General features: G+C 47.0%; 2 long non-coding RNA genes across 3 annotated transcripts; one reads left to right on the forward strand and one right to left on the reverse strand.

Annotated features, from left to right (window-relative positions):
- The first annotated feature begins 10,421 nt into the window (after positions 1-10,421).
- LOC122378035 lies at positions 10,422-11,516 on the forward strand. Its single transcript, XR_006255957.1, has 3 exons — positions 10,422-10,442; positions 11,088-11,188; positions 11,489-11,516. It is a non-coding gene; the product is annotated as an uncharacterized LOC122378035 (long non-coding RNA).
- Positions 11,517-25,069: 13,553 nt separating this feature from the next.
- Positions 25,070-45,806, reverse strand: LOC122378036. Of its 2 annotated transcripts, none has more exons than XR_006255958.1 (7): positions 44,866-45,806; positions 27,776-28,042; positions 27,149-27,274; positions 26,871-26,979; positions 26,558-26,740; positions 26,273-26,442; positions 25,070-26,058 (listed from the first exon to the last, which is right to left on the reverse strand). It is a non-coding gene; the product is annotated as an uncharacterized LOC122378036 (long non-coding RNA). The 2 variants fall into 2 exon arrangements; XR_006255959.1 differs by having other exon boundaries at positions 26,269-26,442.
- Positions 45,807-60,948: the final 15,142 nt, after the last annotated feature.

The following is a 60,948-nucleotide window of genomic DNA, read 5'->3' on the forward strand; positions in this document are numbered from 1 at the left end:
TCCTATAATTGATCCTACTCTGATTCTGAGGCCGGTTTTACCAGCAGAAAAATAGCCGCCTGCCGGAAATTTTCACCCAAAGACCGCTTCACATACGAAGCGTAAACGCGATGGGCACGTAATCAGATAGGGCTTTGCTTTTTACGCTCCGTATCTGAAGCAGTCTCCGCAAAAAAAAATCGGCAGGCGGCTATTGTTCTGTTGGTAAAACTGGCCTCTGATCATTATGAATATTATGAGCTGGTTCGACGTTAAAATTCCAAAATATGGAGAAGGTTGTGTGTTATATGGAGAAGAGGACTACACTGCCCTGGAACGGATAATTTTTGGGCTTTCGTCCCGAAACAACTTTACCAGCTCCATTGTCTCCAGTATGCGGTCCTGATGCGACCTCTCAGCGGTGCTGACGCCGACTGAAACGGCATAGACCCATCGCGGTCACGGCCAGTGGGCGGAGTTAAGTTGGGCCCGGCGTAACGTGATTGGCCAGCGCTCCTATCCAATCCGGTGCGGCAGCGAGCGAGCCTCTATCCGGGTGCAAAAACTGATTAACATTACGAGCCAACGACAAGTGGTCTAAATTTTGATATTTTGTTAAGAGACCATATTGACAAAAATTGGCGCTTGAGCTGAAATACCGTATGCCAAAATTTCAAGCTGATTGGACAAAAATTGGAGAAATTATCGCCGAAAAACAGGGTCTCATGGGGTCTGAAATGCATAGTAGGACCTTAAAATTGGGTATCATCGGCTTCCTCTCGTCACGGGCAACACGCTCGTTTTTCCGCGAAGCTCTAGCTCGATCAGGGGCCAAACGGCAAGGGGGGGGGGTCCAACCGACCCCCCCCCTACACATTAGAAGCTGGAAAACGCCGCACACATGCGAGGGTTAAACTGAACTAGATTGAACAAGATCTTCATTGGACAAGATTGTTGACGGCCCTCCTGTGAAACGAGACTCGATGAATTCTTAAACTCCCTAGTTATTTTGTAACAACCCTAGGTTCGTTGCATACTAACTAGGGAGGTTGCAACGACCCTAGTTTCGTTACAACGTCCCGGAACGAGCAGTTATTTTGTAACGTCCCTAGGGTCGTTGCAAACAAACTGATCGTTCAGGGAGGTTACAACCACCCTAGGGTCGTTGCAAACTAACTGAAATCGCATACTCCCTGTAACATATATATATATAATATATATATATATATATATATATATATATATATATATATATATATATATATATATATATATATATATATATATATATATATATATATATATATATATATATATATATATATATATATATATATTATCGTTTGGATAGGGTGCGAAAAGCTTGCGCTTCGCGTGTGCCTATTGGAGCTGACAAATGTTTGCTTTACAGGTGTTCAACCAGCTCCGTGAGGGGTTCAGAGGGGAGAAGATTCCCACGGCCTCTCTGCGCTGCGCCGCGCTCAGTTGGTGGCTGCGCGCCTGTTCCGGCGCCAGCACGGAATACAGCACTGACATGGTGCTGCTGGAAAGATTCCGTGGCATGCGGGACGGCGTGCAGGCAGGCCATCACGAAATCATTCAAGAGAGGTCCGTACGATGCATATAACAACTCAATAACTCAATAATAACTCAATATCATCTAAATATCTTTTATTGTCAACACGTTGAACACTTACAGAGCGCAAAAGTGGGCCCGAAAAGTCTGTCATGCACGGGTGCACGTGCAAAATGAGACCCCAACTGGCAACTGATAGCCGACAACTGACATAGGGTACAAGATTCGTATTCTCTTTGCTGTCTAGGTACGTGACCCCAACTGACTAATAGCGCGGGTCACACATCATTCATCAAGCCTGTCCCTAACAGCGTACAAACTTTGAGCTTAATCGGTTTATGTGTGAACGCCTGAATGGCCCTTGCACGTCCATACGTGCGGTGCAGCACCCCAACCATGACGCGTCGGAGATGAAACGGCCTCGGCCGGTGGGTGCTCCACCATAAGGCAAGTTCAAGCGCCATCGGCCCCGTCATTGCTGTGTTATCGTACGCGAAACAGTTTTGACACCTGATTTGACAATTTGGCACAAGCCACGCACCTTGACGGTCACCCAGAATATGCACCAATAGTAGTTAAAGGAAGAAGGGATGGGAGCTTCCCGACACAAAAGATTGTTTGTCAAACGGAAGTACAAGAAAGGCAAGCATTCCAAAAACACTTCTTGCTTTGCTCGACCGTTCATGACAAGACTATTCCGGTAAAATTGGGAAGGGACTTCATTTTTGCGCAACTCGTTAACACTGTCTGCTGAAGTCAAACACTGTCTGTCTACGGTGAATGATAGCTACAACTGCGTGTACCTACGTATGACGGCTGTCAAAAACGACTGACTGTAATTTATTGCTTTGATTTTCAGTGGTCGAGAACTTCGAACAAGCCCGGCAGCGCCGCAGAAACGACCCAGACCACTATATGACCCCCGGTGACGCCGTTTTTGTGTACAAAAACAGCATAGTGGAGGCGAAACACCTGCTCCAACTGTACGTGGAACACCCAGAGGAGTTTGCGACCCTGCAGCCGAGTGTCCAAAGGATGATCGCCGTAGACGTTCGCCAGTAAGTGTGACTTTTACTGCTGATTCCAGACGGGGCTGAAAGGGGAGGGGACAACGATGGTCGGGTGTCAAGTGCCTTCCATGCACTGCCATAGTCGCCGTGTTAAAAAGGGTGAGGGGACACGGGACCATGGCTCAACGCCCCTCTTTGACACCCCCTGAGTCAGCACTCTAGTTAAAGGGACCCTCCCACCTTCAAAAAGTTAATGAATTGGCATAAAAGTGATGACGATCTTATGATCTCTTTGCTGACGATCTTAAAGTATTTATCAAATTAGACAACGATAAACACAACACTAGTGAAGAGGCACTACAAAAGGATATAGACTTGCTCCACTCTACGGCAGAGTCTTGGGGTCTCAGCATGAACCTCAGGAAGTGTGCCGTCATACGATTTAGGCGACGATTCCACGACTTCGAGCCCGGGGCATACACACTGGCTGGTGACACAATTCCCTGCGTTACGTCATGTAGTGACCTGGGTGTTATCATCGACAACGAGATGAAATTCCATGAACACTGTGCCAGCATAGCAGCGAAGGCTGGAGGAGTTGCTCACAATTTCTTGAAATCGACCAGGTGTCGCTCGCCTGACTTTATGACTCATATACTGAAATCTCACATTCGCCCCATTCTCGAGTACGCGTCACCGATCTGGAACAGTGGCTATGTACAGGATCTCAAAAGATTAGAGTCTGTTCAAAGGCTCTGGACTCGCAATGTGATTGGGCTCCGCAATATGGAATATGGTGATCGCCTAAAGGAACTTGACCTATTCTCTGTGAAGGGACGCCTCCTTCGAGCCGATATTATCAAATGCTGGAAGATTTTTCACGGCCACAGTCAGATATCCCCGGAGATCCTCTGGGATCTGGAGGCCGACAACAGAACGCGCGGGCATAGTAGAAAGATAAAAACGTGTCGGAGTCTCATAGATGCAAGGTCACGGTTTTTCACCCACAGAGTCGTGCGCGATTGGAATGCCCTCCCAGATTGGCTGGTGAACGAGGAGTCCCTGGTGCAGTTTAAAAAGGGACTGAAAGCCGCACTGGGAAGTAGATTGTTCGAACACACAGGATAAGAGAAGGCAAACGATTCACATCTCATCCTTCATCCCCCCCCCCCCCCCCCAGGTAAGCGCCCCACCCTTCCCAAGTTGGGGCGGGGTTATACGCGCCTGGGCTACCTATCATATTCCGCCCTTACCCCCTAGGTAGCTGCTGCCCGCCCTTCTCGAGCTGGACCGGGTGGACTAACCTAGGCTACCTATCCCGACCTTTCCTTCCGAGAACGTATCACATTTCGGTACCCTCTTTTCTCACTTACATAATTGATCATCTTGTCTAGGATTCTGGCACTTAAAACACGCACCAGTTTTCTTTTTTCAGTGTTTTACCAAATGCAGACGCACCATTCCAATTCCTTGCCTGAGGTCCAGCCATCTGCCCACCCAAGGAATTGGCGCGTCTCTGCACGCAATAGGTTTCCACTCCTTCCTTTACGAGCCGAGGTTGTGGAAACCTAACAGGTGAGTTTAACAGGTGAGGATTCGTTCGGGTACCATGACATTTATGTGATTTCAAAGTCAAGGTTCACAGCTGATCTGCTAAATCAAGCCAAGAATCCAAACTATCAAAAAACTATAAATATTTGTTTGTCTGTCACAGAGGTCTCAAGCAATATAAGGTTGACATATGTTGAATCAAAAATTTACTGCCACAACTCACATCTCCTGCCTTAGTTTATCATTGTTGTTTTAACTTGCTTTCAAGAGAAACAGAAGCCAGTATCTGATATCACTTCAGATGATTGTTTCAAGATCTGAGTTCAAATGGAATTAAAAGCAAGATCAAGATGAAACAGGGATTATTGCTGTTAAAGTAGTTTGGCCATGATACAACAGGCACATAAATCATTAGCCAAATCAAATACTGGTTGGTTTGTCAAGATGTTCGTTGTCTGTCGTCTGTCAAGCTGCTATGAACACTGAACGCTCTCACTCTTACTTTAAAGAGAGTAGTTTAAGTTGAATGGTAGTGAGCTGTAATTAGACAAAGCAGCTATTCAGTGCTCACATCAAGCCAGTCTAGGAAATGGCATCAACTGTGGTGGGAGGAAGCAGGTTCGGCAGGCCTATGTTGTAAACTTCTGTTGTGTCTTGTGTTTGATCAACTGATGTTTTCTGCTCTGTTTTGTGCAGTGATAGTAGCAGGTAACTGCATGCTTGTCAAATTATGTGAATAAACGAATTCATAACATTGCATTTTTCTCTCCATGCAAGGAACAAGTAAGATGTTGTAGAAAATGTAATAGAGGGCTGCATTGCTGATTTCATGCACTTTATCAGAGCTTTATTTAGAATTGCTTTCCTGAAAGCTACACACAGGCCACAGCACTGAAATTCACAACGTCATAGCTTTTGGCAGAAAAAAAGAAAAGACTTGCCTAGGTAAAATTGGCTGAAAGTATGGCAGAGCAGGTCTTGATGCGTATGCCCATCCGTGTGCTTGCCGAAGCCGAACTGACTGCAACACATTAAAGGGACTATCCCACCTTTAACATGGGGGTTGAGTTGAGATAGCCAAGTTTGCGGCGAGGTTCAGAAACCACTATCTATCTAGGTTGCAAACCCCGCGACCTCTTGGTGTTGAAGAAATTCGTTCCCCTTCATTTGAAAATGGGCCTTGTACAAGGCCCTATCTTCAACATGGAGCGACCGTTAGTGTGACGTCACCTCGTTTAGTCATTCTGATTTAAATGGGTTTGTTCGTTGAAAAATCGCTTAAAACTTGGTCTGAACTTTGTTGTGGTGCCTACAGAGTAAAAAGAATCAGCTTTATGACAGTAATGTGGCCTGGGGAAGGAGGTAATTTTGGGCTGTGACGTCACATATTTGAAAGTTTGTGTTTGGAATATGGGAAGCCTAAGATGTTTAATGAAAAATAAATGCCAGAACCGTGTTCCTGGTCATCCAATCTATGAAGTCGGGCACAATTTAACTGGTTTTAACAACATTTTAGAAGGTGGGATAGTCCCTTTAACTCTGACCCACCATGGTGGCTGGCATATCCTGAACTTTCACCACTCTAAACAAGACAACTTTCAGCCCTCAGCATTGTATTAAAACACTGTACATGGCAGTTGACACTCAAAATTTGTTTCAGTGCCATCCACGGACAACATCAGTCGCCATTCACCAGGCCAGTAAAAACAGAATAGATAATAGCTTCAAACCCATGTAGTCAGAGTTACTAGGTCTGCACCTCAAAACAAAATCCAGGTGACATTCACCACGCCAGTAATAAAAAACAGGTAGGTACTTAGGTAACGTAACAGCTTCAAATCTGGTAACATGTTGGTCGGACTTAACACTACCATATGTACATGGAATAATATGATACCAAACAATAGTGCAACCATTCTGGACAACAAAAGTGTATGATAAAATTAATTTAGAATACTTTGGCAGCATGATTTACGAGCACAGGCAGGTGTTACCTACCAGCCTTCTCAATGCTCGTAAAACCAACATTGTAGTTTTGATTTTACCTTACATGATAACACACTTGGCTGCAATGGCACATTTAATTTAACACTGTGAAAAGACCAGTTATAACCACTTCACAAGCACAATAGCACCTCATGCCGGCATCCTTTTCCAAAGACAGTCAGCAGCGTCTTTCGTCAAAACTGGAAGATCAATCCCCTTTCAACTGTTAAAGGGACCCTCCCACCTTCAAAAAAGTTAATGAATTGGCATGAAAGTGATGTCGCTCGGTTCAGAAAGAGCAAAAATGAATATCTACCAAATTTCATCGAAAAATATTCACCGGTTTTCAAGATATTAGACTTTTACTTTTGTTTACTTTTTGGGATCTCCGCTGTTCCTAGCGACTTTATTTGAAAGTGCGGCATTTGTTGCGCGCAAAGCAGCTTATACCACCGCGTGCTGCCAAACGTTTTAGTAAAAGATTTAAAAATCGTTAGATCTCCGCTGACGTCACAAATTCTAAGGGGGCATACCAATGCATTAGCCCCTTAGAATCCGAAAACTGCAAGTTTGAAATTCCATATCTCCGAATTAAAGCATTTTTCGATGTTGTGAATGCCCAAACCGGTATTTTCAGGCCATGGCCACCAATTTGGCAATCTCAACTCAAAACTAATGTTAAGGTGGGAGGGTCCCTTTAACATCAAAAATATTTCCTCATGGTGTGATCTCCTATGGAAACCTTGCGGGAAAAGAATTAATGTCAATTGTCAGCTCTTCAAATTTCTTTGGACTTAAACTTGCAGTACCATATCCAGTTTGCTTTGATATTTTGTTTTTCATTCCATGTTGAAGTTGAACACCAAGCTCCAGATATAGCAGGCAGCTTGATCATCTTCGGCCTTGGTATGGTATAATATCAGTCCAAGTTCCAGTGGTGGGTATCTTCTAATATTCAAATTAAAATGAAAAGCAATAGGCTTTCTCAGCGCCGACGACGGATTTCACGTTGATAAAAAAGGGAGCTCAAGGTCAGCAAAACTCGGGTTCAAGGAATGGCGGGCGTTGAAATGACTGCTGACGTCATCAACAAACCGCTAATAGTTAACCCTAGAACGCCTAGGGGGGGGGGGTTGTATCAACCCCCCCCCCTGAGTTTTTTTTTTTCGAAGTGCACGCTAAACGGCTTGTCGTAGCGGGCTGAAATTTTCAATACCCTCTGGGGCAACCTTTGCGCATCTTTTGCCGAAAAAAAAATTGATCGGGTCATGTCAGGTCACGGAGTTATGACGTCATAAGAGGTACAGCCTCCGGCCGGATTTTCACAAACTGAGTGCCAACGCCCGAGGTTTCCTGCCGGTGGTACGGACATCGGTTGATGGATCGTGATGAAACTTCCCATGCATGTTGGGGCAAGTATTGGCTATCATATGGTATAAGAAATTTGACCGGGTCAGGTCAGGTTACGGAGCTATGACGTCACAAGAGGAACAGCGTCCGGTACTATTTTTGAAAAGCGCCCGAACCACTATTTTGCTAATTCTTGTCACCTCAATGGGAATATGCAGCAATATTAGCTTCTATAGGGAGCAAATGGACCTCCCAAATCCAAAAATACAATCAGATTTCAAAAATTTAAATTTTGATTTTTCGAATTTCTGCCGCCGACTGTGACCTTGCCGATTTCCGGCGCTCCGAACGCGCCATTTTTAGAGCTAGGGAAACGAAATACATACCAAACGATAGAGAATTGATCAAGGAACACGATAGTGAAGGTTTCAAGTCGATATCTCCCACCGTTTTGCCGCAATTGCCGCCGAAAGTTGAAAAAAGTCTATTTTTCCGAAAATTTGACCTTTGACCGGTCAAAAGTAGGTCAAATGTTGACCTAGGACCAAAAAATATACCACCAATCGCGAGATCTCGTTGAGAGCAATCCGTTGGTTTTTTCCGCTAAGCTCTACGACCTTCCGTTTCGAAACGCCAGGGGGGGTCGTAACAACCCCCCCCCCTGGTCGTTCGTGTTATGAGAAATGGCCTGGTCGTGCGAGGGTTAAGAGATAGGGACTAAGCTGGTCCCACCCTGCAAGTAAAGGGAAGAAATTTCTTGAACACCATAAAGCTGCGGGGGTTGCGACCAGGATAAATGGTGGTTTCTGAGCCTGGCCGCAAACTTGGCTATCTCAACTCAAAACTAATGTTAAGGTGGGATGGTCCCTTTAAATTAGCATTAAAAGGCATGCAAGGATTGATAATAGCGCACTGTTCTAGTACAAAAATTACATAAGTAGACTTGATACCTTAATGCGCATTGTATATATAGAAAAAAAATATAGAAAAAGCTAAACATTGAGGACACAGAAGTTACAATTGAACCACTGGACAGTGATATAAAGACGATGCAGATGCGTTCGACTTGACCCAACAGGACATATGTAGAAGTTATCTTGAGGCATTGTCCGAACGACTACTACGTCAGTTTCGGTGCCAAATACTTTAAGCAGCCTTTTGGTGTCGCCATGGGTTCTAGAATGCAAAGACCGCTATCAATACCTACGGCAGGGACCTTGAATGAAACTGAGAATAAAGTCCGCGTTTTCTTGTGAATGACAATTGTTGAAATCTTTACCACGAAAATAAGTGTAATAAGTGTGTCGGAACATTTGATAATTCCAAGACCGCAATTCACACCCTGTATGTGTGTGCGTGCAATGTGCATTCGCGTGCCTCAGTGCTATGTGCTTTCACTTGTACGTACTTTTCTAGTAAACTTTCAACATTCAGTGACTATTTCCTTCGTTATGTTCCAGGTACCTGTATCTCGCTACGGTGCCGTTCCCGGCACAGCGAACCGGCGTGTACCGGAATTTGAAGATAGGGGAGCTCGAGAAGGCTACAGTAAGCTCCATAGTCCATAACTCGTGTATATGATTTATTGACTGACCTGATGAGGTAAAATTGGGTATCATTGGGTTCGTCTCTTCCCAAAGAATCTGTTGCTCTTTACCGCGAAGCTCTATCTCCAGCAGGAACGAAATGGCGCGGGGGGTGGCACCCCCCCATGTGCGTTCTAGGATGTGAAAATGGCATGTGCGGGCGAGGGTTAAAACTTTGCGTAGCAACCAAAGTAATAACACGCAACGGTCGGAAAACACTGCGCCGGTGCGCCAGAATTGACTACATTACTCGAATCTCAGCGACCAATCAGCTCTCGAGCATCCCAGTGACGTCACATTGGCAGCATTTGGTAGCAATTTACTTGTAAGTACGTGTGTCCCAATGGCGATGACCCCCCCCCCCCCCTGGGGAACAGGGGTGCACTAGCAAGGTGCTGGAAGCGAAGCTAATGAAATGATTTTCGAGTTGAACTACCAGTCGACAGGAAATCGATACGGCTAAGTTTTGTTAGAAACACATTTTGATCAAACTTCTGGAACTCTCCACCAGATGGCGCAAACTTTTTACAAGTTCAGCGGCACATAGCAGCAAGACAGTGAAAGAAACCAACTTTAAGTTTCGACATGTCTTAGCTATGTCCATTGCCTTATGTCTATCGACTGTGTCCATTCCTAATCTCCTATCTGTCCTTGGTCCCGCTGATCGGGCGAGGACGCGCTGGGGCCTTGTACAAAAATTTTTGGGGGTTAATGGCACGCAGCCATACGGCCAGGCATCGGGTCCAGGCCAGCCTGTGTGACTGTGGACACAGGTCACTTGTGACATATGTCCACAGGTCTCCCCGGGTGGTGTTAAGCATTGCTGGCAATAAAAATTTATGTAGCCAAAGACATTTCCTCTCTCACTGTGCTCCTCTTTGTGATTTTTTGTGTTATAATTGTGTACTTTGTGAGCAGGTTGTGAGTTGTGCTTAGCATTGGTGTCAATCCTTTAAAATGTCTTAACTGTCTGAAAATCTGTCTTCCTTAGGTGATAAAAGAAAAGAAACATGAAGGTTAAGCCAGTACTGGCCACCATTTACGAGGAGCCGCCGGAAGCCGCCAAGGAGCCTCATAAGGATGAAATATATCCCGGCGGTCCTCCGTCGGAGCTCTTGAAGAGGGCGATGGCGCGGCCGCCCTATCCGGGCGGCCCGCCTTCAAAAATACTCCGCGAGGAGGTGAACATCCTTGTCCATTCGCAAAAATCTATCATTATCCCATTAATCACATTCCTTTGTTGATCCTTTGCTACAGCTTCATCTTTCTCCATAAATCACGCGTCCGTTTCAGCCTTCTCCGCAATGTGAAATTGTTCAGTTTTCTTTTTTCAGATGCTCACGGCTAAGCAGAACACGCAGCCGCAGCTGAGCAGCGAGACCAAGGAGGATTAACATCGCCGCAGTATCTACGTCCATTGTGTTGGCAATAAAACACGTGTGACCGAAACAATAAAACTTCTACGCGTACAACTGGATATTTGTTATTTGTTGTCTAACGATTGGCATGAACCTGGTTTCTCTACCTGTCTTAGTTTAAGAACAGGCAGTTAAGTTAACCTCTACATTGACTTACAGGCTAAGGAGCCCTTAAGGGTACTCTTGCTAAACAGTGGGGTATTTCGAAATCTCTGGAATCAAAACCACCGACTGGTTCACCACAGACATGTGCGATAGTACTTGACTGGCTCTGGTACAACAGCTAGCAAAGGTGCAGTTATGTTGTTTTTTACACGAGGTGGTGCATTGATCGTGATATGTTGTGCTAAAATTTGTTCTAATTCCAATCATATTCAGGGTTCCTAATGTGTACCAAAATTTGTACAAAATTCACGCCAGGTATTCACGCCACCTGGCGTAAGTTCGAGAACCAATTTCGGCCTTTATAGGTGATAATTGTTTAATTCTGAGTCGAACACCATAAAAATTAAAATTGCCCTAGCAGAAGTGACATTATAAGCCACTGCGCTGGCCCCTCTATCCCAATTGATTAATATGCAGCTACTGAAAAAATTGGCTGTATATTAAACTTCTTTTATGACGTCATCAGTGCCTCACCTTACTCGTTCAATCACGCTCCAGTCTGAATCCAGGCTATACAAGGGGATGAAGCACAGATCGGTCCTCTTTGACGTCCGAGACCTCGGCAAGGTAACAGCTCCGTGCCCGCTCCTGCGTAGCGTTTGATGTGGGTGTGCTTATTTGTCCATGCCTCTGTCGCTTGTTGTTCGATTTGTCTCTTTCAAAAAACAGAGTGTAGCTTGGGAATTCTCCTTTCTCATTGTGCTTCTGCTGTGTGCTTTGTGTGTTATTTTTGTGTCGAATCTAGCTTGAGAAATTGCCTGTCTCACTATGCTTCTTTTATGTGCTTTGTATGCTGTTTTTGAGTTAATTGTTAGCGTGCCTTCTGAATTTGTTTATGTGTGTCTTATTTTGATTCGTATCTCGCAGATGGACGACCGAGATCTCATGCCGCCGCCGCCGTAGCAGCGGCGTTTACGCCGTGGGCGCCCGCGGAGGCTGCTTCCGCGGCGGCGGCCGCCTCCGTCGCCGAGGTCGCAGCGGGGACTTCGGCGAATACTGCCGGCGCCGCCGCCACCGACGCCGCCGCCGCAGCAAGGCCCTATATACCAGGTAGGGTCGTCCGGCGATTCTACCTTTTCGTGACGTCAGCTCGTGACGTCATTTGGAGTCAAATCTCGAAGCCCCGTTCAATCCCCATGTAAATGAGCGATTTTTGAAGCACTGTAGAATGAAGTCTGCACAAGATATATCAAACCTAAGTATCTTATCTGAAAGAGCAGACAATTTTCTGCAAGTTATCTATTACGTGTTTTTCGCTAAATCTTTTGCTTTTTTCACAAAAGCGTAAAATGTCCCCCCATGTCTCCGCAGCCTCCCTGCCGCCGGCCGCCGCGCGGTCGCGGTAGTGTAGTGGTTAGCGTGCCCGCGCAGTATTCCAAAGGTCCCGAGTTCGAATCTACGCGGTGCGGAACTTTAATAGCAATTCCAAGCTGAATATGCGCACGTCCATATTATACTAATATTAGTATAGCTAAACTGTCACGAAGCTATCCATATAAATTGACTTCACCCCAAATATTGGCAAGATTCTATTAAAATATAAATTCAAATATGGCGGCTTGGACTGCCGCGTGCGTTAGGCTCCGCCCATAGCTCCGCCCACATGCGTGACGTCATTCGTGTTAGTGGACACACGCGGAGATAGGGGACGACATGGGCCTGCGCCGCAGTACCGGCGCCCACCTCCGGACCTGGAGGAGCATTACATGGAGACGGCGACCATGGTGGTGGCGTATTTGAACGCCCCCCCCCCCCCCATCTCGACCATCTGTTCTTCGAGGCATTGATCATGATTGAAGTGATCATAGATGTCCATGAGCAGCTGATTTTGGGCCGTGGCTGGGCTGTGATCTTGTTTATCTCTGTGTGTGTATGTATGTATGTGTGTCTGTGTGTCTTGTTTCTCCAATTGTAATTAATCAGGAACTAATGTAATCGCATCAATAAAGAAAACCGTTTCTAAGAAATATGACTTTGGACTCTCAAACAAACACATTCAAAATTCAAGTAGATAAAGATTGTCAGCAATGCATAGCATCACACGCTGGTTGGGACCAGGGTATATAGAGTGCAGGGTAGAACGAACTTGGTAGGAAATTCTAGTATAACTACTAGAAAACCTACTATATGTGGTCGGGACTAGCAAAAAGTTATACTAGAATATGGTAGCAATTATGGTTGGCATTCGTGACGCGCACGTGACATTTATTTCTTTCATTTCTTAAATAACAGGTTTCAAGGGCCGATTAATGGGTAGATACATTCAATTAGCTATTAATAATTGATTATGCAAACATGCAAGAATCTACATCATTCAATTCTAGCCGAAATCACGCGGCGCTCCCAGGAAACGACCCTCGGATCCGTAGCCCGATACGCTACCGACTGCGCTACAAAGGACCGCGCGCCGATGATCGGAGAGGCGGATCGCGGGTGCTGGCGTGCAGAGAAATCAATACCCTGTACGCCGTAGAAGATCGGCTGGGTTTCGTGAAAAATGGTAGAGGAATTGTCGAAAGAAAATTCATCGATCTATCATTTGAGACTAAGAACCATTGATTCCTTCAAAGACTGACCGAGATATCGCTCGCCGAAAACAGGCCATTTAACATGTAAACCCTAGGGCTGGTAGGAAATGTACGCCGTGGAGCAGCAGTGCTACCAACTAACTTCGGCGGGGGCCGGGTTGGGACCTCTGTGATATTCATCACAAGCGACCTGCATTCAGTAATGCAGACTGGCCTGGACCCGATTGTATGATAAGTCAATACAGCCAGCTCCAAACAAACACATTTGGACACTGGCTACCCTAGCATTCCCTATCCTTCATAAGGTACATTATGATGCAGATTGCTACCAATAGCGAGCCGTCACCTACAAGAAAATGTCATTCTTTCGTGCTGTTGTGGACACCAGTTGAGCAGTTGTTCACACATTACCCATCAGTCGCCGTGCTGTCATCGCCAGCGCGCTAGTAAGCGAGAGAAGAGCCTTCACCTACATTTTTTTTTTTTGAATTTTGCATAAAGGACATGCGCGTAGCTGTACCCATCGCCACGGCTGATCGTGTGCGCGCCGGCGCTGGTTTGCGTCCAAACAGCACTAACGTCGGTTTGCCGTCGTGGTGGCAGAAACGAGAAGACTGGCACTTTCGCATTGATGTCATAGGGGAAAAAAAGGTGGACAGCAAAGTACGCGTGAAAGGCATACTCGTAATGTAGTAAGATGTTAGTTTGAAGTACCTAATATATCAGGAGAAGCTGTTTCAGTTTTTCAAATTGGTCGGAAACTTACCAATTTAGTAAATTTTTCAGCGAGAAATTTTTCCTCAATTCCTAAAATAAAAAAAGACAGAAATAGCTCCTACCTTCGTGTTGTTGACTGACCATGTAAAATTTTTATTCCAGCCAAGTGAAGCAAATAAAAAAATCAAAATTTATAAAAAAAAATGAAGGTCACAGTTTTCTGACCCACGATCGGATAGATCGTAGTTACGCCTATCACACAATGTTTGAACTATAAAAATCCTTCGGTAACTTCGGAAATAACACATAAAAAAGTGACAATTTCTGTTATTTTCCAGTTCCGTAGAGTTCTGCACGGCTGCAATTTTCCACAGCCTAGCCGCCCCGCAGCCGCGGCTCCACAGCCACAGCCGCCCACAGCCGTGGCAAGCTGTGGGCAGCCAGCCGTCAGCCGGCCGTAAATACTTTCAATGAAATGCAACCAAATAGTCTATAATAAGTTGTTTTTAGTTGAAACATATAGCCAAAAGCACATTGCAATGGGCTATGGATTCTCAAGCTCATGTAGCATGCCTACACAGTACACAAGCCCTTGCAAGGGGTTAAGATGGGTAGTAGAGTTCCAAATTTCCCTACCGCACTACCGGCATGCCGGTAATTTTTCACTACCGCAGGTTTATTCGTGGTATCTGGCATGCCTTGCCGGTAGCATGCCGGTATTTTTGATTTTGTGCAAAAAAAAATTATCAGCAAATGATTCAAACTTTGGACACTTAGAGGCTCTCAAATTGTAGTAACAGCAATATTAGCCACTGCAAGATACATTTTGTGGTAGAAGTTCCATTGCTAAGTGTAGGGGTAACACATGGACCTCAGCATTTCACACAATTCACAGGCTTGGTTATAATTAGAATTGTCAAGAATCTACTGTGGTCTATATAAGGAAGAATACTCACTCATGTTGCAAAAGCACGATAAACTAGTAAGTCTAATGGTAGGTAATACGTATAGCACAATAAAATAAAATAAATGTTCATGACATTCCCTAGGGGAAAAGGCAGAATCAAAACACCAAAAAAAAAAAACACAATGTTTGGAAACTGGCCTTGAGTTCTGAGATCATGAGATGTGGTCTGAGAAACTCTACAAAGAATTTGACACTGAAAATCCTACCTGAAAAGGCAGGTGTTAGGTAGCCCTGAGCCTGACTTTGATCCCGTAACTAAATGAAAATGGATTTGCACTGGCATTTTGTCATATCTTTACAAGAAAACACATCAGGCAGGCAAAATTTACACAAAGTGGCGCAAATAATTAGACAACCAAGGATTTACTTTTAAGATTCTCTCTCCCCTAATGAATGGATGTAATCTGATGACGTAATATTTATTCATATACCCTTTTGGTTGAATAACTGAAGAGAAATGAATTGCTTCGTAGTTAATTACACTACAATGTTGATTTCAGTATAATTTAATACTGTGTTGGATAATTTTTATGAATATAATCATTCATGAGGCAGTGACTTGCAGTCGTTACATTTTTTTTGCAGCGTTTTTATCAGCTGGTTAAAAGCCTCAGTTATGGCGCATCTGTTTCGAAATCGATAACCCTGTGTTTGTTCCCGCTTGAGGTTAAAGAGGATGGAAGATATCGTTTTTATACATATTATTTGGTGACTATTCTCAGGACCAGTGAGTTATTAACACATTTTTTACATGATTCGTATCTTATTCACGAACCAGCAAGCCATTGTGGATAGGAAAAAGTAGATGTTGATCTCGCTTCCTCGGATAGGAAGATGGCCGAATCTGTACTTGTTTACCTATGTTTTGACCATCTAGATTTTTAACATTTGGCTGGTGCCTGCAACATTTTTAGGAGAATATGGAAAAGTAGAACACCTGTGAAATGTAAATGTGATTACTGCTCACTGTCCAGTCTTAAAAACACATTTCAGTAATTCAAGTCCTTTTTGTCCTCACCTTTTTGATGAATGTAATAGTTTTTTTGTAGGCAATACTTCTTTGATTACAGGTAATATTTTAACAGTTATAGACTGAAATTGAGTTTCAAAATTGTGGGTATTTGTGGGGCCAACTCAGCCAAAATCAGCCTGCTGGTATTTGTGGTTGGACTATGGATGGCTGTTGGGTGGGAGGGGTACTGAAACTGCCAAAATGTGGCATCTCTGGCAGGGGTAAGCTAGAATCAAGAATGCAGGTTTTTTAGCATGCCGGTAATTTGGCGGTTTTTTTTGCTTGGGGCGTGGTAGCATGCCGGTATCCCAGAAAATTTTTGTGGGGCGGGGCGGTGCCGGTAGCAGCTTTTGGGGAAAACTTTGCAACTCTAATGGGTAGGTACCTACATGAACAGAAAACAAAAACAACGAACCAGAATAGAAGCAGTGTAGACATCTAATGCCAAATCCTGAAGCATGGTTGTGGGACAGAACAATAGACCCTGATACTTTTCATTATCAATGTTATGGAAAATGAAACTGAAGCTGATGAATTGTCAAACAGTGATTGCCCTGATGGTCAAAACTCTCGCTTCTATTCTACCTTGCATATTTTCTGGGGTGTGATAGGCCAGGCTTGAAGCAGCCTTCTGAGCAAGTCTCGAACTAATTTGATATGCATGGCATCAGATGCTACTGAGCATCCAAAAAAGAAAACATTCACCTATTTCAATGTTTCAAAGCCTTCAACGTTTCTGCGCACCGCGGGGCGGCTTTCTCCGACATCAGAGGAAGGGGGGCCAAGATCAAGTATGTAAGTACATGAGGGGATGTAAAGTGCTGGATATATACTAGCTACCAGGTCATTACAGGTGCAGGTGCTGCTTCATGACAACGACAGACAACTGAATCAATAAACGCGCGAGGAGGGGCAACTGCGACCAATCTTCACGGCCGTGTGCTCCAGCGAGAGCTGGAGCTGGCCGGGGAGCATCAGAACCTAGTCGCCGATCTGCTTCACTCTTCGACAAAAGTCAAACACGGCCGGAGACGTCGGCTAGTCCGACTCGCTCCCCTCGCGGCGAGTGGTTGTGTTAGATGCCGTAACATGCGGTCGACACCCCACCGGGGCGTTGTTCTATTTGTATACCATGACCGAGGCGTCCACGCCGGCGACCTGCACAGAGAGGACAGATGCACCGTCGGAGCTCGCTCCCCAGCGTGGTCTCCATCCACTTACACCATCTGTATGCCTTTACAGGCAAGTCTAGGATGCTGAAAATTGATATTGTATTGGTTAAAGGGACCCTCCCACCTTCAAAAAAGTTTATGAATTGGCATGAAAGTGATGTCGCTCGGTACAGAAAGAGTGAAAACGAATATCTACCAAATTTCACCGAAAAATATCCACCGGTTTTCAAGAGATTAGACTTACTTTTTACTTTTTGGGATCTCTGCTGTTCCTAGCGACTTTATTTGGAAGCAATAGTTTGGCAGCTGAAAGTGCGGCACTTAAAGCAGCATATACCACCGCGTGCTACAAAACGTTTTAGTCAAACATTTAAAAATCGTTAGAAATCTGCGCTGACGTCACACATTCAGAGGGGTATTCCTATGCATTAACCCATCTGAATCAAAATGCTGCAATTTTGGAATTCAATATTTCCGATTTAAGGCATTTCTCGATGTTGTGAGTGCCGAAACCGGTAATTTGAGCCAGGGACCCCATTTTGGCTATCTCAACTCAAATCTAATGTTAAGGTGGGAGGGTCCCTTTATGCACAGGGCTCATGATACAAAATGGCATTAAAGGGACTAGCCCAAGATACCTATAAGAAACAGGTAGATCCGATGTTTGAAAGTAAAGCCCCAGTCACAAATTTGACGCACCTGTGACATTACCTGACACCCACGTGACTATTGTATTAACTTTTGTGTTTTGCGATGTTTTGACCTTATTTAAAGTACCGAAAGCTCAAAATGTATGATTAATGTTGTTTAAAGCAGCATATTAATAATTATGTTTGTAAATTATCGATAAGCTGCTTAAAGCAGGTCACGTGATTGCTACCAGATTATGTGCTCAGGAAGCATCTTTTCAACTTCGATTTTGAACAGTTTTTACCTCCTTTGAGGCCAAATGATGGACGGTTTGAGGCACACGATGAAATGCTGAATCTATTGATGCCAAAATTTGTTCGTTTTTTGCATTTTTAGGCTAGTATATCCTGGCTCAAACTTTGACCAGTTTGTGTGTAAACCCTATGGTGAAGGGAAAACTTCACGCCCAGCAGGCGTCCTTACAGTGCTGCCAAATCGTGTTTGGTGGGGGTCGGACTAGCCCACCTTCTAAAAGTACCGTTTAGGATTCGGAAATGCTACTCATGATATAGTGACGAATTCTGCAAGTTTTTACGCGTTTTCATTTTATACTTTTTTAGATATTGCGACTTTTATATTTCATTGTGACGTCATTTAGATCGGATCTGTGACGTAATGAAGGATTTACTTCATGTCAATGTGGAGGGAAATTTGGCAGCTAATATATTTGCTCTCAAATATGACGCGGCTTATACAATAGCAAAAGTATCTCTGATTGGCTTATTCGTAAATCAAGTGATACTTCACTTGATTGCGTGACAGGCGTTCAAAAGGCAAATGACGTCATCAGATTGCCGTTAATGGTTAAGAGATTGGGACTTCTACAGGGAACATTTTCAAATGAAGGGAACGAATTTCTTCAACACCACGAGGCTGCGGGGGTTGCGACCAAGATAGATAGTGGTTTCTGAACCTCGCCGCAAACTTGGCTATCTCAAGTCAAACCAAATGTACAGGTGGGATAGTCCCTTTAAAGCAGACCTCTTGGTGGCTGTGGCTGCTTGTTATATTTATTTAATATCCATGTTATGACTGACTCATTCAGGTCTTATTTAACTTTTGAGTGATGTATGGTCAATTGGTGGCGTCCCTGAGAGCAAGTCTTCTAATTCAGAGATAGGACCTTTCCAATTCCCTAGTTCAATGAAAGGGACCGAATCATAGGCGGCGGAACGGGGAGGGCACCGGGGCACCGTGCCCCCCTTTGATTTTGTTATAGCTGAGCTTGTTGCGTTGACCCTGCCCTCTACCCTCCGATCAAGCAATTCCTGGTTTATGACAGAATTTGTAGTCCAAATTTTAACGTGTGCACACAGTAGAGTTCTGCACGGCTGCAATTTTCCGCAGCCTAGCCGCCCCACAGCCATGGCTCCACAGCCGTGGCTCCACAGCCGTGGCTCCACAGCCACAGCCGCCCACAGCCGTGGCAAACTGTGAGCAGCCAGCCGTCAGCCGGCCGTGGATACTTTCAATGAAATGCAACCAAATAGTACATAATAAGTTGTTTTTAGTTGAAACATATAGCCAAAAGCACATTGCAATGGGCTATAGATTCTCAAGCTCATGAAGCATCATAGGTTAAGTGGTTGTGTATCTGGCTTGCGCAACGCATGCCTACACAAGCCCTTGCAAGGGGTTAAGAAAGATGGGTAGGTAGGCAAGATACCTAAAAGAAACAGGTAGGTCAGGTGTTTTGAGTAAAGCCCTGGTGACGTCACGGACATTTCTTATATGGAGAATTTCGCCTTTAAGGAAAATATTCTACAATCGAAAATTTGTATTTTATAAGCAAAAAATAGAGTCTTTCAATTTCAATATGAAACTTATATAACATAATTACAAAACTTGAAATCCTTTGAGTGTTTGTCCCAACCCCCTACTATACCCTTGGTCACGTGACTAAAATGATAAACTTTGCGTTTTACAATGTTATGACTTAAACAGAAGTAATAAATATTAATAGTGTACTATTTATGATGTTTTAGGCAGAAATCGTGTAAATATATCCTTAAATTATATATAATCTGTTGAAAAGAAGTCACGTGATGCTACCAGATTGTGCTCGGACAGCATCTTCTTGAACTTCGATTTCGAGTACTTTGTACCTCTATAGAGGCCTAATAACGGACGTTTTCAGTTATAAAATGAAGCGCTGAATCTAATAAGGGCAAAATGTAATCATTTGTTGCCCTTCAGGCTTGGCTATCCAGGCATGAACTTTGGCCAGTTTGTGTGCAAAGCCTATGGTGAAGGGAAAACTTCACGCCCAGCTGACGTCACAGACCTCGGCTACCAAATCGTGTCCGGTGGGGGTCGTAGGTAGGTACCTACATCAACAGAAAACATAAACAACGAACCAGAATAGAAGCACTAGCAGTGTAGACATCTAATGCCAAATCCTGAAGCATGGTTGTGGGACAGAACAACAGACTCTGATGCAGTGTTGCCAGGTCGAGTGATGCCAATACCTCCAGAAAATGTTGTAAAAACCTCTAGAAACCTCTGTTCCATTGCCGCTGATTATAAAGTATATATACCTACCTCCATAGCTACCTCCGTATCACAAACCGTGGCGCCGTTTCAAAGCACGCTGCCATCCGCTGCTAGCGCGTGATGACATCATCAAGCCTATTGCTCCAACACTACCAAAGGGTCTGTTCCAGTCGCACTTCCTAACACCTCTAAACTCCTCCAAGATTGCTTCCCTGTTCCAGTGTCAGCTCTAGCCCCTACAAATCAAAGGAGGGCCCTGCTCCAACCTCCTCTATCTTGCCCTTGGAGGAGTTTAGAGGTGTTAGGAAGTGGGACTGGAACAGACCCAAAGTGTGACGTCAGCGCGCTGGCAGCAGCTGGCAGTGGGCTTGGAAACACCCGGTTGTATCCCCAATCAAGATAATTCACTCATCATTCGCATGCCTTTGCATTTGTCCACATAACATAACTTGGTGGACTTGGTGCCCACCGTGGGCACCAAGTTTACATAGCCTTGGTGCCCACGGTATATCGAGAACTTTTAGCTGCAGCCGGCGGCCAGAGCCTCAATAATGAACAAGCCAAAAGTAGGCTTATCGTTTCCATCAATCTGTAAAAAAAGTGTGTTTAAGCATGCAATACTTTAAGATAATAACATGAAATTAAGTACCTTAATAGTTCTCAAGAGACCTTGATGCTAATCGTCTTTTCTGGGATTTTCAGATTACCTCTAGAAAACCCTCTAGAATCCGGCATTTTTTAAAAACCTCCAGGAGCCCCGAAACGCTCCCCTAAAACCTCTAGATCTGGAGGTTTACCTCTAGACCTGGCAACACTGCTCTGATGCTTTTCATTATCAATGTTAGGTATGGAAAATGAAACTTGAACTGAGGTTGATGGACTGTCAAACAGTGATTGTCTAGTCAAAACTCTTGCTTCTTTCTTACCTTGCATATTTTCTGGGGTGTGATATGCCAGGCTTGAAGCAGCCTTCTGAGCAAGTCTCAAACTAATTTGATATGCAAGGCATCAAAACACTAGTGAGCATCCAAGAAAGAAAAACATTCATCTATTTTGATTTTTCCAAATAACGATCTTCGCTCAAATCCCCAAGGACGTGCGAGCCACAATTGCCTCTTTCAATCAAAAATTTTACTTGAGTTTTAAATGACGTCAATAGCAAAGAAGTGGCAATAAATTGTTTTGTTTCACTATAAACAGCCATAAAAAATTATAGATAATAAATATTAATGCTATACAATTAAAAACTTGCTCTCAAACAAAGATCGATCAAGTATCAAATTTTTACATTTTCAGAAGAAGACGTCATTTTATTAGTAAAGTCAACAGCTTGCGTAAGAAATATTGTGCTCAGGGTTTTCACCGTCATGTGAATTACGTGTTCAGGGTATTCACCATCATGTGAATTAACCGTAAGTAAGGTTCATGCTCACTTATAATCTAATTCCATTGGCTTCGTTGATCAGCATTTTCTGTTAGCGGTCACTCACACACCAGTTTGAACATAAAGCGCCAGTTTCCAGAAATACATCTTAGAGTTATTTTAGATAATATTATATTAAGCCTTTACCTGTCTTTACCTAGGCGTGATTTCTTTTTCTATTACCTGAAAGAATTATTGAACGCTCGTCTTCAATAGCTGTAAGGTGCTCTCCTAATGACCAGGTGAGATTGATTTGAGAGGGATGCGACAATGCAACATGTTGCATTTTCTGAAACTGTAAAGCTCTTGATTATGAAGGAACAATTGGTACCTATAATTAGTATTCTGTACCAGAGTGCAAACTCCCCTACAGCAAATGGTAAAACCATTACAGGTTTTCAAAGGCTTCGCCACTTTCAATGTTGCTGGGCATCCTTTGCATGATTTTTACAGGCTTGACTGCTTATCAGAATGTAAGATTAAGGATTTAAAATTTTATATTTGAGTACTTAAGATTGAGCTTGAAATCTCACAGCCGTGGCCACAGCCGTAGCCGTGTTTTTGGAGATCTTTGCAGCCGCCCCGGCCCACAGCCGTGGGGCTGCAGCCAGCCGCGGCTGCAGCCGGCCGGTGCAGACCTCTAGCACACAGCCGCGAACGACCAGTCCCCTCACTGACTTCGCCGGGCAGCGGCCTGCCACCAACCATAACCATACCCGTCAGGAAGCTCCAAAGCGTTTCGAACCCGAACTTTTACAACCGGGACGTGCGCTCTCACCACACGGAGTCCAACGCTCTACCGACCAAACTACCGGAACGGACGTTTACCTTGGGGTTTCGCCTTGTGACATTGACAGACGTCAGACACTTTGGCCGAACTTTAGCCCAAACTTTGAGCAAGCTGCGCTGGGTAGGTGCTCGTAGCGTTGAGGTTGGGTAACCTGTGAGCTGAATGCGATGTCGTGAGTTCGAAGCCCCACTCCCGGGTGTGGTTTTATCTAGACACGAACCAAAACCTTTCCTTCTACTGCAACACAGACAAGCACGACATGTTTCCCCAATATCCTCTAAAAGAAGTAAAAATTATCGCTTATAAATGTTTAGCTAAGTTTCATTTTAAAGAAAATATTTTTGGTCATTTTTTGTGTCGTTTCCACTCTTTTCTTTTCTGATTCTTTCGACCCGATAAAACCCACCAAAACTGAACGTGTCAAATGAAAAAATATCAAACTCAAATAACAGGTTAGAAAAGCCTTAGGCATCATGCAAATATCGACTGAATAGTTGCATGCTATGAATACGCCCTAGATTTCAATTATCATTGTTCAACATTTTGGCTGAAACTGGCGCTGCCTCTCGCTTGCCCGTTTGTTTGAGGTAATGACTCCCTTCAGTCGCATTCTTGCTCGTACATACAACATGAACAGGATACCACCATACCGGAGTGAACGCACCCGCAACTATCATGCCCCTCCCCTCAGCCTCGACGCAGTGGCGAGCGGCCCACTCCCGGCGCTACGCACGCACCTTGCGCCGTGATACCGCGTCACTCTCCCTCCCTCTTTCCCCCACAATGACCGGTGACCTCACTTCCCTCGGGATTTGGACTCGCCCTACCCCGACCGTAGCGCCACGTGGTGGCTCTGGAGATTATAAATAGACCCACTGTGCCTAAACCACAAGCGACACCTTCGTAGCAAGTTGCATTGGCACCACCAGGCATCGGTAAAATCCTTTTTGAAAGCATTGCATTCCCAATCCACATTCCTAGTGCCGAAGTGGATCGCATTCCTACCCGCAATCCCCTTTTTCACTTGGATTGTGATCAAATCCGCAATCCTTTTTTGCAATCCTGTTGTATTATTATGTGCACTATAGTGGATCTGGGGGAGGGAGGGGGGCATAGGGCCGTGCCTCCATCCCCATATCACCCATTTCTAGTACCTAGTCTTGCGAGTAATTCCTATCTAAGGCACAAGTATTTTATGGGAAATATTTTTTTTTTGCCTCAAACACCCCCACATTTAAACCTCTATCCAACCAGTGTTTTATATTTTTAAAACTCGCCCTCAAATACGTAATTTTGCCCCTCCTATGTAGTTCATCAGCGTATATTATTTTGAGCGTTTAAATAAAAAGCGTTTAAATTATTTCAAGTTTCGATGTAAAGCCCTTGATAGCAAAGTACATTAAGCCGATGAAGCCGATCTCATAATTTTCAATAGCAACAAACCATTCCAAAGCACTAAGCAAACACCAAAACACGCAATCCGGATTGGATTGCAAAAATTGGAAGTATGATGCAATCCAATCCGCAATCAAATCCTGTTTTTTGGAATGGATTTCAAATCCAGGTGCAATCCACCAAAAAGGAATGCAATCAGGATTTTGCAATCCTGCAATCACAATCCTACCGATGCCTGGGCACCACAACTATACGTACTTCTCAAATGTCTCAACTAATGCTGGATTCGAAATAAGGCTGAAACGGACTCTTTTCGCAGTCAGGAAATCGCATGCGAGAGCCTGTTCAAATATATGAAAGCACGCTCGCATCAATCGCACGCACCTCCCGGATGCGACTGCTGCGGGTAGAATTGTAATGTATTTGAATAGGCTCTCGCATGCGATTTCCTGAATGCGGAAAGAGTCTGTTTCAGCCTAAATAAATTCCCATTAAATCGTAAAATTGGAAACAGTCACGCAAAGTCACCAAACGTCAATGACCTTGACCTGACCGACAACTGACAAGTCAACTTGAAACCCATCATGATGCATGGGACAACCATCAGTTCACGTGTTGGCACGTTTAGGTATATGTTATCACAATAGAAGTCTGGAAACGCAATTTTATGTGCGCTGACATAAACGGCAAATCATTTCGGTCTGCCATGGTCTCAGAAATCAGATCAAAGGTCAAGGGTCATTGGTTTCAGGATCATGAACTGTACATATAGGGAATGTGTAACCAGTAGCGCAGATAAGTTCGTGAGGACACTCAGTTTCGTCACGATCGGCCGTTCTTAGCGCGAGATAATCGCGAAAAAACGAGGGGTTTTATCCGACCTGCACCCCTAAAAGTGTGAGGGATAATCCGCACACGGATAGCGACGGATATCCATCACACCTACCCCAGTTACTATATTTTCTACATGTAAACATATGCTGGCGATATAATGCAGCCAAAATTATCACAGTGCTTTGTCCCGGGCACCACATATACTCCTGAGCTGAATGTTCAATTTTTGTTCTCCTTTTCTTTTAAACTGAACTAGATTGAGCAGGATTTTTATTGGACAAGATTGTTGACGGCCCTCCTGTGAAACGAGACTCGATGAATTCTTAAACTCCCTAGTTATTTTGTAACAAACCTAGATTCGTTGCATACTAACTAGGGAGGTTGCAACGACCCTAGTTTCGTTCCAACGTCCCGGAACGAGCAGTTATTTTGTAACGTCCCTAGGGTCGTTGCAAACAAACTGATCGTTCAGGGAGGTTACATTCACCCTAGGGTCGTTGCAAACTAACTGAAATCGCATACTCCCTGTAACATATACAACGATCAAGGACAACATAACAAACTTAGACGCAAAGAAAAGGCATATTTTAACATAAGAGTTCATAAGATTTAACATAAAATTGGACGCTTCCGCCTGGACAAGGACGACTTCCCGCCCGCCCCGAGTATACGCAGTACGCACCCGCGGCCACCGACTGAAGGTCCTCAAGCAAAGAAGCCAGCGGCCAGCCGCGTCCGGCGCAACGGGTAATCCTAGTGCCTTCAATGTATAGATCAGGTATAAGATCTGGTCACGGACTTTTGTGTCGCACTTATTTTACATAGCGTCGGCGCATATACTTCGCCTTGTCGTGGATTTGCTGAGGTGTGAAGCGGCCCAGCACTGCACTGACATCTTTTGAGATGTCACGAGCGTCGTAGCGCCGCTTTTCGCCGGTTATGAATTCTCGGCATGCAGACGCTAGGGCTTGCGACTCTGCTGATGACCAAATCGTTCCTTCCTGTCTTGTGCCACCACTTGGGCCCTGTCGCCGTCCACGTGGCGCAGAGGCGGCGGCAGCAGACCACCGGCTGATGTACCGGCGGTGGCGGTGACGCCACCAGCTGATGGAGTGGCTGCGGCGTCCGGAGTGGTGGCGGCAGCAGCATCGTCTTCACCTTCGGTAGAGGGACCGACGCGGTTTGAGACGCAGTGGAAGAATCAGCGGCAGCGGAGGAATCGGCGGTGGTGGCGTGTTCGGGCTGCTCCCATTCGGAACTCGGAGTCACTGCTGCTGCCGCTGCTGTCTCCAGCGACGAGCCGCTGCCGCTTTCTTATGATGGCGTCGTGCCCTCGCAGACACGCCGACCCCGCCGTGCACATCGTACACGTATAGTTGGGTGTCTCGGGAGTGCGCCATCGACGCCGCTACGTACCTACAACAAAAGAGAAATAAGTTAGTATTATCTAACGGTACCAAAGTTTTGATAGTTTTAGACAATTATGTGGTTTTAATTAAATGTAGCTAGTGCACGGGGTTGTATAATAAAGGTCCTCACATTTTAAGGAACGTAAGTTAATAGGAAAGTCGAAAGGACATTTTATTTTGTTAAACGCTTTATTTCGTCAACAAACACTGAGCTTACATACTCCTGGTTCTCTGACGTCGGCGCAAGGCCGATCACAGTTCCGTAGCGGATGCCGCGAGACGTCAGGGCTGGCACGTCGGCATTTTCCCCCATGGCCTCCAGCCACACCGTTCTTAAGATCTTAGCCGCATTGCTCGAGTCAATGGCTGAGCCTCCCTGATTGATGAACAGCTAAAACACACAGGGACGAAAAAAAGGTCAGATGTGCGCCGTCTGCTCTCTGAACGATCATGAAATATATACAATCGAAACCGGACTTAATAATATATATGCACTTTTCACTTACTCGGCCGCTGTCCTCAGAAGGGGCGCCACTGCCGACCGCCAGCAGGAGAGGCCTCTCCTGGTCGCGGTAATAGCGCAGCCGGTGCCAGGCCTTCAGGAGGCATGGCGCTTCGTGGCGGTGTTGTCTGGCCGTCTTGAAAGTCCAGTTTCTGATCAGCTTGTGGCTTTTGCCGAGTTCTGCGTCCTGAAATAAACAAAGGAAAACGCAATTAAACACTTTCATTTCAGTTACGCACAAAGGAGAAGGATCATGGTCACAAAGGAGAAGGATCATGGTAAGTACATCATGGTTACTACCAATGCCAAAGGCTTACCCGTCATCAGCAGAATGGTCATCAGACGGTTTCTGGCGGTCCTGGCCGTGTGTAGCGTCGGGAGATCTCCCGGCCCGGGGATCACCTCCATCGCCTTTGCCAGGTCCGGCTGAAAAGAGAAAAGCATAGCCAAGTTTGCTGAATCTGTAATTTGTTTCCATAACATCAAACCTTGTTCAAAATTTCTCCCATATAACTCTGTTATAGATTTTATCACGAAATCAATGCGATCATATTAAAATAGTTGCAAAGGTAAATGTATTTATTTTATTTTTTACCCTCAGAAAGCGCTCCTGCGCCTCAAGGCTTAAAATGCGTTCCGCCTGGCCCCTGTAGTGTTGCTCTGCGTCTCGCTCGGTTGTTTTCAGTGCTCGGCGCCAGCCACCGAGACGTTCCTTCATGGTCTGTAAATACGGGAAATAGTCGTGATGTATGTTATCACCAAAAATACCATCCATCTGGAGATTATGTGTACACTCAGCCCTCTGCAAACTGCGTGGTAGGTATTCTTTTTTCGACAAAACCGAGAATAACGCGAATACTATGCCATCGGTCACTCGGAAATCGTAACAGTATGACGCGCGAGACTTCGCACCTTAGATTGGCATTATCATCGTGTTCATTTTCTATCCAGTTTGGCAACAAAATCCAAAAGTTTATTTTTGCCCCCAAAACAGACTTTTGCATTTTGTTGCCACACAAGGCGTATACTTTGTCTAGTGATGGACCTAATCGAAGAAGTGGAGCATGACGCATCTATTTGCAGTGAGTTCCGACCGACTGATAACATAGCCTTTGAAAAATCACCGGTTTTGTCGAAAAAAGAATACCTACCACGCTGTCTGCTGAGGGCTGTACATTGACAGAATATGACACCCCAAGTACAAAGCAAAACAATGACTTACGCCCAGCATAGGCGACCAGCGCCTCGCGTCCACGCCGAGAGCCACGGCGTCCGAGAATGAATGCATAGTCCAGGAAGTCGGCGATGGACCGGACCTGAGCTCTCCACGTGGACGTGCGCAGGTCCCCGTAGCGTTTTTGTGTCAGAAGGTCAGAATCCAGCCGTCGTTCTTTCAGTCCAGCATTGGACCGCTGAGGGCCCTGAACAGGTCCTCCGTTGTTTGACGCTCCAGCGGTAGGCTGGTAATGTTAGGCAGCCAAAGGCGAAGCTGCAAACAAGAAAACATTATGGTCAATATAACACCATATCATTGCCATCACATTTAAAGGGACTGTCCCACCTTTGCATTAGTTCTGAGTTGAGATAGCCAAGTTGGCGGCCAGGTTCAGAAACCACTATATATCCTGGTCGCAATATCCTCAGTTTCGTGGCATTAAAGAAATTTGTTCCCTTCATTTAAAAAGTGGGCCTTAGCTAAGGCCCTATCTCTTAACCCTCGCCGGCCGAGGGGGGGGGGGGCGGGTGCCGCCCCCCCAAAGGGTTTTTTCGAGATAGCTCCGAACACGCTGGCGATAGAGAGCTGAAACTTTGCATACCTGACCTTTGATCCAAGCCGCATCTTTTGACACCAACCGCATTTTTGGGTCAGGTCAGGTCACTGACCTATGACGTCATAAGCGAACCTCTGCACGGTCTTCAGATGTCGCAACTTCGCAACGCCCTCACTGCCAGAGGAGATGTCACATGGAAATGAAACTTGCAGGATCTAGTATCCATTATGAGTTTCACACAACTTGTATACCTCGGATTTTTCATAAAGGTCATATGAGGTCAGGCCACCTTTGAAAAATTTCCCATTTTATTTTTCCTAGGATAAGAAGCTTCTGTTTTTACCTAATATCGCAAAAAAATCAAAAATGGGCCTGGAATAGTGCCTTTTTCGCCTAAAAGTTTATCGGTTTTTAGATATGTATAACAACTGTAGTGGGCTCACCTGCAAACAGGCGTCGGGCAACAATCGCGAATGCGGCGCACTTGTGACAATAAGCAAAGGTCATTATAGTGTTACGACCATACGACGTACAGTCTGTCTTAAAAGTACCGCGCAAAGTGGCGGTGGATCCATCAAGCCTGACCGAGAAAGGTCTGCTTTAATTTGAAAGTCACCGAACCAATTGAGCTGGGGAATGGACGAGGATGTCCATTGCTTCGGTGACCCAAATTTAGCAGGCCCTTCCTCAGTCAGGCTCGATGGATCCACCGCCACTTTGCGCGGTACTTTTAAGACAGACTGTACGGGAATGAGTTATCAGCTGTCTAATCGTAGACAACACAATGTCGAGCCTTAAACTGTAAGCCCGTATTGGTACTGTTTCTTTTATTTGGCTGTCGAACATTATTTATGGTTTGAAATATGATTTTATGTAAAATAATTGATATGAAAAAGCCGTCTTATAAGTTATGACCCCATTTCACCACACGCAAGTGGCAGAAATGACAATGATCAGCTGACGCATTTTTCTTGGCCGAAGTCAGAGCGCGCGGCCCGACGCACCACGCGTATTTGGAAATTCCGACCTCGACGAGCATCAGAAGCCACCTAACAGGCGTGTTCGAAACCGCAGGAGATGATGATGAACGGGTTTATCGAAACTTGATTGGATGAGCATATCGGTAATAGCGATTTCAGTGTGTGCATTTATTGTTCATAGTGGTGTGAAATGTGGTTGGGGTACGACCGACAACCCGTCGGGGCGAATTTCGCACTGGGGTACTCAAAATTTGAAGAATTTAAGACGTTTCCATGAGTTTTGAAGGTATGGATAAGTTCTAAAAATCCGGTTCTCCTTATCTGGGCCATTAACTCCATACGGTCCAAGAAAGCTGGCACACTACCTTTAACCCGGCAGGCGATGGGCCTCCCAGCCACCTTCCGCGCGGTGGGGGGGGGGGCATTTTTTTGCCCCCCCCCCCCACACTGGGCCGGGGGTCCGGAAAAGTGTTAGAAATTATTTGTGATTGAGTTGTTGATCTCAGTGACAAGCAAACATGCTAAAAACGAAGTGGGGCTGCTTAAACCTCGCCGGACCTATTGTCGGACCCCCACCCCCTCGGCCGGCCGAGGGGGGAGGGTTGGTACGACCCCTTTTTGCCGTTTCGCCCCTAATGGAGCAAGAGCCTCGCGGAAAAAAACAAGCGTGTGCGCCGTTTCAAGGCGGAAGGATTGATACCCGATTTTAAGGTCCCAGGTCAACCGGTAACCTCTGAGGTGAAGTCAAAAAGCCCAAGATAGGGTTTGGTTTTTGGCAAATAATTTCGCAAAAAATGGCCGCAGAGCAGCGATTTTGGCACCATCGTGTTCGCCTGGCTCAGGCGCGTCGAGTGGTATACTTTTTGTTCGGGTGAGGTCAACTTAAGGTATTGACCTCGAGTCAAGGTCAGTTCAGAGCCCATCAGGCCACGAACTTAATCGAAGGAGGTCGTATTGCATATCATTCGATTCGGGAGGTCTTCCCGAGTCCATTGGTGGCTTTCCCGAGTCGCTGGCTCAATTTGATCGTGAGTTATTGACGAGAAACTCCTATGACCAGTGTGACGTCATAAATGACGTCACGGAAGGTCAAAAATGCAAAAGTAAAGCATCGGATCTTGCAAGGAGTGCACGAAATCACGATTCCGTGTGCTTGAGATAGTTTGAAATCATTCCATGCGCAAAAATAACAGTTTCCTTATTTCCCCATTCACTTTTAATGGTGAGGTCACGTGACCTCGAAGAGTAGCAGGCATTAGCAAAAATTGCGAGTAGGGCATGACAGAAAGATGATTGGTGGTTTGTATGGCATGACCATTTTTTAACGGCTCGAAATAACATTTCTCAAAAGTCTAACTAATGAGCAAGTTGTTGTTGATTATCACTGACTTGTGTTTAGGGGTTAATAATGACTGAATTTTTGAGTTTGGCCCAGAAATGTTGACAGCATTGTGTGCGTTGATCAATTCTGAGCTCAGGGACATATATTTCATCCAGATTATAAGTGTTTGTTTTTCACAACTTCCAGCGTTTTAAAGAGCGCCGGTCCTTCAGTAGAGCGGCGAGGTGACAATTGCCCCTACATCATGTGGTTTACTGGCGCATATCTCGAAAAGTAGCAGGGAAAAGCAGCAAAGCACCTACATGGAACAAAAGATGAGTAATCAGAGGCTAGTATGAAATGTTCATTTTTAGCCGCTCGAAATAACGTTTTTATAAAAGTCTAATTGAAAAATTGGATATGATTTTAAATTACGTCTTGCAGCTGCTTGCAAACAGCTAGCTTATCTTGCAGAAAAGCGATGCAATATGTCAGAATGATGTTGGCACAGTGAACAACAGTGCCCTGAACTAGTCTGACAAGAAATTTCGTTCAAAACGATTGGTCAACTAATAAATTACCACTTAAGTTCATCATTAAAATCGGTAAATGTGGTGGCCTATAGAGTCTAAATTGTCTTGTGTTTGGTGACATGTGACGACCTCAATTTTGACCTTAGGGCAAAACTAGCATCGGAATCGTATTTTTCGATCAATTTGGGATTAAATGGTACCTATTTTGTTCATATTGCGGACAGTCAGTTTGGGGGAATTTCTAGCGCTTTTTCAGGCTGCCGGCCTACAGTGCCCCCCTCGTATCTCCGAAACTACTGGACGGATCCGCAAAATTCAAACGGCGTTCGATAGCCCTGTCAAATTTGTTGAAGGAAACCAAATTTCATTGACCTCGGGGTCACCGATGACGTCACAGGTCAGGTCAAAGATAAAATGTTTCACCGTTCACGGGGCCTCTAGGGAAAGCGCTATAACACCGAGTAAAACGCATTTTGTCGAAAATCAGCGATAAGGCTTCAGTTGTCTAGTACATACGTTGCTATTAGAGGTCACTGGTCATACCAGGTCAGTTCACAGGTCAGGTCACCAAAGGTCACCAAGGGTCACCACATGAACCCAACTTTACTAAAGTTGTGGGATGCATGTTTTATGGCCAGTTTTTCATTTCCTACTCAATGGTATTGGTTATAAGACCATTAGGTACGGTTTAGGTCACTTTCTGGTGGAGGTCAGGTCAAAAAAGGTCAGATTTCAAAGTTGATATTTTTGCATAAAATGGGTACCGGTTCGATGCAGCTCGTCACGGGGAGTCTAATGGTCAGTGGCGTATCCAGGGGGGAGGCCAAGAGGCCATGGCCTCCCCCTTTGGCATCAAACATGCAAGTGGGCCCTTTGGGTTACTTGAGTGCAGTGACGTACCCAAGGGGGGCCATGGGGGCCCTGGGGGGCGCCCTGGTTACCTGAGGGTCCCCCTGGTCACCTGAGGGGTCCCTGGTTATCTGGGGGGCCCCTTGTTACCTGAGGGGCCCATGGTTATCTGAGGGGCCCCTGGTTACCTGATTGGTCCCTAGTTATCTGAAGGACTCCTGGTTACCTAAGGGGCCCCTGGCTACAGGGGGCCCTGGTTACCTGAGGGCCCTGGTTGTCTGAGGGGCCCATGGTTACCTGAGGGGCCCCTGGTTTCCTGCGGGTCCCTGCTTACCTGAGGGGCCCCTGATTACATAAGGGGCCCGTGATTGCCTGAGAGCCCCTGATTATCTTAGAGGCCCCTGGTTACCAGTGGGGCTTTTTGGTATATGAGGGCCCCTGGTAATCTGAGGGCCCCCTGGTTACCTGAGGGGCCCCTAGTTATTTAAGGGGCCCCTAGCTACCTGAGGGGCCCCTGATCCCCTGGGTGACCCCTGGCCAGTGATCTGAAGAAACCCTGGTCACCTGAAGGGCCCATGGAACGGCCCCTGCAGTCACATAAAGGCCCTTAGTTACCCGTAGAGCCCCTGGCATAACCGTCCCCTAGTTATCAGAGGTCCTCTGGTCACCTGGTGGGCTCCTGGTTAATTGAAAGACCCCTGGTCAATTGAAAGGCCCTGATCAATTGAAAGGCCCCTGGTCACCTGAGAGGCCCCTGATTACCTGAACGGCCCGTGATCACTCGGATTCAATGGTAACGCCTAAGTGATGGCCCCCACCAGTGTCTCTAAGCCCTAAGGCCCTCACAACGGCGCCTGCGAGGACCCCACACCAGCGCATCTGACGGCCTTTCACCGACACCTCTGAGGGACTAACACAGGTGACTCTGAGGCGCTCGCTCGCTTCACTTCCTCATAAAATACCGTGCATTTTATGCATACTTCTCAAGCAAAAAATGATATTTTTACCTGCCAATTTTGCACATTTTCTCAGGGCTTAGACAGACAGACAGACAGACAGACAGACAGACGGACAAAGAGGCCCGTCTTCAAGGGGGGATCGGACCCACTGTGCCCAACCCCCTCATCGAAAGGCTCTGGATACGCCCCTGCCTGGGTTGACAGCGGCATCCGGGTGACCCGTGGGCCCCTTTGAGAGCAGGCCTCCTGGGCGAAATCCTGGGTACGTGCCTGCTTGAGTGTCCCAAGAGAAACGACCTTCAGGGCCTCATCCAAATTACTGCCCCAAGCATAAATAAAGTTAAACTGCGTCAAACTATCTTAAAATGCCATTTGATGGCCCTCATAGGCCCTCAGAGGCCAAGGCTGAGCCCCCAGAGGCTAGCGTGGGCCCTCAGAGTTCGCTTTGGCGGCCATAAAGAAGCTTAGACTCGAGCGTGGGATCCTTTGACGCTGGTGTAGAGCCCTAAGGAGCCAGCGCTCAGCCCTCTAAGGCCAGCGTGGGGCCCTCTAAGGCCATTGTGGGGTCTTCTAAGGCCAGTGTGGGGCGCTCTATGTCTAGCATGGGGCCGTCTATGTCCAGCGTGGGGTCTTTTAAGCCCAGCGACATGGGGCCTTCTTAGGTCAGATTGAGGCCCATTGGCCACCGAGACTAGCTTGGGCCCTCTGAAGACAATGTGGAGCCCTTTTAGGCCAGTGTGGGACACTCTGTGACCAGCGTGAACCCTCTGAGGCCAGCGTGAGGCCATCTGTCATCTGACTTCAGACTTCAGAGGCTGGTGCTGGACCCTCAGAAGCCAGCGCGGGCCTTCATAGGCTGACGTCGGGACATTAGAGGCCACCTCGAGGGCCTCAGCAGCTACTTTTCAGATCTTATGCATGTTTGTGCCCCTGAGGTAGGAGTGGCGTGGGACCCTCAGCGGGCATCATGGGCTTCTAGAGACCGGCGTGGGTTCGAGAGCGGCATAGGGTCGTCAGACTGACTCAAAGACTCCCAAGAGGCAGCGGGGGGGGGGGGCTATGAGGTCAGCTATAGCATGGGTCTCCTGAGGCCATTATGGGGCCCGGAGGCCAGCGTGGTTCACTCTGTTAACGGTGTGGGGCTTTCAGGGGCCAGAATGAGCCCTCAGAGGTCGGAGTGAGGCCAATGTGGGCGACATAGAGGCGAGCCATCACAGGGGTGTCGATTTTTCAAAATGGTTGGGGGTGCTCAACCCCTGCACCGGGTGACAGATTGCAGCTTTGCCATGCGGCACAACCGTACAAGGCGGGGTTGGTTATCCCCATAAGGTACTGATAATGCCGGGATTTCTATATACTAACATTTCCCAAGGGCAGAACGTTCTTCTTGAAAATCATTCTGCTCGTCCTAGTACTTGGCTACCTGATTACATAAACATCTTTCCGAAAAAAATATATATATTTGCCGGCAGCATGGCAGCAGCCCCGACACCTCTGTAATAAGGTGACAGAAACCAATGACGGTGATTAGCACCGGTGCAGCAGCCGCTGCGGTCCGCAGGGGCGGACATTGCGCGGAGGCAACGGTAGCTACGAGGCTCTGGCGGTAATCAGACGATCCCAATATCGATGAAAAATGACAGGTGATCGCATTTGGATATTTACGGGTTTACGATTTTCCCCAGTGGCGTAGCCAGGTGGGCCGTGAGGCACGTGCCCCCCCCCCCCCCATCAGGTTCGGGCCTCAGGGTCCCCTCGGGTTATTCGGGCCTGAGGGGCCCTGAGGCGCCAATTGGCCGCTAAGGGTCAATGCTGGCCATATTTGGACATAGAAGGGATCCACGGGGCTCGTAAAAACCCCTCATGGGCCCACAAGTACCAACACTAAGATCTCCACAAGGGCCCCAAGCCAGTCTCTGAGGGCCACTTGGCGGCCTCTGAGGGCCCTTACCGGCTTCGGAGGGCCACATGTCGGACTATAGGGGTCTTAACCGGCCTATTCCCAGCCAGCAACTTTGGTCCTGGCCGTAGCTGGTCTTACTCTGGCTAGCTCCGGCATTTGCTCCGGCTAAAGTACGGGCAAGGTCTGGGGCTCTACTGGAGCTGACACACGATACCGGAGCTCGCCCGCATCACAGCCGGACTTATGCCGCATCAGCCGTGCCGTACCTCCACCGTACTTCAGCCACAGTAAGCCAGAGCAGCTATGAGGTGCAGCCGGACCTGGTCGTAGGGAGCCGGACTTGAGCCATGGCAGGGAGTCTGACTTGAGCCAGACTTGGCGGTTCGGAACCATAACAACCCGGGAGCGCTACGGCATATACTGGCTAGCCGGAATAGAGCCGTATCGACCCAAACCCCGGATCTGACGGCGATACCCTCGTCAGTTACCAGCGACCCTGACGGTCCCACACAGGTGACTCGGAGGGTCACAGCGGCGTCTGAGAGCACCATGTCCGGTCTCTGAGAACCCCACAAGGCTCCTGAAGGCACCCACGGTGACCTCTTGATATCTTCTTGTCGGCCTATGAAGGGTCCGTTCCGTAACAGCAGTTCTGAGGGTCACACGCGCGCCTGTGATGGCCCTAAACCAGTGTCTCTGAAGTCTGAGAGCCCCCACAACGGCGCCTGTGAGGGCCATCACCGGCAACTGTGTGGAGCACCTACACCGGCGCCTCCGAGGGCCATACATTGCCATATCTGAGGGCCCCGCACTAGTGCCTCTTAAGGCCCTATATCGGCGGCTCTGAGGGCCCAACACCGTCGCTTCTGAAGGCCCCACAAGCAGGGATGCGGAGCCGGAGCCGGAGCTGGAGCCGCCGGAGCCGGTATATTTTGCCCGGAGCCGGAGCCGGAGCCGGAGCCGTGAAACAACACAGCCCGGAGCCGGAGCCGGAGCCGGAGCCGTCAAAAAAGGGGCGACTCCGGCTCCGAGGAAAACAAATATTGACCTAACTCGGTTTGACAGTACAAAGCAGTAAAACATGTGGGTATTCCAAATATCCTTGTTATACAAATACAGAAACAACGTGTGCCAATCCAATCGCCTTTTTTCTTCCACCCGTATTTAATTAATCGCATAGGGAATGTACTGAGTAGGAGCCGGAGCCGGAGCCGGAGCCGCCGGAGCCGGACCATTTTACTCGGAACCGGAGCCGGAGCCGGAGCCGTATTGACATTTCACCCGGAGCCGGAGCCGATTTTTTCTCCGGAGCCGGAGCCGGAGCCGTCTGAAATTTCTACGGCTCCGCATCCCTGCCCACAAGTGCACATATGATGGCCACCCACCGGTGACATTTGAAGGCCCCACACCGGCGACTCTGAGGGCCCCATCGGCGTCTGAGTCCGTGCCGGTCTCTAAAGACGACCCCACAGGGTTTCTGAAGGTACCACCGGCATCTGATGGCCCTTTGCCGGCCTCTGAGGGCCCGTCGCCGGTATCTGGAGCCCCCTGCCGGCTTGTAAAGGGTACGCGTTATCAGCTCTAAGGGTCAGACACTCGTGTACTACGGACCCACACCAGTGTCTCTGCAGTCTGCAACTTAACGTCTTTTTTCGCCCTTCTTCTTAAGACTAACTTTTCTTTTCTTTGCATTTTTATTTCATGCATTGTAAATTGCGTAATTGTTTTATTTTTAGTAGTGAAAGACTGCGGAACCAATTATTTTCCTCAAGCAGAGTTAGTGGGAGTTATTGAGGGACAAAATAATTGGGGGTGCTGACTGGAACATTTGGGGGTGCCCGGAAAACCATTGGGGGGTGCTCATTTGAGCATTGGGGGTGCTGCAGCACCCCCAAAAGTATACAAATCGACACCCATGCATCAGAGTCTAGATTTAATCATCATTGATGATGATGATGATGATGATGATGATGATGATGATGGTCACAGCTCAACCCGAGTCGGGCCCTTCTAAAGTTAAGGGTATCAGCCCTCAACCAGCGCAAGCCACTAAGAGATTAACATCTTCCCTTTGAAAAATATCGTAAAAATCGTAAATCGTTATCGTAAAAATTACAAAACATTTTGCTTTTGATAATTTTTAGTGGCCCCGGCGACGACCAAAGCAAAACAAAAAAACTGTATGGCTACTGCTGAAATAAATTGTGCACTACATACAGAGCTATCGATATCGATGGCTTTTTTATGTTTTTTTCTTTTTTAGATTGCCGAATGTGCCTAAAAAGGCTCCCTCACATGGTGAAAGTGGCAAAGAACCGTACCTGGGCGTGGGTTAAATATGCCACTACTGGGGCCCCTAAGGTAAGGGTGGGGCCCCTTGAGCAGGTTTGGCCTCCCCTTTTCAAGATCCTGGATACGCCACTGCTAATGGTGGTCTTTGTTTTGCGCTACGAGGTCTAGAATTGCTAAAAATTGAGTTTGAAAATTTGACGTCATCAATTTTGAACTGTTTTTTTCGCTATAACTTGGCCAAAAAAAAGAGGTATTGATCTCAAAGTTGGTATGTAGATAGAAGGCGGTAGGGACTATCACATATATTCCGTTTTTTTTCGAAATTCAAAAACTTTTTGGATTTGTCGGCTATTATATTCAAAAAATATATTTTTGTTTTTTTTTTTGGGTCAAAATCCAAAAAATTCGAAAAACCTAAATAGCAGTTTTGTAGCCCTCTTAATTCCACACCTTTTATGTTCGGAACATTTTTCTGTATCTCTAAAGCTGTAGGCTTGACAGCTCTTCCCGCGAAACCTTTTTTTGGGTCGAAAATGGCAAACATGACGTCACTCTGACGTCATTAGCGGCCAACCTATCATAGCCTTTGGAAAAATTTTTGGTCACCATGTGCGTTAGCTACTCCCGGGAGGGTACTGAAAGTTTGGTGACGATCGGCGCAGCAGTTCTCGAGATATATCGAAAAAACTAAAGGGGGGTGGGCAAAAAAATGCCCCCCCTCCGCCTGGAAGGTTAACCCTCGCCGGACCTATTGCTTTTCTACATACGCGCCGGCCAAGGGGAGGGGGTGAGCGGGTACGACCCCCCTCGCCGTTTCGCCCCTGGTGGAGCTAGCGCGTGGCGGAAAAAAAGAGCGTGTGTGCCGTTCCGAGGCGCAGAGATTGGTACCCGATTTTAAGGTCCTAGGTCAACCGGTGACCTCTGAGGTCAGGTCAAGTGCCCCAAGGTACGGTTTAGTTTTTGGCGAATAACTTCGCAAAAAACGGTCGCAGAGCCACGATTTTGGCAGCATCGTGTTCGCCTCGCTCAGGCGCGTCGAATGATATACTTTTTATTTGGGTCAGGTCAACTTAGGGTGTTGCCCTCAGGTCACGGTCAGTTCAGCGCCCCCAGGTCACGAAGTTGGTCGAAAGAGGTCAAGTCGCATATCATTCGATTCGGCAGGTCTTCCTGAGTTCATTGGTGGCTTTCCTGGCTCGCTAGCTCAATTTGATCGGGAGTGATTGACGAAAAATTAAAATGACCTTGATGACGTTGTAAATGACGTCACGCAAGGTCAACATTGCAAAAGTGACGCATGTAACCTTGCAAGGAGTACATCAAATCACGATTCTGTGTGCTTGAGATAGTTGGAGATCGTTCCCGGCGCCAGAATAGCAGTTTTCATTTTTCCCCATTGACTTTTAATGGGGAGGTCACGAAAATGACCTGACCTCATATGAGCTTTAGGAAAAATCCAAGATATACAAGTTGTGAGACTCGTTATGGATACTAGATCCTGCAAGTTTCATTTCCCTGTGAGTTTCCTCTGGGAGGGCGTTGTGAAGTTGCGACATCTGAAGACCGTGCAGAGGTTCACTTATAACGTCATAGGTCAGTGACCTGACCTGACTCGAAAATGCCGTTGGTGTCAAAAGATCTGGCTTGAATCAAAGGCTAGGTATGCCAAGTTTCAGCTTTCCATCGCCAGTGTGTTAGGAGCTATCGCGGAAAAAACCCTAGGGGGGGGGGGGGGGGCGGCACCCGCCGTCCCCCCATCGGCCGGCGAGGGTTAATTGAGTACCTTATTGCTTCGTTTGTGTATGTGCATGAAGAACATTTACCTCTTGAATGATACCATAAACTGCGTTTGAATTTCAGTTATTTTTGGGTAGGTATATAATTTATGCTAGCGGCCGCAAAACGCCAACAGTAGGTGCGATGAAAGAGACACCTCAGTGAGCTGGTCATAAGGTCGCCTGAGACAGTGTCCCTTACGATCCGAGATATAGCTACCTGCAAGTTGAGAAGATGCTTCTTCCTGCAAGTTTCATTTCTCTGCAAAAGATAACTTCGCACTGATGGCCTTCGGATTTTTTTTTTTTTACCAAGTAGGGGCTTCCTTACAACGTGACCGTCATTAGAAAGGTAAATAGTATTCACTTAAAGCAGTGCTAAATGACAGACATACTGAAAGATAAATGACCGACATCAGATATCGCGCTACAAACAATCACTGTAGAATTCACAAAACGCACTGACACCTGGCTCCGAAGGCATCCATATACCTACCATTTTACATGCTAAAATGCTTTACAATCCAGAAGTGGCTATATTGCGATGCATTGTTGCTAATTGGGGCAAATAGATGGGGAAAATGTTTAAAACATTCCTTTTGCAGTGGGGCTATATATTGCGCTAGGCAACCTTGCTTGCAAACGCTTAAGTATTGTTTGTTTTTGAAACGGGCCTTCGTCTAAACCTATTATCCGAAGGCCACGTTACTGACACTCATACGAAAACGGAACATTAAATGCATTTTCTATACAAACGAAACTCATAATCAGGTGACAACCAAAGTATAGCGTCTTACCATACCTACCCGTAATATAAAACACCCCGTTTCGAAATGTCTTGGAAAAGCTCATTCACGCTCGAATGCAGCATACCAGTGCTTTATGCATTATTTTGTTTAATGGTTGAAAGATAAGGTCTTTAAAATAGTATATGGCATAGTGCGTTATATAGGCTGTGAGTTTTGCACCGATGAACTTGTGACCATGGTTTGTACCTATGTATGTATGCATAACACTCCAATGTATGTACAGTCTGCTTTTCTTTTTGCTCTATCTTAGATGAAAAGTTATAAGCGAAAAACATTTGACCTATTTTAGCAAAATTTTTACATTTATATCCCCCAAAAACTCCCTAAATTTTGACCTAGAGCAACCAAATTTGCACAAGGGTGAGAACTCCAAGGGGCCCACCTACCTACCAAATTTGGTGTTTCTAGGTGCCATAGGAGCCAATCGCGAGGGGGGTCGCATCGACCCCCCTCCCCCTGCCAGGCCGTGTTATGAAAAATGCCCTGCCAGGGCGAGGGTTAAAAGTACCGCGCAAAGTGACGGTGGATCCATCAACCCTGACCGAGGAAGGGCCTGCTATAATCTGAAAGTCACCGAACCAAATGACCTGGGGAATGGACGAGGATATCCATTGTTTCGGTGACTAGCAGTCCTTCCTCGGTCAGGCTTGATGGATCCACTGTTACTTTGCGCAGTACTTTTAAGACATACTGTGCAATGACGTAAGCTTTAAAACCTACCACGTGGAGGCTTGAGATCGTAAATAAATAAATATAGATAAATACCTAATAGTATATGGTCAAATAACTAGTCTAGCGGTGACACACTTCCCCTCGCCAGTATTGGTGTTTTGACAGCCGCAAACGTATAAGGGCGGGGGAAGTCCGTTGGACCCCCCTTGCCGTCTCACCCCTGATCGAGCTAGAGCTTCGCGAAAAAACGAGCGTGTTTCCCGTGACAAGAGGAAGCCGATAATACCCAATTTTAAGGTCCTAGGTCATTGGTTGACCTTCCAAGCCAGGTCAATGGCCCAAAAGTCGGGAAAATCGAGACCAGTTAGGTCGTAAAGTGTGGCTGCTACGGGGTTATTCGGGGTTCTGATCACGAATATCATGTTAGTTTTTATCACAGATGATGTCTTCATGCTTTTAGGCCAGGTCGGGTCAGGTCAGTTCAGGTCAACCAGTAGTGGCCGGGTATTCGTAGTAGGTGTCAACCGCCTCTGACAGCTTCGTAACATGTTACGATGGCACCAAAACTACTTCGTAAATGCTCATATGATTGCTAAATTCGAATTAAGCTAAAAAAAAAAACTAGCCTAGAAACATGTAAAAGTTAACCGAGCTCATTTAAGGTCAGTGACCTGTCCTGAGCTTCAAGTGAACTTGACACCCACCCTAACGCATAGGAGCAATATCTATCACATGTTTGAACCCTTGAAACCACGAAAAGAGTGCAAACGCGCGGCTAAGAGGAGACGACATACGCCGAATCGCGATTCCGGCCAAACATGGTCTCGAAAAGTAGGTCACAGGTCAAAGGTCATTTGCGTCAGGGTCATGAAATTGTTAGGGTAGGTGTAAAATTGATGAACGCGAGGGTAATGAAAGTTCCGTCGCGATCAGCGGGTTTTTACACGAGTTATTTGCGAAAACCGAGAGGGGGCTGTTCGACCCCCCCCCCTACACCGGCGAGGGCTAGGGGGGAGGGGCGTTTCTCACGGTTCTTCCTACCTAAGATCATTGTTAAGATCTGAAATGAGAAATCATAAAACATGGCTCACAGCAGGGCTGAAGCGTGAAATACGCAAGCATGGCTACTCAAGCTTGATCAGCTCAACGATTAAAAAAAAAAACAGTTCAGGCTCTCCGCCGATGATGACAGCCTGGTCGGGTAGTTCGCTCCGCGACAGGGTCCGTCTGCTTTGTGCGGCGCGGCACGGCGCGGCGGGGGGGGGGGGGGGAGGCGGCGATGCGTCTGAAAGGCGACGCTCGGACGTCCCGGGAATCACCTGTCACCATGCGGCGCGGCGGTCGGTCCCTCCGACCCTTCCCATTGTTACCTGACTGCGGGTGCCGGTTCCCCCCGGAAGGGTCACTTTGGTATGCGAAATCTTCACTCGTTAATCGGACAGGAGGGGAGCAGTAGACATTCGATGGAGTAGGCGATTCGGGCGTAGGTCAGCCGGGCGTAGGTCAGCCGGGCGTAGACATTCGATGGAGTAGGCGATTCGGGCGTAGGTCAGCCGGGCGTAGACATTCGATGGAGTAGGCGATTCGGGCGTAGGTCAGCCGGGCGTAGGTCAGCCGGGCGTAGACATTTGATGGAGTAGGCGATTCGGGCGTAGGTTAGCCGGGCGTAGGTCACCCGGGCGTAGACATTCGATGGAGTAGGCGATTCGGGCGTAGGTCAGCCGGGCGTAGGCCACCCGGGCGTAGGTCACCCGGGCCTGAGCCGACCCCGCCGCGAACCGAGCGGACGGTGAGGATTATCGGGGCGGGCGCCGGCCCGGCGCGGTTTCTGCTCGACTGCGGGGACCGCTTCCGTCTACTGCGGCGACATGCTATTATGAGTGCGGCGCGCTGGGCACCTATCGTACTGATCGTTTACAATTGTGATTCCTCCCGTGTTATATAAACAATCGACACCACCCGCAATGGGGGGACCTTTCCGGGCAAAATGAATGGGAAGACGAAAGATAAAGGAGAGAGAGAGAGAGAGAGAGAGAGAGAGAGAGAGAGAGAGAGAGAGAGAGAGAGAGAGAGAGAGAGAGAGAGAGAGAGAGAGAGAGAGAGAAAGAGAAAGAGAGAGAGAGAGAGAGAGGGAAGAGAGAGAGAGAGAGAGAGAGAGAGAGAGAGAGAGAGAGAGAGAGAGAGAGAGAGAGAGAGAGAGAGAGAGAGAGAGAGAGAGAGAGAGAGAGAGAGAGAGAGAGAGAGAGAGAGAGAGAGAGAGAGAATGGTCAAAGAAACGAGGGAAGTGGATGATGTGAGCGTTTTTTGGGAAGGGCTAACTACAGGGAAGGGGAGCCAGACAACCAGACATTCCTGGACGGTCGCCAGACGCACCGACCGACATTTTTGACAAATCCACGGACCGACAATCTAACCCATTTGACAGAAGGACGTGCAGACAATTGGACCGACAAACCGACGGAGTGGCTAGCGAGACAGGTCGACCCTCTCACCGACTGGATGGCGTGCAATCTGACGAGTAAACAGACGAACGGGCTGACAGAGAGACAGACAGACAGGCAGACAGACAGACAGACAGACAGACAGGCCGAAGACTTATCGATCGACTTGACGAGGACCACAGTTGGGAAGGTGGCGGTGTCGATTATTTACACGCATACTTGAATGCACTGTAAAAATGGATCAACTTTAGTGTCCGTTAAATGCTAGATGACTCGAATGATCCTCGGGTTTAATCGGATCATCCAGACCATTCTCAACTAATATAATGCCCTAATAAGACAACTAACCGCATTGATCTCCTTCTTTACAAACAAAGGTCCATGTTCAATCGTTCTTTGACAGCGTAATTAATTGCTTGTCACTGACCTGGCTCGGCCCCGACACGCTCCCGACGCGCGCCCGGCCGGCCGTCCCGCTCCGACTCGCTAATCCGCTGCTCCGCCCGGCCCGTCTGATCCCTTCCCATGCGGCAGACCGCCCCCCGCATTCCTTCCGAGAGCCCAGCTGACCGACACCGTACGGCCGCGGGGTGAGTGATTAATGGCACGCGATTGTTCCTATTCTTTCCTTGGATAATATAACAATCAACAGGACAGCTAATGATCTAAATGTGTAGCGTACTACTGCATTTTGCCGTGTCGTAAGGAATCTGAGCGCAAAGCAACTCTGTAAGTCAATTGAGGTGATATCGAGCTATTTATGAATTATAAGAATAAGTTGGATTGCTTCCCATCAAACGTTCTACTTTACTTTGGAGACCGAACTATAATTACAGCTTAAAGTTACCCATAAGCACGGCTTTTTCACTTACATTACTCCATACGACGAAATGACACGGCAAATACCAAGTATAGCGTGATGGCACGTATAATATTTCAGACTACTTGAAAATAAGGACCTAACACTTAGATGCTGTATAAAAATTATTAGCCGATCAGATAAATCTGAGGTGTGAGCTACCGATTCTAAACCGAAATTAAACTGAGATATCCAAAATGAGGGCCGGTAAATGACGATAATGGACTGACGATATTTCGCAACGAGGTATAGAATTAACTGGAAACCGAACAAAATAAACAGAACAAGAAACATTTTAATGCTGGGAAACTTAGCTACGGAACTACCATCACCAAACTATACGCCATCAGTGATCAGCCGGCCGGCCGGCCGGTTCAGCCGCACCGCTAGCACAGACGCTGATGTGAGACAAATCATTTGCGCCGCCGGCATCCTCGTGATTAGTGGACCCATCGTGACCCACACGATATCCCCCCAGTCTTGTCACCTGCAAAGCCCACTGAAGTGCCCCGGCCCCGCCGTAAACGTGTTTAAACTTCCCGATCGCTCCCCATTTGTGATCTCATTTCCCAACTAACTCTGAAAGAATCGTTCCTCTATCCCCGGTTTATTCACAAAAGCGGAGAGATCAAATTAGCCAAAGACTTTACACCGACCAATTCTAAAAAAAGAAATTGATATCAACTTTAAGATAACAGCGCTAATAACCTATTTCCCCTAAGAGCTAGTGGCACGAATGGCAAACCAAGGTAACAAAGTGCAATCAAACCCGGAAGCCGGACGATAGGCCAGTCAGATAATTAACATGCGCAGGCAGAAAGCATTCTTTCCCCCCCCCCCCCCTCAGAGATTAACCCGGGGAGCACCTCTGATGAGCGAAGCAGAGCCCGACCACGACGCCACGCCACAGTGCCAGGTGTCAGGGCACGCCTCCCCTGTGACTCTGCTAATGACCCCATCGTTTATCCCCACACACCACACTCACATACACCCACAACTATTCTACTGTCCCCTCTAATCAGATCCATCAGTAACCAATAAGGCCGGATTAATCACCTCAGGGAGAGAGAGAGAGAGACCAGGGCGGCAAACAGGGCACATGATAAGGAAAAGATGGGCTGAGCAGACTTGTGCCACCAGTGCTTACCTTTTGGTGCTGGGTGCCAAATCTGATACAATGGCTGGCTGGGTGGCGCTGAGCTGACCGTTGAATGACGAGAGATTGAGACGAGCAGACGAGGCGTGGTACCGGCGCAGACTGCGAATGTAACCGGCGAGCAGGTCTTGGCTCCCGTGCAGTGACTTACTTGTTTACTGGCGTCAGCCCTCTGGGTCGTCGAGCCGGCGGCGGGAAGCTGGCCATGACCGAAGAGATAGAGATGAGGGCAGGCGCCAGACGGCGCCGACCCGTCCACCTCTTGCGTCACCACCGACTGGACTGTCCTCCACTGTCTCTGTCCGTCCTTCTCGTGAGTCCTCCTCTCTCTTTTCTGCCCTTTTTCTGTCCCTCTCGCCGCCTCCTCGGGCCATCTTCTGAATCCTCAACTTCGCTCCGCCCCTCTTCTTCCGATATTGGTTGTATTCCTTGCCAAAAAGGTTCATGTTTCCATCAGTTTGACCCTGGATTTGAGCTCTGAATCGTCCAACTTTTGCAGCGTGCCCTCCGGCGGGCCGTAGTCATGGTGATATTTTGTCTTCGATGGTGCTCCTCCTATTTCGAATTTCCCTTGCTCTGATAGGTGGGAACTCATAAGCTCCCACCCCTTCCCACGAAAATGTAACCTCAGGGCCAGCTGCCATGGTGTCGTGGCTCCGCCCACATTTCCATCTTCCATTCGAGCCTCAGACGCACTCCTGATGCCGGTCGCTGAGGATGGGGAGAGGCGGAGCGGCGGTCCAGCTGCATATGGGTCACCGTATAATGGTGCTCCATGTCCCGGAATTCGGCGAAGTCCTTGATCAATTCCGAGCTGCCTGAAATAGCAATATTTTTCTTCCCTTACCTCCCCCTTTCCCCCGATGTCCGCCCTGCCAGACGTGCCCTCCACGCCGATGGTGATGGCAGGCTGACGCCGGCCGTCTGGTGGGGGGGGGGGGGGGAGGTGTGGGAGCCGAGAGATGACCCATTTCGCACGGCGGCCGGTGCCGAAAACAGCTGCGCCCTGCTTGCCCGGTGAAGGTTCCTGGTGTTATGCTCCTGCCACTGCGTGCCTTCCAGGTGATCGCGTGTTTTTGAATGGCACGCGTGTCCGGGTCAACTGAAGCCGACGCCGGCCGTCTGGTGGGGTGCGGGTAGGGGGCCGAAAGATGACCTCTGTCCCATGGCGAGCGTCGTCAAAGCAGGTCTCCCTTCTTTCAGTGATGGCCCGGCGGATCAATTGAACGTAGCGCTGTCGTGTGCTACCCTTTCAGAATGTTGTTCTGTTGAGTCCGGTCGGAATTTTCTCATGATCGTCGGACGGTCATCGGTGGAATTGCCAGTTATTTTTGGATGTCAGCTGCCGTGAGCGAGCCGGGCCTGGACAGATGCTGATCCTCTGTGCACTGTGTGCGCGTCGTGCGGCGCACGCAGGTGGCTGGGGTCGGCCGCCGGACGACTGATGATCCTGTTTATGAAAAGGGTCAGGCGCCAGACGGCATGGCCGGCCGCTCACGCTTCGGAGATTAGAGTGGGAGCAGTGGCCCGCTCCCCTTCCATGGCCTAAATAGTTGTGTCTTTGCAGCTGCCCTCCTTTGCGCCTGGCCCCGTCCCCGGCTGAAATTGTTGGTCGGAGAGGAGCCGTCCTCGCTGCTAGTGTATATCTTGGTTTGGCCATCTTTGGGTTGATGTGCCGCGGCCGGAAGCCGGTGCCTGCTTGGAAAATGAACGCTTCAGCGTTACACTTCGTCCAACCTTATGTTTTAGGGCCTTGACTCAGACGTATAAATAGTTACATCCGTTCTACCACGGGGCAAGGCCGGCTGAATGCCGCCATGCTGTGCGCGACACACAGGCAGCGCGTGGATGAACTGAGCGTCGACTTGATCGCAACTGAGTTCTTTGGTGCAAACGATCGGCGCCGGTCGTTCTTCGGACGCTAAGGCACAGGGCACAGACCAAGACTAGTAGAACGTAGGGTTAGGCTGAGGCAGATCATCTTTGGTGACAGCTCACCGCCTGAGAGTTAGCAGACATGTGATGGGGGCTGCCACATCGCACAGACGACGACCGTAGAGTTGTGGCAGCGTCAGCACCTCGCTGATCATCCTTGTGAAGTGAGTAGTGGTGATCAACTTCCAGTTCTGTTACCGCCCCAGTCAAAGATGTGTGGTACAGGTCTCGCGGGTTTTAGCGGTAGGTGGCTCGGCGAGCGGGAGGGCAACCAGTTCCGCCTCTGTATCGGTGACCATTTGCTCCGCCCAGTTACTCGCGAGTGCGTACTACGGCACATAGTAAAGTGGGGAGGGGAGGGTTAGAGTGGCAGCCTGCGTTGAGGCTAGAACCGGTTTCTATCGTCTGGGCCGGCGACACGGCATGCGGTCAGGGGACGGGGAAAGGTCAGAGGTCACTCACAATGTGCAGTACCGCGTCCCGTCCTCTCTGCGTGCTGACCAGCGCACGACCTCGGCCGTTGGCCAATCGGCATTGAACGGTCAAGGCCACCAGTAGCCAGTGGGCGGGGTGATCCGGCAGCGTGCCGATCCATAGTCGTCCAAAGTTTTAGCCGCTTACCATGGAGGTTGGGAGACGACTGTAATGCTATTGCCTATTTCATGGGAACAGTTCTGTCATTTAAACGTGATCTGCTGAGGCTGGAGGTCGTTTCACACCTCCAGCTGCTTGTTTTCTGATGCACTGTATTTCCAAAACTTTGTCACAAAATTGACCAAGAAATATGTTGCATGAATGAAATTACATCACTTTCAAAAGGAAACTAGGCGTAAAAGTTTGAGTCAGCACATCACCGTTATCTGTTGTTTTTTTTTTCGTTATTTTTAGAATAAAATCAATGTGAGCCGCTATAAAAGCAAAAAATAAAATGGTATGTATAGGAATATTCCATAACTCGCACTCATATCGGTGTTTTCGCAGGCGCTAACGTATGGACGGGGTGGATCAGACCTCACAGTTGATCGGCATCTGATCAAACTAGAGCTTCTTGAAAAGAAGGAACAAGTTGCACATGAGGACAGGAAGCCGATGATACCCAATTTTTAGATGATACGTCAATCGTTACCCATAGGTCATACGTTGACCTTCCAATTCAGGTTAATGACCCAAAAGTCGGAAGGATCGAGACCTGCCTAGAAGTTTTTGTTGTGAGCTTTAATGGTGCTTTCGGTATAAGAGAGAGAGAGAGAGAGAGAGAGAGAGAGAGAGAGAGAGAGAGAGAGAGAGAGAGAGAGAGAGAGAGAGAGAGGGCTATCACATATATTCCGTTTTTTCGAAAATCGAAAACTTTTTGGATTTTTTGGCAATTATATTCAAAGAAATATTGTTTTGATTGGGGGGGGGGTGCAACGTTCACAAATCAAAATTCCGAAATAGCAGTTTTGTAGCCCTGCTAGTTCTACACCTTTTATGTTTTAAACGTTTTTCTGTATCTTCAAAGCGATAGGCCTGACAGCTCTTCCCGCGAAACCTTTTTTTTTTGGAAACGGCAGAACATGACGTTACTCTGACGTCATTTGCGGCCAACCTACCATGGCCTTTGGAAAAAAAATTGATCACAATGTGTAAAATTGATGCCCGGGAGGGTATTGAAAGTTTGGTGACGATTGGCGCAGCGGTTCTGGAGACATATCGAAAAGTTTGGAGGGGGGGGCAAAAAATAGCTCCCCCCACCACCAGGGCGCGGGTTGATGTTTATTAGGTAAAACATAATTTATGTTGACCATGGCACGACATTTCCAATCTGTTTTAAACGTAAACCACCATCCCGTTCGTTCTAGCCCCTCCCGTCTGCCCCCCCCCCCCCGCTACCACCACCACCACACCGGCTGAGTTACAAGGCTGAGGCGAGCGCCTCCCCTTCATGTGCGCCAAATAGCGCCGGGCTCTCCTGACCTCTGTCCTCACCGCCCGAGGGCTCGGCCGCTGTCCAAGGACGCCTTGCGCGGCGGGCCGCAGTGACAGCCTCTGCCGAGTCCCGTCTCTATCCACCGTTCACCACGCGCTGGATTCATTCATGCCTCTATGTTTCAGCGTCCTTCTCGTTGGGTGGCACCACTGTAGTCACAGGCGACTGCAGGGAAGCCGCGGTCAGAATGCCCCAAACGGTAGATTTTGATGTTTTCTTTAAATTTCTCCGAAACTAGCCGGCATATGATCAAACCTTTTTCCATGATCATGGTAGGGAGCTATACGAATAAATCAGTTTACGATAGTTTATGAAGGCCAAAGGGACCACCTGGCAACCGCTGTTGTTCAAATCCAGTCATTTGCCCGTGTTATACGCGGAATCCGGCCTCCAAAATAGTGGGTCAAATACGCATATTTTTAGTTTTGGGTCCCATGACGTATCTGGCCCCCCCCCCCCACTCTTGAAAACGTTCCTACGCCTATGGTTTGAGATATTCGCTTCACAAGAGCTGTTCTCATATACCTGCCGCACCCTGTATAGTCAATTTAGCGAAGTTGAGATTGTAGCTCTGGTAGAAGTTGACCAATCCGAAAAAAAACTCAACTCGATGCTCGAAAAACTCACTCGGTTTGAAATACAAAGTAGCTTTCAAAGTGTGCCTTCCGTAGACTGATAAGATATTTCCTGACCTGGCCCACCTTACCTTGCCCTGTAATGCCGTGTACGGATCACCACTGCTCGTGTTAATTAATTCATCCTTCTTTTTAGGTGATGCTGAGGCCACGGCACAGGACGTGCAGAGCTCTATATACATCAGCAGAACTGGTAAACGGAACAGCTGTCTATACTGCATGAAAAAGGTAGCCGTTCTGTGGCGCCATATCAAAGTGGCTCACATCGACGAAAGCGAAGTACAGGAGATCATGCAGTGTACAGATGATAAGGAAAAGGCGAAGAAACTCAAAATGCTTCGCTACCGGGGCAACTACAAAAACAACATGAAAGTCCGCAAACGGGGCCACGGTGAGCTTATCGTGGGCAGGAGGCCGCCTAGTGGATGTTACCGAACAGCAGACTGTACCGTGCCCTCACTGCCTGGTATTCGTGTTGAGGTCCGATCTAAAGCAGCACCGAATCAGGAGCTGTGTCGCTCCTGGCGCGAAGGACGGTGATGTTGGTACAAAAGACTTGGTGTATGACAGTATGCTGATGATGGGGGAGGTGGGGCAGTCGCCTTACGCAGAGTTTGAGTCAGAAGTTTTGGCAAGGATGACGGACGGGGAAGTTAAGGATATAATAACAAGGGATCCTCTGATCATGAAATTTGGAGCTATTCAGCATGAAAAACTGGGAAAAAGAGGGTTCAGCAACATCAGCCAGCGTCTTCGTGCGATCGCATCCTTCCTTCAAGCGTCCAAACATGCCAGCATGCTGGAGTTTATCGCTCCGGAGAATATTGACGAGGCCATACGCTGTGGCAAACTCATGGGCGGACTGGACGACACAAAAAAGAACTCCCACACTGAGTTGCCTGAGTATGCAAAGCCCAGCAAAGCCATGCGGCTTGGCGGAGAGCTCCGCCAGCTCGCCCTCCTCAAGAAAGGCATGTCACTGGAACGCAGAGACGTAAACGCGGCCAAAGATGCCGAAGACTTCCTGGCGCTGGTCGACCTATACTGGAACCCACGCGTCGCTCATGTAGCCTTGAAAACAAGAGATGCGAAAAAGTATGATAAAGTAAATGTACTGCCCCTGACCGACGACCTGAAGAAGTTCACCGAAGAAACGAAGGCTATCCTTCAAGCGAAAGGTGAAAGATAAATCACAACCAGAGAGGATTATGTGGCTGTCACAAGGACCGTCCTTGCTCGACTGCTCGTCTTTAACAAACGTAGGCCGACGGAAGTCTCCAGGGTCTTGTTGGCTTCCTGGGAGCACAAAGATCGCTACAAGACTGAGACCATCACCGAGATCAAAGAAAACATGGGGACACTAGAGCGGCAGCTTTATGACAAGCTAGATGTTCTAATGGCCCGTGGCAAATGCGGCAACAAAGTGCCGGTGCTGGTACCGCAGGATGCGGCGCAGGCTATAATGGGGTTGCTGGCTCCTGCGGGTCCGTGATAAGTACATCCCAGCTGGGAACAGGTATCTATTGGCCTCGCCGAGCAATAAGAGTGGGCACTACAACGGAGGCCTAGTCCTCAAGGCTGTTGTTGAGGCATTGCACCTTGATCAGCCCAAGCTCTTCACGGCCACGCGCCTCAGAAAATACTGTGGCACAACATCGCAGATGCTGGCTCTGTCGGACTCAGACTTTGAAGTTATGACGAAGCACATGGGTCATGATAAAAACGTGCATAGAGAATACTACCGCTTGCCAGACACGACGCTGGAGCTCACCAAAGCTGCAGTTTTGATGATGACCCTGGACTCGGGCAAGGTGTCTAAGTATTCTGGAAAGGACCTGGGAACTATCCTCGAGCTGGATGCCAAAGATGATGATGATGATGACGAAGAAGAAGGCGGAGAAGACGAAGAAGCATCCGGGCTCGGGAATGATGAGCGGCAGCCAGAGCCAGAAGGAGAAGGGCAAAAGAAACGACCTCACCGTCGATTCACATTGAGTCAGACGAACCTCCTTGTCCGCCTGCTGGAGGCGCGCCAGGGGGTCCCGAAGGCGAGCGAGCTTCGTGCGTGGGTGGCTCGGCAGGGAGGGGCATTCGGGGACAGACAAATCAGTCAGATAAGGGCGAAACTGCATAACATGGCGCGCGCGCGTAGCCTGAACGCCCCGTGAACACTGCCTGTCTCGGCCCCCGCCGAAGTTAGTTGGTAGCACTGCTGCTCCACGGCGTACATTTCCTACCAGCCCATAGGGTTTACATGTTAAATGGCCTGTTTTCGGCGAGCGATATCTCGGTCAACCTTTGAAGGAATCAATGGTTCTTAGTCTCAAATGATAGATCGATGAATTTTCTTTCGACAATTCCTCTACCATTTTTCACGAAACCCAGCCGATCTTCTACGGCGTACAGGGTAAAGATTTCTCTGCACGCCAGCACCCGCGATCCGGCTCTCCGATCGTCGGCGCGCGGTTCTCGGTAGCGCAGTCGGTAGCGTATCGGGCTACGGATCCGAGGGTCGTGAGTTCGAATCCTGGGATCGCCGCGTGATTTCGGCTAGAATTGAATGATGTAGATTCTTGAATGTTTGCATAACCAATTATTAATAGCTAATTGAATGTATCTGCCCACTTATCGGCCCCTAAAACCTGTTATTTAAGAAATTTAATAAATGAATGTCTCGTGCGCGTCACGACTGCCAACCATAAGCGCTACCATATTCTAGTTTGAACTAAGTTTTTGCTAGTGCCGACCACATATAGTAGGTTTTCTAGTAGTTATACTAGAAATTCCTACCAAAGTTTGTCCTACCCTTCACTCAATATACCCTGGCCTGTCTCCTGTCAATGTCTCCCGAGTCTGTCTGTCAGAGATTCTTTGTTTGTTAAGGAATTCCAAGAGTGAAAAGAGAATTCCAAGAGAACAACATCTAACATGGCGCGCGATCGTAGCCTGAAGGCCCGTGAACACTGTCTGTCTCCTGTCCATGTCTCCCGAGTCTATCGTCAGAGATTCTTTGTTAAGGAATTAATTCCAAGAGTGAAAAGGGAATTCCAAGAGAATGCCAGAGTGTTTGGAGTGTTCCATTAAAATAAATGGTGCCAACCGTTTCATTATGTTTAACCGATTAAAAACGGTGGGTATTTTGTTGAGCGGATGGTTTATCCATACCGAAGCTGTTGTAGTGTGTGTGGGAGAGGGGAGGGGGTCAGCTATTGAACTTGTGTTAAAGGGACAGTATCACCATTTTGATGAAATTTGACATTGCATAGGCCCCACCTTTCTGGTCCGGAAACTGAAGACCGATCCTCGAAGCTCCACACCGTTATCCCGCTATCGCCGCTCAAAGTACGAAAGGTGTACTACACTTTGAATCGTGCTTCACTATCTTCACTGTTTAAATGTTTGCGCCGTTTTGAATTGACCGCCAGTAATAAAACTTTTACCCTGGTCATTTCATCAAATTTTATAAAGCCAAAACGTTTTTCGCACTTATTCATCACCGTTAAATTCATTAAATAGTCGTAGGCAATTTCCGCTGTTTCCTTCGGATTCTAGCGGCTCAACAAAGGAATTCCTCCAGCTTGAATCACAATCTCCCTCCAATGTATGACGTTTATCACCACGGGTGGAGAATGTTTGAAAAAGTTACCCCGGCCGGCGACCGAAAGTCAGAAAGACGATGATGCTCAAATATTTGTCAACGGTTATCAACAAATCCCTATTCTGTGGCATAGAATAATGGATGTCTGCCGTTTGTACGTTTTTAGGGAACACTGCTGCACGCAGGTGCGGAAGATTTCGTAATTGTAACAACAATTTTGCAACACGCCTTAAAATTTCGGACGCATGTCACCTAGTGCTAGGTCAGGTCATCAGGTCAAATTTGCTGGATGATCGTGCTAAAAATGCCATCATGCCCTTTGCAAAGCTTATTCCGTGGAAGTTGCAACCTTCCCACACAAAACAAAATGTCAAATTTGACCGTTTTGACCCTCTTATTGATTTGAGCTTGCACCTGAAATATTATACGCGACCGAGCCTTAAACGAGTAATCGAATGTTTTGTTTGCAGTGTTTAAGCTCCGTTATGTTCATGAACTGTGAGAAAAGTTGTCGGAGAACGCTAAAATCAGAGAAATTTGGCTTTTGATGATCCATGGTGGTTTTATTATTGAGCTTGCCTAAAACATAACCAGATTTTTCTGATCGCGTTTGTCGCTCTTTCAAACGTCGTTCCGCTTCTCGCCTCGTAGCCCAGTAGCCGAGTTAGAAGGAACGTGAAAAGCCCACCTCTCGACTCAACGTGTTACGATAGGGCCACCACCCTGGCGCAGGTTAAGTTGGGGGAGCCTTGAGCCCCAGCAGCTCGTCCTTCTATCTCACTGATATTACCCTCGTCCTGTCTTGTGATGTTATTACAGTGCCATCTTACGATAACGGCCCTTAAATATGATTTACTTCTGTTTGATGAAACATGTTGGGCTTCGCGATGAAAAGACTTAAAAACATAGAAGCTCCAAAATGAAAATAAAGTAAATTTTCAAGAACTTTTCAAGGTAGATAAGAATAATGAGAGACGCTTTTATAGATGGCAGTTTTTTTTCGTATGGAGACAGCTTTTAGGATTTACAAAAGTGGAAAGTTACCCCGGCCGCGCCGGGGTCGGCTGAAAGTTACCCCGGCCACGGCCGGGGTGGCCGGGGCAGGTTCTCCACCCATGTTTATCACGTGATTGTCACGTGATATTTTCTCCCATTGTCAATTGTCACGTCCAATTGTCACTCCCTCCAATTGTCACGTGATATTTTTATAGGCAATACCTAAGGCTACCTCTCCCTAAGGACAACTCAATCAGAAGAACGACCGCGTAAGCGTAGCGTCAATAATGTATTATCTGCGCCAGTTCTGTAGTAATTTTGCATGCTTCCAAAATGGCGGCCATGCTTGTATAGTGGTGGCTCGCTCATGAAAATGAATCATGAAAATGAAATGTGGTTGCAATATTTTTCACCGAGTTCGGTCCTCAAACTATGTTTTTCTGATTCAGGAAAATAAGAAATGCTAGTAAAAAAAAAAATCAGCTCCATACATTGATTTTTTTTTTCGATGATACTGTCCCTTTAATCGACTCATGCCGTTCTAGTCTCTCAGATTTCCCGCCACCCACTTACACATTTTCCCATCTTTTTTTTTACTGAAAAGCGGCAATGTGAAACCATTTGACAACTTAATAGGTGGAAGTGTTTTGCGAAGAACAGACATTTCCGCCATAGTGCGCCATTTTTACGTTTATGGATTCTGCAACATAAATGCTTTACCGATGTTTAGATCGTTTCACTGAACGCACACATTCTAGGTATTAGAGGTTCTTTTTCAGAAATTGGCATGTGGACCTGCGAACTTCCCCAACTCATCTCAACACACTCGCCCTGGTTTCACCAAATCATCATCATCATCATCATAACCAAGTTTATTAAACAAAAAATACGGGCTTAACTTGTACAAAATATAAGACAGGCGCAAAAGCAAAAGCTTAACTCAAAGCGCCTTGTCTGAATGTCATACATAAATAAATGTAAAACACGGCTGCGGCCGCCGCCACGGCACAGCTCACCAGCAGTTGAAGTCGCCGCTCGCCCGCCGTTCCTCTCCGGAGATCGAAACAGAAGCTACAGGCCGAGGAAAAGGTGAAAGGTGAAAATGGTAAAAGGGTGAAAAAAAGAAAAAGGTGAAAAATTTACACTGGAGTGAATCTCTTTGATGCAATTAAGGAGTTTTGAAAAATTTAGGGCCACTGCCATACCGTCACTGCTGTTGAGATCGCTGCCGTAAATTATAATGTCATGTTGCTGCTTTGCGGAGAGTCGTCTAAAGTCTGTTTTTAATGTTTGTGATAGATTGTTAAAAAGATCGTTACGTTCGGATGTGTATTTTGAGCAATGGAAGATGAAATGATCGGTGTTTTCATTGTCATTCCCGCAATCACATTTTGGTGAGTCCACTTTTTGAATTGTGAAGAGATGGGCATTTAAGTGAGACATATTCATACGAAGCCTGGAGTGGAGAGTGTTGCCTGCTTTGGAACCAATTCTGTAAAATTTCGGTGGATCTGGAGCCCCCAGCTGCTGACGTATGTCCTTTTTGAAGTGGTTGTGTGAGAGTTGCTGGATGTCATGTCTTAATATGTTCCATTGTCTAGTTGTGGTTGGCAAAAATGACCTTTTACAGGATGAAGTGTGGATGGGAGATGTGGTGTGCGCAGTTGCGTTTCTGAGACTTCTGTCCGTGTCTTGAGCTCTGGTGTTTGGAAGTAAAGCTGCAATGTAGTCCGGAAGGTTTTCTGTTGTGCTGATTTTGTGGTAGAGTGCCAGTCTGTGTATCTGTCGTCTTGTTGTCAGTCTGTCCCATCCTAATTCTCCCAAGAGTTTGTCGTTTGGTGTTCTAAAAAGTCCTCCTGTAACAAGTCTGGCAGCCCTATTCTGTAGCGTCTCTAATTTTGTCGAGTCCTGTATAGTAATGTGTCCATGACTCCATCGTAAATCGTGTCGCAATAGTCAAAGTGCGGTCGTATGTAGGTTTTGTATATTTGGTCCAATATTGTTCTTGGTATGAATTTTGCAATCGGGTACAGGGGACTAAGAGAAAAATTTACCTTGCGACAGATCGTTTTAATGTGTTGTTTGAACCGGAGATCTTTTGATAAGGTTATTCCCAAGGCCCTAAATACAAGGTTGCACGGACTATTTTCTACTACACCTACCAGAATATAGTTTCACGGTTGGGTATTTTAATAACTCTTCAATCAAAACTTCTTTATTATTTTCTCATTATCATTTATAAGCAATTTTATAAATTGACTTTCAATTTGCTTGCCTTTTACTGGCAAAATAACTTTCTAGTATTGGGTCAACATAGTTGTGTAGCAGTAGGAACCATATCTGGCAAAACCCCAATGCCTTCACACAGCAGAAAAGCAGCCACCAGGTGTCGCCACAGTCGCCACTTGGTCGCCACACAGATGTCGCGCGCGTCGCCAATCGCCACACTACCGATTTCCATAAGGACGCATTTGTACGGATATGTATAGGAAAGCCGCCCTTAAGGATTACGCTTACATCCTTTGCTTATGAGGTCGGTGGTTGGAAATTGGGAGGGGCTCAGTGTTTTCGACCACGGATATGGCTTTATCACATGATGAGGAACATGCTGATAAGCGTTTTATATGTCATAACAGCACAAAAGTATTTTTTAGCATTTTTCAAAAATAGCCAATCCGCCGTATCCTTCAGTGCAAAGTGCCGTCGGTCAGTCCCGACGTGACGTCACGCAGGGAATTTGCCAGATTTTCCTACTAGACTTCGACACCCCCTGGTTATTCCAAGGTGTGTGTGACTATCGTGGACAGGGATAGGGTCGTCTCCAAATTTGAGGATGGGTTGCTGGTAATTGGATATGTGAGAGAAAGTTTGCTGAACCGTTTTTGTAGTGTTGAAAGTTATTGCCCATTTATTACCATATTCGAAAACCTTATTTAAGTCGTTTTGAAGTGAAAGTTGCGCTGCCTGAAAATTATCATTTTTGTATGATGCGTATATAGAGGTATCATCTGCAAAAAGTAATATGTTTTGTTGAGTTTGAGTTGATAATTGATTTAGATACCTGAGCGCAAGCAATGGCCCCAAAACGGATCCCTGAGGGCAGCCGGAATTGATTGTCGAAGTGGTCGAAAATGTATTGCCTATCTTAACGCGTTGCTTCCTGTCTTTTAAATATGATGTAAACCATTCCAAAAGTGTTCCCGTGATACCGAATTCATGTTTACATTTGAAAAGTAGTCCTTTATGCCAAATTTTTATCGAAATACTTTGATATGTCAAGATATATTGCAGTAAAGTCTTCTTTTTGGTCTAATGCTGTACAGGTGATGTGTCAGGTAAAGAAGTTGATGTTGAGTGCTGTGGTGTTGTCTGTAGCCGCTTTGTTTGTCTGATAGCATTGCGTTTTCTGTGATGTGTTTATATACGTTTTTGTGCACGATTTTTTTCGAACACTTTAGAAAGAACCGAAAGTATGCTAATTGGCCGGTAACATTTATAGTCTGAAGGTGTGCCCTTGTTTTTGAAAATTGGCTTTATATTGGCTTCTTTAAATTTACTTGGGTAACGTCCTTCCACTAGAGATTTATTGAAGAGGTCTGCCAATGGTTTGGCGATCAATAATGCGATAAGTTTAATTAATTTTACCGGGATTTCATCTGGGCCTGTCGATTTGTTTTCATTGAGTGAGTTCAAAATTTTCAGCACTTCTTGTTCTGACGTGACTATGTTTTCTAGTGTTGGCCTCGGGACATTCGATGGCTCATATTGTGGAGGTTCCTGTGTGTCGGGAATGTCAAGTGTCGATTGTGTGGCAAAGTATTTATTGAACAGTGTTGCTTTTTCCTTGTCGTCGTTTACTATTTCTCCGTGTCCTGATTCTATTGGCGGAATTTCGTCGTCGCGAGTTCGTCCTAATGTGCTGCGTAGTATTGAATGGTATTTATGAGGGTTTAGCTGATGAGTCAACAGTTTATTCAGCTGATTTTGTAAGTGTTCGTTTTTAAGCTTTCTGTTTAATGATGTAACCAGGTTTCTTTGGTACTTCCATCTGTCCCAATTGAATGTTGTCTGTGTGGTTTTTGCAACCTTGAAAAGTCTGTTCCGTTTTCTTATGTTTTGTTTTAGTGCTGAGGTCATCCATGGTTTTTCTCGTTGATAGATTGTTTTGTGCTTTTTCGGGATCGAGGCGTTGGCAGCATTTTGTATTGTTGATATGAACAAATTTGTCGCCGTGTCAATGTCATTACTGAGGATTGCCTCCCAGTCGGTGTCCAATAGGAGTCTTGTGAGAAGTGGGGCATCTAATTTCGAGTAATCCCAGATAAGTGTTTGTAAAGGTTTTTTGTCTACGGATGGTGGTGCTGTGTCAATTCTTACATATATTGGAAAGTGATCGAGATTTGAGAAAGACGATAATATGCCACTTTTTATGATTGAATTACTATTTGTGAAGATTAAGTCCCGCAAATTTTCCCGTCTGTCCATTATTCTGGTAGGTTCGGTGATCAATTGTCTTAGATTTGTCATGTCTGCAACGTCTTTGAGTGTTTGGTCGAAGGGTGTAACGCCACTGTGATTGATTAATTTTGAATCAAGAAAGATATTACCTGTGTTGAAATCCCCTAAGATAAAGGTCTCTGCCGCATTTATAGAACTAGCTTGGCATATCGATTCAGTGAAGTTGCTTGAAAATGATCGTAATCTGTCAGCGGTCAAATTCGGTGGCAAGTATATACAACCGGCCCCCGGTCGACAGACATGGTAGCCCAAATCTAGTCGGATATGAAGATTCTTCCAAATCCATAGACTTTAATGTTAAATTGACTATATTTGAGAGGGTTTTATGAAGATACCTGACCAGATACAGGAAAACCCACCATTTTGTTAGGGTTTTCATGGGATTTCATATAATACCCATATTGGGGGGATGCGTGCGATACTCTTGCCAGAAATGCGTGGGTAAAACTTTACAAGGGCGTTTTTACCCCATAGATTTCAATGCCCATAGGGGTTTCTTCAGCCAGATTGGTCATCTGGGCCTGTAGTATCACCATGCCGATTTTGAAGAAAATCGTAGGGGCCGCCCCATTGACCGAAAATTTTCATCTTGGGTAAACTTTACCCTGGATGGGGTAATGGGTAAATTTTACCCCATCATTTTGTTTGGGTTTTCATGGGCTTTCATATGATAACCATATTGGGGGGATGCGTGCGATAGTCTTGCCAGAAATGCGTGGGTAAATTTTTCCATGGGCGTTTTTACCCCATAGATTTCAATGCCCATAGGGGTTTCTTCAGCCAGATTGGTCATCTGGGCCTGTAGTATCACCATGCCGATTTTGAAGAAAATCGTAGGGGCCGCCCCATTGACCGAAAATTTTCATCTTGGGTAACTTTTTGGGTAACAAACTTTACCCTGGATGGGGTAATGGGTAAATTTTACCCCACCATTTTGTTTGGGTTTTCATGGGCTTTCATATGATACCCATATTGGGAGGATGCGTGCGATAGTCTTACCAGAAATGCGTGAGTAAAACTTTCCAAGGGCGTTTTTACCCCATAGATTTCAATGCCCATAGGGGTTTCTTCAGCCAGATTAGTCATCTTGGCCTGTAGTATCACCATGCCGATTTTGAAGAAAATCGTAGGGGCCGCCCTTTTGACCGAAAATGTTCATCTTGGGTAAACTTTACGCTGGATGGGGTAATGGGTAAATTTTACCCCACCATTTTGTTTGGGTTTTCATGGGCTTTAATATGATACCCATATTGGGGGATGCGTGCGATAGTCTTGCCAGAAATGCGTGGGTAAAACTTTCGAAGGGCGTTTTTACCCCATAGATTTCAATGCCCATAGGGGTTTCTTCAGCCAGATTGGTCATCTGGGCCTGTAGTATCACCATGCTGATTTTGAAGAAAATCGTAGGGGCCGCCCCATTGAGCGAAAATTTTCATCCTGGTTAAATCATGCTGTTGGTTAAATTGATCCGGTATTTAACCATATCATTAGGTCCGGGGTGAAGAGATCTTTCAAATGGTGGTCTTATTTTTCAGTTTCGTCCAGCCGTTTAGGCGTAAAACGGTTTTTAGATTTTTCCCTAGATTTTTAGATTTTTCCCTAGATTTGGTAGCCCCAATCTGGGCTGGGCCGAATGTGGGCTGAATGTGGGCTAACTTCCGTTACATGTCAATCATACATGAGCCGATCGGGCCGCCGTATACGGGTTCGGTCCCGCAGACGATATCGCGGCGACACGACGACGGCGCGGCTGGGGTCCCGGCTCACCGACGAATCACCGCAGCCGGCCCCAGACGGCCGGCTCGGCAGATCAGCAGCCGGCAGCGGAACGACTGGTGACCGGCTAGCGTCATGCGCCTCCTGGTCATGACCCGCACACACTATGTCGTCTAAAAACAGACCGACCCCGGGAATGCCAGCCAACACTGACTCTATGGTGCGTTGGAACAAAGACACAGCGCTAGCATATCCAAAACCCAACCGACAAGGTCGCAGCAAGCATGGGCTCGCCACCGGGGGACGTGCCCCCCAAATATTTTACATTTTTAACATTATGCCTGTGGGTGCTGCATGGAAAGAATCGACTTCAAGCGGCCTTCGCCCAACCCCCCCCCCCCCCCCCCTCCAACCATCGGGTCGTACTCGTGACGGAACCCTTGGCAGCAAGCCCTTCGGTGTGTTCACCGTGAGGTATTCATGTGAGCGTTGGTTGAGCACCAGCTGGTTATACCTATGCACTTTTCAAGTCTTACTTAGAAAAAAAAACTGCAGCCTGCCATTTTAGAACACAGCTCCTCGATACGGGGCGGGTAGGGGGGGGGGGGAGGGTTCTGCTAAACTTCTGCTTTGTTTATTGTGAGACGATATTCGCCACAAGTCCGCACAGATTTCCCCCCATCTTTGGGCACTACTACTAGAGGTGC

The sequence above is a fragment of the Amphibalanus amphitrite genome, unplaced genomic scaffold (genome assembly GCF_019059575.1).
Source record: "Amphibalanus amphitrite isolate SeventyFive unplaced genomic scaffold, NRLGWU_Aamphi_draft 000054F_arrow, whole genome shotgun sequence".
In the NCBI taxonomy this organism is placed as follows: Eukaryota; Metazoa; Arthropoda; class Thecostraca; order Balanomorpha; family Balanidae; genus Amphibalanus; species Amphibalanus amphitrite.